Source organism: Euprymna scolopes, chromosome 11, assembly GCF_053919585.1.
Source record: "Euprymna scolopes isolate OS-2025 chromosome 11, ASM5391958v1, whole genome shotgun sequence".
NCBI classification, from domain to species: Eukaryota; Metazoa; Mollusca; class Cephalopoda; order Sepiida; family Sepiolidae; genus Euprymna; species Euprymna scolopes.
Window position 1 is genome coordinate 73,959,462 of NC_136492.1, and position 72,089 is coordinate 74,031,550.

The 72,089-nt window shown below is 32.7% G+C and overlaps 2 protein-coding genes across 6 annotated transcripts in view; one reads left to right on the forward strand and one right to left on the reverse strand.

The window, feature by feature from the left end:
* Window positions 1-3,328: 3,328 nt before the first annotated feature.
* On the forward strand, window positions 3,329-47,656 carry LOC145287907 (malignant fibrous histiocytoma-amplified sequence 1 homolog). Of its 4 annotated transcripts, none has more exons than XM_080135851.1 (5): window positions 3,333-3,543; window positions 13,884-17,917; window positions 31,060-31,227; window positions 35,334-35,382; window positions 47,246-47,653. In XM_080135851.1, the coding sequence occupies exons 2-5, from the start codon at window positions 15,217-15,219 to the stop codon at window positions 47,322-47,324; spliced, it is 2,997 nt and encodes a 998-aa protein (XP_079991977.1). In that variant the 5' UTR covers window positions 3,333-3,543; window positions 13,884-15,216; the 3' UTR covers window positions 47,325-47,653. The 4 variants fall into 4 exon arrangements, with proteins under 4 accessions (XP_079991979.1, XP_079991980.1, XP_079991977.1 ...); XM_080135852.1 differs by lacking the exon at window positions 47,246-47,653 and adding an exon at window positions 43,420-43,483 and having other exon boundaries at window positions 3,335-3,543; XM_080135853.1 differs by lacking the exon at window positions 31,060-31,227 and having other exon boundaries at window positions 3,329-3,543; window positions 47,246-47,656.
* A 23,368-nt stretch (window positions 47,657-71,024) lies between these two features.
* Window positions 71,025-72,089, reverse strand: part of LOC145287909 (allograft inflammatory factor 1-like) — a 185,922-nt gene continuing 184,857 nt past the window's right edge. For both annotated transcript variants that reach the window (XM_080135857.1, XM_080135856.1), the window contains exon 8: window positions 71,025-72,089. This exon is cut by the window's right edge and continues 365 nt beyond it. The gene's annotated coding sequence lies outside the window, so the exon portion shown is untranslated.

The following is a 72,089-nucleotide window of genomic DNA, read 5'->3' on the forward strand; positions in this document are numbered from 1 at the left end:
CATTTTATTTATATAGAGATATTATTAAAGCAACAAATCATCAGATATATAAACCCTGTATATCGCTTTATTGCAGGTCAGTATTTTTTTTTAATTTTGAAATTGCTATGAAACGCAGAGAAGTGAAATTTAGTACACTGGAAGAGCATAGCAAGAAGCCTTATTTCTCTGATTTTTGTGGAATGGTCTCTATCAAACTACTCGATCGATTTTTGGTCTTCAAACTTGAAACTTGGTATATAGGAGATTCGGATCTGTGGAACAAATTTGATTTTGTTTTTTAGCTGATAAAAATAGATGCTAAGGGGTCAAAATTTTAAGAATTGGAATTTGGAAGGCATAAGTCAACTTAAAGTGCCCCTCTACACATGTGCAAATATACATTTATACGTTAAACTGCATTAATTTGTAAAGTTTTGATACCCATGTGGATAACGGATAACGATGGTGAGCTAAATGTTTTTGTTTTGATTTTAGCTGATGGCATACAACTCATCTTAGCTATAAATTCATTTTTTTTTAACTTTTGAAATCACTATGACATGTTGGGTACAATACAATAATCAATAGAGAATTGGCTCTGTAATGATGAATATGAAATCTGCGTGAATTAAAATATCATATTTAAAGCATTGCGAAAGCTGCTGCAAAGAAGGATTTCCTCTATTTAGAAGACTACTCACACCTGAGAGTACCCTGTACCTCTAAAAGGCCACCATTCGCTCATGTATAGAGTATTGTTGCCACATCTGAGTTGGTGCATCTACCACTAGCCTCTTCCTCTTGGATAGGGTCCAAAAAAGAGTTTTCAATCTAATAGGTCCCACTTTGTCAACAAAGCTCCAACTCCTGTCCCATCACCGCATGTTGCATCTCTGTGCCTGTTTTATAAATGCTTTAATAGAATGTGCTCTGATGAATTCATTACACTTGTGCCCCCCCTCGACGTACATATCCCTCGACAAACCTGATTAGCAACAAAATTACACCCCTTCACTGTTGAGGTTCCTAAATGCTGGAAAGCTTTTTATTTTAATAGTTTTTTTTTCCTCGGACAGTTAGACTTTGGAATTCTCTTCCTGCTACCTGCTTCCCTACCTGTACTGATATGCAGAAGTGTAAATGTAATGTAAACTAACATCTTGTTAATCTTTCCTAAACATGGTCCCAAATAGAAGCGATATGCCTTGTTGAGGTGAAGGTGAGTAACAAAAACGAAAAGCGTATTTTACAACTGGGCAATGCCAGACGACATGCTAGTTAGCTACAAAAAAGATATTGTATACCTGAATTGTGTTCAACCGGAAGTGGCTCCAAATACATGCAAGATTTGATGCTGGGGTGCAACAACATCGACAGAAATGTAAATCTATCTTTTGAAGAAATTTTCATCACAACGGCAAGTCATGATCGTTGCAGGTATCTGCAAAATCTGTACCACCATCGGTTTCAGCTGCTTGTAGATTTCTGCTCTATGGAAAAACTATCGGTCGGAGCTCATGACCATGATCAGCATAATAACGATATTAGTAAAGCTAACATAAAATTAAAATAAATCAAAATCAGGGCCGAATTAAGAGAACGTACCTTACACACCTAAATCGAGGACTACCTTTTGTCAACCCAACAACGGACACTTCCCGTCTTCTATACGTAACTCTGGTGCAACCTATTCTTGAGTACACCATCCAAGCAACAAATCCTTATTTACAAAAGATATCGCACATTTCGAGCGTGTTCAATGGTCGACAATCAGAATGGTGACAAGACTCTCCACATTTACCTATAACGAGCAATCCCAAAGACTAAACAGGCACCTGCAAGAAATATACCACCGTCACATTTGACACAATAGAAGATATGCAGCATTCTCTGTTCTGTGTAAGATACTATTGTAACAGTGACTACCATATCAACGTTTAAAGTTGCCTTGAACAAACATGCAAAGTGTATGTGGATGCATATAGTTTCTACATATCTTTTTACATAACTTGTTGCACTATGCTAAAAAAAAATGTATGCCAAATAAATTTGATTTGACTTTATTCTTTAGTATCTTTCTCTTTAATCAACCCATAAAAGTGTGCTTGTTGTGCGGACTCACCCATAAACTAAAGATGAACTCTTCCTCACTGTAGAAATAGACCAAGAGGTACGACAGCATGGAATTCCTAATAGAACACTTTATATAATCCATGGGGGTAGCATGCTCTTGTTCCATCAGTCCTAACTATTGCATAGATCGGTTATTGGTTAGATAATCAACATTGTTAAAAGTAAATTAGTTATTATCTCTCTATCTATCTATCTATCTATCTATTTATCTATCTAATCAATGATATTCTTAAAATAGTTTATATTGGGAGTTGTTTATTGTTTATAGAATAAAGTGTAGCAATGGATTTTAGCCGAAGATGTTTACATAAACTAGCTAGGTTAAATAAAATAAACAAAATAACCTTCGGCAGGCAGACGTGGAAAGGTTACATGTTAGAGGTACGTGTGCTTTTGGAATGATGACGTAACGGAATTGAGGTCAGGAGGTTGGGAAGTTTAGTCAGTCGAAGAGTTGGAGTTTGATCATGAGAGTGAACAGACGTACTTCAAGTCAGGAAGCGAGGCTGTGAAGAACAAACATGTAGAGACGAGGTGCAGACTCTAGCGAAGACCATTTGATAATTAGAGTGAAAATGCAATGTATTTTGAGTGTCGTCCACAAGGACCTGTGGCGTAGTGGATAAAATACTTGGAAAAAATTCAGTTATAAAAGTTACATTTCTGGAGGTTGAAGGTTACATCCTCAGTGTGAGCGACAATTAAAATACAATTGAAATTACTTAGAACTTTTACTCAGTCATGGATGATGAAATGAGAGCATGCTATCCTGGTGGATTGAATAAAAAGTTCTGTTCAAAATTCCATACAGATTCCAGAGTTCCACAGAAATACATCTGAAGAAGGTCGAAGGTTACATTGATCGAAACGTTGTGAAGATCACACTTAAGATGAGAAAAGTAGTCCGAATAATCCAAATAATATGAATAATCAATCCTCATCCTAAGCATAAAATTGTAAAGCATTTCCTTGAAGTAGAAACAGCTGCATTTCGAAAATATAAAGAAATAAAAAATAAAAAAAATTTTATTTTGTCTAAAATAAAAATGGAAGTATATTTGAATCTTCCGTTTTTATTTTATTTTATATTTATTTATTTTTTTTTTTAATTTTTTTTTTTACTAATTCTAAATAAATTATGGAGTGGAAAAAGGAAATCTTTTATTTCTACTTTTAATTTATTTATTTTTTTATTTCTTTTTTACTGCCTGCCCAAACTTGATTCTTGACACTTGGCTTATAAATTAACTTCTCTCAGTTCAACCACCCAACCAGAATGCATGTATTTATTCATATGATATAGATATACGCACGCTTATCACAAATAAAAATGACCAAAGGAAAGCTGGGTCTGGCGCTAATGGCCACCAGGGGGACGCATAGAATACCATGTATTCAGACGTTTGAACTACAGATGTAAAAAAAAAGGTAAAGCTTTTTTTCTTTGTTTTTATTTTAAATTATAATCTCTATATTTAGAACAGAATAATGAGACAACTTCATGTATGTCTATGTATTTTCCCACTATATGTGACTTATTACTATTTTTAATGCTTGCATAGATTGGTGATCTTTTAGACTAAAGCATTTCAGGTGAAAACATTAAATACTTACATGTCATATCGAAATTCGTACAAATTCCAAAAATTACGCAAAATGATCCAATAGAAAAATAATTAAAATGAAAATAGAATTTATTAAATTATCAAGTTTTGTTGTATGTTTTAATGTGGAGAATCCAGTATGACAAATTGACTAATCTCCCTTGACTCAAATAAATTTAAATTAAGAGTCCACCATTTTTAAACACAAAATCTCAGAGTGTAATTGTGAATGACTTTTTGTTAAAAATACAACTAGCATATCTTCTACTGGATCAATTTTGGAATTTCTACTAATTTCGATATGCCACGTAAGTACGTAATAATGTTTTTCACCTTAAATGTTTAAAAGATCACCAATGTACACAAGCTCCCTATTTTTATTATTTATTATTAATTACTGAAATCAAATACAATGATATGAAATAAAACGAATTTATTAAAATTCTTAAAGAAAATACAGGAAAAAATTTTTTATGATGTACGTACCTGTCCTAGAACGAAAATGTTATATTCCAGAAATCATATAAATTGATCAAGTAAGTTTTTATCCATATAGAAATTCATTTTTTTAAAATAATTTTTAACAATTTCAATTGGAAATCGTAGCCATTACAAGGCTGATTTTCATCTCGGTAGTACAAATCGAGTTGTCTCTTTTTAATTATCAAATATGGTGGGCCCAGATACAACTCTCTCGCTTCCTCATCAAATTTGATTTTCTTAGTAAAACCCTCCCCCAAAAAAACAACTATTTGATCAATTTACATAATTTTTAAAATATGACATTTTCGTTCCATGGCAGATATATACATAATAAAGCTTTTTCTTTTCTTTTTGATTTTTAATTAGGTTGAACTAGTACCAAAATAATTTATTTACAGCATTAAATCCATCACAATGCCTTTCTGTTTCCCGATAAACAAGTGAGCGATTTCAATTATTTATAAAAAATTGAAAAAGAACAGATCATTTTGCAATTCTTTAAAATTTGGAAGTATTTAAATCGTTGTATGGAAAATCATTTCTGGCATTTTGATAATATTTGAAAAACGAGTAAATTCCTCCATGATCCTTCGAAATTTGGAAAGAATTTGAAAACACTTAAAAAATCGAATATAAAGATTTGAGATGCAAGATGCACCTCTAATTATTGATAGTAAATGAAAATGTAGCATTGAAGGAAAGACAAACCTCTACAAGAACAACAACAAAAAACGGTTTATTTCAGTGGCAGAAAGTTGAACAGTGTCAGGGTAAAAAAAAGTGAAGAGGAAAGTTCTTTTGGCCTGTCACAAGTCAGCCATTAGTTATCTTCCATGAAGATCGTCAATACTGGAATGTTCAATGGATGGAGACAAGAGAGAGAGAGAGAGAGAGAGAGAGAGAGAGAGAGAGAGAAAAAAAAGGATGTCTTTCTTTGATGCTTCTTGGGATCTCTTTACTGACTGACCGTAATTCACAAATGGGGCTAAAGAAGTTCCTTAGGGGACAAATGGAATCAGTGCATTGAAAAACAGTTCATGCTGAAGTTTGCTGCACATGAGGGGTTTTTGAATTCTGAGTTGTGCTCACTCTACATTTCATCTGAAAATCTTGGAGACTATTCACGTTCGGTTGAAGAGGCCTTCTGTCTGTAAACAGAGGGAATGTCTTAGGTTTGAACGTGATTAACCACTAGGATCTTCAAAAATATCTGTTCTTTCTTCTTTTTTTTTTCACCCACGAACAGAACGCAACATAACTTTATTTTAATAATGTACATATTTTCGATTTTTCCTTTTCAAATCCCTCGATACAGCTTTGATAAAGCGAGGGAGAAACCGGTCAGCTGATTCTCTCTTTATTTTTCTTTCCTTTTTTCCCCCCGCTTTTTTAAACCGTGTTTTACGCATTTTTCTTTCAATCATGAATAATAAAAGTCTTCTTTTCATGATTGCAATATATATATATATATATATATATATATATATATATATATATATATATATATATATATATATATATATACATAAAGTAATTTATAAAATATATATGGCGATTAAGCTACACTGAATATTCCGCGTTTCATCCACTCTAGGACTCCTCAGGCTTATGCGCAAATTCTGTGGTTGTTTATCGTTTTTATATGCTCCTCTTCTATTGAGATTTTAGTTAGCCAATCAGCTTTCTAGTATCCACCGCGCCCTTCCTATCAGGCAATGGGCATGCATTTTATCGGACAAAGGATCTGTTTTAAAATTAGGTTAGTGTTTTTTTTTTATTGTTAGTTTATATATAAATATATATATATATATGTGTACATACATATATGCACATATATATACATATATATATATATATACATACATATATGTGTGATCGTTTATGTATATTCATGTTTATTTAATTTATTTATTTGTTTATTTTCTATTGCTTTTGTTAGTTTTAAAACTATTTTGTATCGCTATCCTAGAGTAAATTTTATCTTGTGAACACAGTTATTTGCTATTTCTATTCTACAGTTTGATAGATGTTGGGGTTCTTTAGAGTACAGGATAGCAAATTTTTCATGAAGGCATAATCTACATGGGTCGTCTAGGTCCCTACACGTGGTAGCTTGTCTTATTATTTTCCATTCGACTACCGGCGAATGTCCGCTTTCTTTGAGTTCCCAGTATTTATTCGCTCGTGTTGTTTTTATACAGTGTTTTTTATTGTTGAATGTACTTTTGTGGTCATATTATTATTTTTTGTGCATGCACAAATTCATTCATAATTTTAAGTGGTTTAATTTTAAACCTTTCTTATCAATAGCTCAAACAGTAGGAGTTGTGGCTGAAGTCCTAAATATTTTGATTTCAGTTCCAGCTGATGGCACCCAAGTCATTTTATTTTGAACTTTTGATATCAGTACTATATCTTGGGTACAATATAGTATTCAATAGAGAATTGGTTCTCTAATAATACATACGAAATGAAATCTGCATGAATTAAAATATATTTAAGCGTATTTTATAACGGGTCAAGGCTGGGCGACTCCCCCCACCCGTTACTCAACAAATAATAAGAGCACTGCTCCTCCTGTAGCTGAGTCACTTCATCCCTAATTGTCTTCATGAGGTGTGTTCGTGCTGGAATTAAAATTTCACAACAAACAACAAAAAGAAAAATATTCTGGATCTTGAGAAGAACCATTAAACTGTCGTCTTCTTTTCTGCAAGCAGTAAAGAGAAAAGACATTCCAGCCTCTCTGTATGCAATCGGTTTTGAAGTCATTCCATTGCTTGTGCTGTCCGCTTCAAAGTTTCCCAGCAAACTCTCTTATTTCTCTCCTCACTCTCTTTTTGAGTCATGTTACGTCACGTCCATCTCTAGCGCACAGCAGATTGGGGTGACCTCTCAGTGCGCTCAAGTTGCCCCTCTGAAACCAATTTCCTGTCTATATGTTAACGTTGCCCTACAAATCAAAATCAAAAGATATCTACTAGCGAACGTACCCTTTACTTTTTAACATTAATAGGGTTCATTTTTAAATATATTCTAAAACTATTCTTTTGTCTACGTAAAAGGGTGGATGCATAATTGGCATAAAGGATATTCTTGTGGCATATGGAGTTAGCTTGGTCACGTACAGATCTATTGAGAGAGCATGAACCCACAATTTATACAAGTATAGATTAAATGACAACTTGTGTGTAATTAATTGTATACAACAATAGGAATTTTAAAAAAATCCAAAAGGGCTGATCTGTTGTATAACTGAGAGAAACCGAGCTGCCTCTAAAAGTGACACTAGACTCCCATGAAGTGTATGAAGGTCGTTCCAAAAGTAAAGCCTCCTATTTTTTTTTATTGTCATTCAAAAAATAAAAAGGGCTACGAAGACGAGAGTGGTACCATTAAAACGACCGACTTTTTGTGCTCTAGAATTTATTTTTCTACTTAGTTAACACCATTCACAATGCACTTTTTTGCTAGCTATGAATAATGGATGTGCATGGACATCTGGAGTGTGCTTTGTCATACGAAGGTCGTTCTAAAAGTAAAGCCTCCTATTTTGTTTTGTAACCCAAAAAGTTTAAGAGCTACAGAGACGGGAATAGTATTATTAAAACGAGTGACCTTTTGTGCTCAAGAATTTACTTTTCTACATAGACATCATTCTCAATGCACTTTTGCCAGGAATTCGATGATGCATCTCTGCATTATGATAAGGGTTGCTTTCTTAGAGTATTACACTGTCAATACCTGCGACAGAGAGATGAAACTTTCAGGCCATGAAGACATAAATTCAGTCATGATATCAATGCAATTTGCAATCTCCTCTGATCCAATCGTGCGGAAGAAAAATAAGAGGCATTACTTTTGGAACGGCTCTTGTATATCCTATTTATCTTCGTTAAAAGGGTATGGACATTTAGTTACCAAGATAAATCTTCTTGTGTTTTGTTCTGTGTATCAAGGCTGATAAAACAATTTAAGTAAGTAAATAAAATATTTTAGATAACATTCCTATTTTGTTGTATTGAGATAAAGCAACTAGTTCGCTTCAATATTTAGTGCACACTAGTTTATACCCGTTACTTGAGCAGTGTTGGTACATTACATGGTTATGTCAATTTCCCTACCTTCTTCCGTTTTATATCTTGTACAGAAAAACTATTTGTGAAATTTTGCAGTAAACAAATATGATACTTAGTATTTGCATGAGAGAGAGTAAGTAACTTCAGGGAAAATGTAGTAAAAAGAAAGAACATTCTTTTATTGTTTAAATTACCTGTAATGTTATAAAAGATGCTGGAAGTGCTCTCCGTTGATATCCATCCATTTCTGGGCACGTTTAACAATGTTTGTAGATACTGCCTATAGTTCTTCTCTGGTGATTCTTCTGATAGTGTTCATAACGTTCTCCTTTAGTTGGTCTAGATTGTGAGGATTATTTGCATAAACTTTTTTTTTAAAGTCCTCCAAAGATAAAAAATCACATGATGACAAGTCCGGGGAACGTGGTGGCCATAACCCTTTGCTTATTGTTCTCTCTTCCGTAAACATGTCATGAACTCGTGTCAGTGATCTGTGAGACGTGTGGCATGTAGCGCCATCTTGTTGGAAAAGAATTGCATTTAGTCTTGTGGTGTCAGTTGGTCCTTAAGAGAAAGATTAGAGAGATCGGGCTACTTTTAAATAGATCACCTGTATAATGAATATATTTACATTTGTAACCCCTCCAGGGTAGCTCAGGGGCATAGGCTCGTGGTTGAGGTGCACCTGTAGCCGATACCTGTGGCGTCACCCGTGTTTTCGTCTAGTGGTCGAATTCGTCTTCGTCGTCGTCATCGGTCACTCTCCGGTTCCGCTTTCAAATCAGCTTCCAAACGTCACCTGGGCTATCAGAGAAATATATTGCATTCACAACGGCGTTTCCAATTAAAGAAAAGAAAGTCAAAACTTAATTGGTTCTTCTTAACATAAAATTGATTATTGTCTTCGACGATAGTTACACACTGGCCTAGTCATGCAACTTAGGGGGCTGGCAGTTTTCTTTCCTTTACCAAGTTCTTCGTTCTTTATCTACCGTCAGTCCACGGGAAGGGATCAGCTGCTAGAGCGAAAAGAAGACCCCGATTAGCCAAGTGTCTTGTTTTTATCAAATCAGTAATTCCTCCCTCTGCCTTTTTGGAGTTATTCTTTCTTTTTCCTTTCCTCTCCCTCTCTTTTTTTATCCTATAAATTTCTACTCCTCCTCTCGAACTTATCTCCACCCAATTTTTAACCCCCATTTGCACTGAGGTGTTTCTACTTATTATCAAATTAGGGGTGATTAGTCACCCCGGTCGAACAACGCTCGGCGGCGACACTCAGCCCCGACCCCCACCCCAAGCTGTCAGCTAAGATATCTGGGTCTCTTCATATCGCTCAACAGAGGTTTTAAAAACCTTTTCGTTGTTAACAGATATATAACGACAATGAGATAAAAACAATTATTTGTTTTTTCTCTTTCTGACAAAATCCCATAGACATTTCTGTTTAAAACAACATCAAACCATCATCATCGTCATCATTAGAATTCAGCTGTGCAAATTCCTCTGAATTCGTGTTGACTAGCAAGGGCACTCAGCATCGCTCGGTCCCCATCGGGTAACACATTATGGGTTTTGCTATATGTTAAAACATGCAATAACAACTCCATACAAAAATAACAAGACTGACAATGAACATTTAACATTTGGATAGCTTTTATACATAATAAAAAATTTGGATAGCTTTTATACATAATAAAAAATTTGGATAGCTTTTATACATAATAAAAAATTTGGATAGCTTTTATACATAATAAAAACATTTGGATAGCTTTTATACATAATAAAAACATTTGGATAGCTTTTATACATAATAAAAAATTTGGATAGCTTTTATACATAATAAAAAATTTGGAAAGCTTTTATACATAATAAAGAATTTGGATAGCTTTTATACATAATAAAAAATTTGGATAGCTTTTATACATAATAAAAAATTTGGATAGCTTTTATACATAATAAAAAATTTGGATAGCTTTTATACATAATAAAAAATTTGGATAGCTTTTATACATAATAAAGAATTTGGATAGCTTTTATACATAATAAAAAATTTGGATAGCTTTTATACATAATAAAAAATTTGGATAGCTTTTATACATAATAAAAAAGTTGGATAGCTTTTATACATAATAAAAACATTTGGATAGCTTTTATACATAATAAAGAATTTGGATAGCTTTTATACATAATAAAAAATTTGGATAGCTTTTATACATAATAAAAAATTTCGATAGCTTTTATACATAATAAAAACATTTGGATAGCTTTTATGCATAATAAAAAATTTGGATAGCTTTTATACATAATAAAAAAGTTGGATAGCTTTTATACATAATAAAAAAGTTGGATAGCTTTTATACATAATAAAAAATTTGGATAGCTTTTATACATAATAAAAAATTTGGATAGCTTTTATACATAATAAAGAATTTGGATAGCTTTTATACATAATAAAGAATTTGGATAGCTTTTATACATAATAAAAAATTTGGATAGCTTTTATACATAATAAAAAATTTGGATAGCTTTTATACATAATAAAGAATCAGAGATGCGCCATTGTGCAATTCATGCTCACTACCGATTTAAGATTTGACAACAGGACCATTGCTGGCACCTTCAAAATGCATTGCTGGACTGCCACGAATAACAGTGGCGTGCCAAGGGTGATGAAAATAAAAGTCTTTGATTATGGTCTTTGGTGTAGTTTCAAATGAGGGCCACATCACACCACCAACAATCATCGCCTGCTCATACAATTGGTCTCCAACAGTTTTGCTCACATAAACAAATGTATTTATGCCAGTAACAACAAAATCTTGCGTTCTGGTGGTGATGAAGTTGCTGAAGGCGTTTTTGATATTGCTTAGGTTTTTTTAGCATTTCTTACGCAGAAAGTTGTCAAGATTCTTGAAAAAGTGGTAGTCAGTAGGTGAGAGGTCTGGAGAGTATGACGGATGAGGCAGAGTTTCGTGGCCCAATTCATTCAACTTCTGCAGGGTCTGTTTAGCAACGTGTGCTTGGGCATTGTCGTGGAGGAAAATTTGGCTTTTACTGTTGACTAATGTTGCTGTCGAAGTTTGTGATGCATTTCACCCATTTGTTGACAGTACTTCTTCGCCATAATAGTTTCGCTTGCATTCAAAAAAACTGTAATGAATGAGACCGGTCACAGACCACCAAACAGTCAGCATGACCTTCTTTTGGTGCAACTGGGGCTTCAGGAAGTGTTGTGGATTTTTGTTGGCATCAAACCAATGAGCTAAGCATCACCAGTTATTGTAAAGAACCCACTTTTCATTGTAAGTCACAACCCGGTCAAGAAACAGGCCATTCTTGTTGCATAAAAGAAGAGAAGATTACACTTCTTGACAGCGTTTCTTTTGGTTGGCATTCAATTCATGAGGGACCCATCAATCAAGTTTTTTATCTTTTCAATCTCTCTTAAGTAGTTGGAAATTGTTGTATACGTTACATCTAATTCAGAAGGAATAGTTATGCATGGATTGGCTTCAACTAAGGCTCTTAATTGATCGTTGTCAACATCCGATGGCCGACCACTATACTCATCTCGTCACCACCACAAAATTTCTTAAACCACCATTGTGCTCCGCGTCTAGTAGTGGTTCCTGGGCCAAACACTTTGTTGATATCATGAGATGTTTCAGCATCTTTTCAGCCTAGCTGGAATTGAAATAAGAAAATTGTGCGAATTTGCTTTTTTTCCATCTTGTATTCAACGTTCTGGAAAGAGTACATAATTTTTTTTTTTTTTTTTTTTGAACCATTGTAATTTAAACGATTAGAACAAAAAAACGCTCTTTAAAATGATATATAAAGTAAAAGTATTATAACGAAAACTTATTTGAAAATATATCATTTGAAATCAAAATTAAAAATTCGGCATGAACTTTCTTGCCAACCTAATAGCTATTCAGGGTGGTGTGAGTAAAAAGAAAAGGGTAATTAGGGGCATGAAAGTAAAATTATATATTTTAAAGAAAATTTGAGTGCTTTACAAAAAAAGAGGGTGTACCTCAGGGGTCGATTCTTGGGCCTTTATTCTTTCTGATATTCATAAATGACCACCCTGATAAAACTGTCTCTGAGATGGGTATATTTGCTGACGACACCATGCTCTATAACAGGCACGAGGGGAAAACGAATAAACACATACCCAAGGCAATGGCAGAAACCCTAGAGGAAGGCCTCCAATCTGTAGTGGAATGAGGACAAAAATGGATGGTAACATTCAATACTGTCAAGACTAAGCTCGTTTCCTTTAAAAATTACAAGAAACCTTCTCAACCACTAATAGCCATGGCTAATAATACATTACCTGAAAGTACTTTGTTCAGACTCCTTGGTTTAAAGTTGACAGGGAACATGAGTTGGAACAGATACATCGAGGACATTGCTAAGGCTGCTGTAAGGAAAGTGGGCTTTCTCTACCATGCTAAAAACTTACTTACACCTGAAAGTATCCTGTGCCTCTATAAAGTCATCATTCGCCCATGTATGGAGTATTGCTGTCACATTTGGGCTGGTGCATCTGCTACTAGTCACTCACTCCTGGAAAAGAGAGTCAACCTAATAGGTCCCGAACTGTCAACTAAGCTCCCATCGATGAAATGTTGAATCCCTCTGCCTGTTTTACAAGTATTTTAATGGTAGATGCTCCAATGAACTGCAAGCCCTTGTACCTCCTCGACATAAATACCCCCAACAAACCTTACAGGCAGCAAAATCCCACCCCACACAGTGGAGATCCCCAGATGCCAAAAAGCCTTCTACTCTGATAGTTTATTTCCCCAGAACTGATAGACTTTGGAATTCCCTTCCCGAGTTCCTGGTTCCCCGACTGTACTGACATGCAGAAGTTCAAGTGTAATGCAAACAAATATCTTGCTGCTGAACTTCCAACATAGTATCTCTGAAATTTATGTCCCAGATAGTAGCCCCCTTCATCAAAGTGGTACTGTGCCTTGTTTGGGGTGAAAATGCAAACAGAAAAAAAGAAGCTTAATAGAGTAAAAAATGCTGATGTAATCAAGACAGGAGGTGTCACTGGCCAACAAGATCAAACAGCATATGTCGATGGATGTCAAAGCACTGATTGGTTGGTTTTCGTAAGTTATCTTCATTCTTATAATATACTTCATATTTGCGATATACTTAATACGAACAAGTTGCTCTCTGTGTGGATGATTCAGGTACTAATCGCAGAATATGAGAAATAAGTAGGGCATGCAGCTATTAGGAAAAATTTGGGAATCATTAATCTAGAAGATGATTTAGTCTATTTTTGATTTTTTTATATATTATTTATTTATTTTTAAACTATGGAAGGCAGTAATTACTGAGAATACTGTTAAGAGACTTAACATTCCTATCCCGTCACGGTTAACCACCTGAAGAAGGCCAAAGGAATAACTGGCCGAAATCTGATGAAACAATAACAACTATGAAGATGAGGATAACAGTCTACAAATAAGTAAAAAAAAAAAAAAATTTTTTTTATTTTTATAACGTTTTGTAATCTTTCCATATTTTATTTTGTTTTATACTAAGCAATTTTATTTTTTTCCCTTTTCATTTTTAGGCTGAGATTGGTGCAACAATAATCTGAAGTTGATGTCCACAATAAAGTAAATATTAAAGAAAAGATCTTGCTTATCATATACAAACTCTTTTTTTGTTTGTTTTGTCACAACACTGGATCTACAGAATTGTTTATCTAATTCTTTTATAAACAATGAATAAAACGTCAGTCGAAACATCAAGGTACCTAAGCCTCAATACTTCAGGTTTCATACAAAACATTGGACGGATGATAGCCACATGTAAGAACGAGATCTAAAATATGCTTGGGTGTTTCAGCAAATCTCTAGCCATCATCTGAGACCACGCCATATCTATTATGATGTCATCTTGCACCGTCTAAGACTTTAGGAGTATTCCTGTGATGGTATCTCTGTGCCTGGCTAATAGGCAGAGTCTATTTAAACTTTGCACTATTTCATTTTCCAGCATGTCCTAATTAAAACATATTCCATGTTTCATACAAGATATTGGATGGATGATAACTACTTGTATGAAGTAGGAACAAATTCTGAGAGATTATTTGGATATTCTAACGAATCTCTTTAGCTATCATTCGAGACAATGCCATATCTGTTTTGATGTTATCCTGCAATGCCTAAAACTTCTCATGCACATTTATTGCGTCTACGTGATGTACAGATTATTAATCATTTTTATTTTTAACTATTGATCGATTGCTTATTGAAATAAATTTCACACACACAAAAAATATACATATATATAAAGATAAACTAAAAAGGAAAAAAAATTGAATTGCAAGAAATATTAAAAAATGAAGATTCTTTTTCTATCGAGACAATGGAATGATTTAAATACACCTTTTCTGAGTATAATTACCTGTTGATGAAAAGAGGAACCTGTTTATAGCAGGTGACAAGAAAAGGTCTTCCCAACATTATAAACTATATTGTACAGAAATGAATGCAAGATATTTAAGTAATCAAAATAAAAACATTTGTATATTCTTCAGTCATAAAGCCATTGGGTGATATTGTAATTAAACAAGTTTTAATTTATATACTAAATACATGTATTACGTCTTTCTTAGAATGGAAATACGTATGCAGTTAAGGTTTAACACTAAGATGAAGCAACACGCTCTGCCTTTATTCAAACAACAATTAAAGAAAAGAAGCCCCCCCCCCTCAGATAATGTAAAATATTGCATTCAAGGACTGTAATTTCAGCTTAGTTTTTTTTTTTTTTCTATTTCAAGGGAGACAATTCAAGTCGTTGATATATTACAACATTTATTAATTGTAAGCACAGAAGTACCAATTAAATTATGAATATCTCCAATTTTGTTATAAACTTCGAAAAACACTTGCACAATGACTGGAATGGATTCAACCAGTCAGATTTCAATGTTGAAATACCAATACAAGAACCAAAGAGACTCATCACCCATGCATAAAAATGATCGTCCTTTTTTCATTGTGGGTTACAAAGGGGCAAGGCACCTTCACCCAGAACGCTTACCTTTAGCCAATCGTGGCCCTCCCCAAACTGTTCAGTTATTAGACACAGCCAAAAATACTTTGAAATGTTTTTTGGCGAGTTCACAAGATGTTCACAGATTTGTCGCAACGGGATTACATTTGAAATCTCTTCCTGGAGATTTGTTTCAAGGAATGGAAAAGATAAGAAACATAGACCTTGGTACCAACTATTTAACGAATGCAGGGATTCCTCATTCTATTGGGGAGCTGAAAAATCTTGTAGAACTAAAATTAGCATCAAATAAAATAAAATCGTTTCCAAATTGTCTGGTTCAGTTAAAAAATCTGAAACGACTAGACTTGAGTGATAACGCTCTAAAATCACTTCAAGGAATTGAAAATCTAAAAAAATTGCAATTCTTGACTGTAGATAATAACAATCTTGAAAGTATTTTTCCACATATCAAACAACTAAAACATCTTCAATTTTTATATTGTTCCCGAAACAATATATTACAAATTGAAGTAGACATTCAATTTCTGGTATCTCTTCGGGCTCTAGAAATGGCTGATAACAGAGTTGCCTCCCTTCCAATTGAACTCTTCAACCTCCCCAATTTAAATTCTTTGAATGTTAATAACAACTGCATATCAAAATTACCGAATTTCAATGTTAGATTTCGTGACAAAAAATGGATGGAATGTATTGATCTCTCCAATAACAAGATTTCTAAATTTCCAGAACATTTACTTTTGTTTGCCAAAAAGTTAGATCTTGATTCTAATAAGATAAAAATGTTAAACAATAAAGTCCTGAGTAATTTGAACTGGAATTCTGACCAGGAACTGATATTAAAACATAATCCATTGGTCTACCCCCCAGCTGAGGTCTGCAGTGGCGGGTTGCACTCAATGCTTCAGTTTTGGGCTGATGACCAGATTAACAAAAAGACATACCAAGGCATCAAGATTATGGTTCTTGGTTCATGCGGTTCAGGAAAAACAAGTCTTGTTCAATCTTTTGTCGCTCAACAGTCCCAATTGCAGGAAACATCTGACTGCATTGGTGGAATCGATATTTATGATATCACTGTTGATAAACAATTTGAATTTACAAAGAAATCTTCCGGCAACATAGAATCTTTACAATTATCGATTTGGGATTTCTGCGGAGATTATACTGATTTTAATTTCCACTACCTGTTCTATCAAAGACCATCGATCACGCTTTTGTGTTTTAATGTATTTGAATACAAGATGAGCCAGGATTTCACCAATTCGATTGGCTGGTGGCTTGACTGGATCATCTCGCGGACCAATCAGCTTATCGTTGTTTTAGTTGCAACACATTCAGATCTTGTCGACAGCGACGAACTTTTGCAAATAATACAACGAGTAAGACGTGAAACAAAATTGTACTTACGTGAACGTAAAAAATCTATTGAAAATGAAATCAATTTGATCTCTCAAAACCCGCATATTAGTGCCGCCTTATCCAAGCAACTTAAATCATATGTGGATCTTCTCCAGGCGCAAATCTCTATTGCTTATAAGATAGTCTGGATCAGTTCCATGTCCATGAGCGGATTCTCTGATTTATATGCACAAATTGAAAGTTTGGCACTTGACAAACGATTTTTTCCAAATGTGTCAAGAGTAATTCCAACATTTTGGGTCGAGGTTGGGAACTTTCTAGAAGAGCAAGGAAACAGTGCAGCAATTCCTGTATTAGAATGGGACAGGTACACAACTCTGGTCGCTTCCAAATTTGGTATGAAGCATTTGATCTGCAGCATTTCTCAATATCTGCACGACATGGGGAAAATCTTCTGGTTCTCAAAACATCAGCAATTAAAGAATTACGTTTTCCTACGACCATCTTGGGTTACTGACATATTTCGGCAGATCATGAGTGCTGCTTCAGGGCAGTTTTTGGAAAAATTCCAAGAAAACAGCCCAAATAAAACGAAAATGTTTCAAAACAGATTGGAAGACATGACAGCTCTATTATCTGATAAAGGAATTTTGACTCATGAACTTTTAAAGATTATCTTGTCTAAAGTGATCTCAACAGCTACAGATGAATGCATAGATAAAATCATGAATCTTCTGAGCAAAGCATTTGAAGTTGGGTATCTCCTACAGAAAAATACACCAAAAACTTCAGGTTCTGCTCAATCTGGGACAATAAGGAAGTATGCTGATTTATTTATACCGTTGTTGCAAGAATCGTCTGTAGTAACTCAAAATTTAGAATCGTTTGGATCGCTTGGGATAGCAGTTGCTTTTCAATTCAAGAAAAGCATTCCTGTTGGCATATTTGAGTTGCTCATTTGTCGGTTGTATCGATCTCAAGAGTTCAGCTTCGAAGAACACTGGAGTGATGGGGTACACCTTAAGTGCAGCTACCTAGATGCTTCCATTGTGGTCGTTCGTCAGGCAGCCATCACTGTTATCGAAAGCGGAAATCTTCACGCGAGCATCAAAATTGCTAGTCTTGGAAATCAATTGGAAACGGAAGAACTGGTTACTCTTTGGAAACCTATTCTCTCTATTGTGATGGAAATTGAACGGATTATGGAATCCTTTCCTGGTAAGTTATTTCTTTTGCTCGACAACTCACCCCCCTCCTCCTGCTCCTCCTCCACTTTTTCTTTTTCAATAAGCTTCCAGAGCATTCCAGTACACTTCGTGCTTCCTAGTGGGGATCTGGATGATGCTCTCTTTCTCATTCTTTCCATTCTCTTTCATCCTTCATGACCATTATTATTATGTATTCACCAGGAGTCCTCATACAGGGGTCTATGTGATAACAAGTTCGCCCAGATCACCAGTACTATTTATCACTTTTGATAACCTGAACAAATGACTTGGCGTTATCACAACAAACACTTGCCATTGTCTTTCCATTGCTGATTACAACATTGTTGCTTGTCATTGTCTTCTTAATCGCAATGACCATTAGTCTTCACTGGAATTTGGGTAGGAACACGCTTCCTCGATTTTCCAGTTCTTTTTGCGCTCATTCAGTGGAGGTCTGATTAGTGTTTTTATTATTATTCACTCACTAGGAGTTTTCACATCAAAGAATTCTCTTTGAGAACTTGTGGTGTTCCCTGGAGTCTGAGTGACAACAAGTCTCCCCAGATTTCCAGTACTTTCCACCTTTTTTTAATACCATTTGCAAATGAATTTGCATTATTGCAACAACTGTTTACCATTGATTTCTCGTTAGTAGCAGCCATTGGTCCTCACTGGAATTTGAATGCCAATAAGGTCCCTGTTCTCTTCGCACTCATCCAGTGGAGGTCTGGTTAGTGCTTTCTCTCCTTGGTCTTTCTATCCTCCTTGACCCTTTGACTATTTGATGTGATGCTAGATGTGCTGGCGCCAGTTTTTCGGGGGGTGGGGAGAAAGGGGAGGGAATAGGGAGGAGAAAAGGATGAGCGAGGAGGAGGGGTAGAAGAGGGAATAGGCACTTTTCACTTTTAGAGTACTAGTTCTCTTGGTTGCATCATTTTGTTTCATTTCTGTCGCAATGCCCGGTTAGAATTTGTCACACATATGGACTAGTTTCTGCACCCAAGGTTTTTCCTCAAGATTTCATCTATTTTCAGCATTACTGTTAGTTGCATAATCCCAGTCTTCCTGTCGATTTTGATTTCTCATCGTCTTTTTTCCAAGTTTTTTGTGACTATCTCTAGTGCTCCTACAATTATTATTGGTATTATATTGATTTTATTCAGGTTTCATATTCTTTTAAGTTCTTTGGCAAGTTTCATATATTGTTTCATTTTTCTGTCTCTTTCTTCTTCACCCTGTTGCCTGTTGGGATGGCAAAATCTATAATTTGGCAGTTTCTTTCCTTCTTGTTAATTATTATGACATCCGGTCTTTTTGCTTGGATGGATTTATCTATTTATATCTCCATGTGTCGAAGGATTTTGTGGTTTTTGTTTTCCTGCAGTCTCTGGTTTATCTGTGAACCATTTATCAGTATGTTTGAGGTATAGTCGTCTGCAGTGTTCTCAGTGCACTATATATGTATATGTAGCCATGCCTGTCCTTATATTCCTTTTGGGTTAGCTTACTGCATTCACTTATTATGTGGTTTACTGTTTTGTCTCTCTGCTTGCAGAGTTTACATTTTCTGTTTCCTTGTGTTTTATCTATTTTAGCTTTAATGTAGTTGGTTCTAATTGCGTTGTTCTGTGCAGTTGTCAGTAAGGATTCTGTTTCTCTGTTCATGCATCCTTTTCTTAGCCACATCCAGGTGCTTTCATGGTTCTCTTCTTCTGTTATTCTGATAAATCGTCTATGTAGCTCTTTCTCTTCTCACTTTTCTTTTCTTGCCTTTTTGTTTCTGGTTTCATTGTTTTCTGTATTGTTGTTCTTGGTGGTGTCTCTCGCTGCGGTGATCAATCTTTCTGTGTTCTGACATGTAATTTTTAATGTCTTTTTGTGTGCCTTCTACACAGTCTTCTACATTTATAAGTCCTCTTCCTCCTTCGCTCCTTTTTACATAGAGTCGGTCAGTATCATCTTTTGTGTGTAATGTATTGTGCATTGTCATTAATTTCCTCGTTCTCTGATCAATGTATCTAAGTTCTTCTTTAGTCCATCCTATGAATGGTCCAGAGTACCTTCGTAGCAATACTGCCCAGGTGTTTATTCCCTTAATTTAATTTCTACGGTATAATTTTGTTTCTAGCAGTTCCCTCGTTATTCTCAGGTACTCTTTTCCTATCTTAGCTTTAATTTCTGTAGATTTAATGGTGTCTGCTTCCAGTACCCCTAAATATTTGTAAGTGTCATTTACACTGATTGCTCTCATCTTCTCTTGGTTGAAGAGTGGCATACCTTCTGATGTCTCTAGTTTTCCTTTTTTCATTTCTAGTAATGCACATTTTTCCATTCCAAATTTCATTCCAATGTCCTGACTGAATATTCTGGTTGAATTTATCAATTTTTCAGTTCCTTTTTGCTTTTAGCAAACAGCTTCAGGTCATCCATATACATGAGGTGATTTATTCTTTGCTCTGTGCCTGTAAATTTGTATAATAATAATACTACTACTACTACTACTACTATTACTACTACTACTACTACTACTACTACTAATAATAATAATAATAATAATAATAATAATAATAATAAGAAGAAGAAGAAGAAGAAGAAGAAGTTTTCACACGAGTCCATATCAGTGATTACTCACTGGAAAAATAACAGGTGATGTTCCCCAGAGTCTAAGTGAAAGTAAGTTTCCCCAGTTTTCCAGCACTGTCTATCTTATTCAATAACCATTGCAAATCAATTTGCATTATCGCATTGGTAGCAACTATTAGGCTTCTCTGGAATTTGAGTGGCAATAAGCCTCCTCAAGATTCCACTACTTTCTTCATCGTTTAAGTGAAAATATAATTGGTGTTCTCCCTTTCTAGTCTTTCCATTCTCTGTGCCCACTTCATGACCATTTTGTATGGTACTAGTCGAAACCAGTAGCATCACATTTTTTTTTTTGGGGGGGGGGGTCAGTTTATGGAATCTTTGGAATATTATTCTTTTTCTTATTCACTAGGAGCTTTCACATAAGTAATTAGTAACAAGTACTTGAATGGAATGTGCTCTGACGAACACATAGCACTTGTGCCCCCCCTCAGTGTAAATACTCCTGACTAACCCAACAAGCAGCAAAATTTCACCATATCACTGTTAAGGTCCCTAGATATCGGAAGGCCTTTTACTCTAACAGTTTTTTTCCTACGAATTACTAGACTTTGGAATTCCCTCCATGTTTTCTGCTTCTCTGCCCATACTAACATGCAGAAATTTAAATGTACTGCAAACAAACATCTCACTGTTCAACTCCCCACATAGTCCTCTGTAGTCACGATCTCAATTAGTAGCCCCTCATATCCAATTGGCAATACGACTTGTTTGGGATGAAAAAAAAAAAAAGATCATTACCAATGATTTTTCACTAGTAAAACCAAGTCATGTTTCCTGAAATTTGAATCCGAACCAATCTAAACCAACTTTGGCCAAATGAGATTACCTAAACAACTGGAAAAGCCAAGTCAAACCAAGCCGTCGTCAAACAATCAATTAGTACAGAATGAAACAAATTTTCTTTAAGGAATATGAATTTTTTAAAAATCATTTAAAAAACAAACAAACACTGACTTGAATATAAAAGAATAAACAGTGAAATAATACCCCCCCCCCATGCCTGAGAAATTTTTTTTGCCATTTAAAAACACATTGCTTTTTTTAATTTTTAATTTTGTTTTTGTTTAAAAGAGTCTGAATCGTTAAAAACAGTTGTCCTCTGAACATTTTTCATTTTAGGTTTGGCATTTTTTCATTATCGCCTGTCACACATGTATTTCTCAACTTCTGATTCGTAAACCTTTTTCGTTTGTTTCCAGATGGTTCCAGAAATCCCCACCGATAAGAATCGATCTAGTTTGGTTTGTATTTCTGTAGAAGTAACGATTATAATATTTTCATTATATATCCAGTGAGGCATTCTCAGTTCCCTTAGAATCATCTTGCTATGTCCCATCTATAATACTAGCTGTGTTTAAAAAGTTTGTTTTTTTTACTCATCTTAATCACTTACAAAGCATATTGCCACTTGAACGTAAGGAGCTACTATTTGTTTGGGACCATGTCTAGGAAAGATTAGCAAGATATTTGTTTGTGTTACATTTAAACTTCTGCATGTCAGTACAGCCAGGGAAGCAGGCAGCAGGAAGGAAATTCCAAAGTCTAGCTGTTCGAGGGAAGAAACTATTAGAATAAAAAGCTTTCTGGCATTTAAGGACATCAACAGTGAGGGGGTGAGATCTTATTGCTAAGTGGGTTTGTCGGGGATATGTACGTCGAGGGGGTACAAGTGAAACAAGTTCATCAGAACACATTCCATTAAAATATTTGTAAAACAGGCACAGTGATGCAACATTGCGGCGATGAGACAGAGGCTGGAGGTTAGTTGATAAAGTGGGACCGATTAGATTGACAACCATTTTTGGACTTTATCTAAGAGGGAGAGACTAGTGGTAGATGCATCAGCCCAGATGTGGCAAAAATACTCCATGCATGAGCGAATGGTGGCCTTGTAAAGGTACAGGATACTTTCAGGCGTGAGTATCTTCAAGCTCGATAGAGGGAACCCACCTTCTTTGCAGCATCCTTTGCAATGTCCTCTATGTATTTGTTCCAGTTCTTATTGCCTGCAAATGTTAGGCCGAGGAGTTTGAAGGTAGAATTCTCAGGTAAGGTGCTATTTGTCATGGATATAGGGGGTTGGAGAGGCGTCTTGTAATTGTTAAAGGAGAGCAGCTTAGTTTTACTAGCATTAAATGTTACCATCCATTTACGGCCCCATTCCACTATAGTCTGGAGGTCATTTTCTAACAATTCTGCCATTGTCTTAGATTTATGTACATCTGTTTTTCCTTCATACATATTATAGAGCATTGTATCATCAGCAAATATATCCATCTCGGACACAATATTATCAGGGAGGTCGTTTATCAGGAATAATAATGGTCCAAAGATTGACCCCTGAGGCACTCCCGCATTAATGTTATGCTGCTTGCATGTACGTCTGTCAATGAGAACCTGTATGCTTCTATTGTTTATTATCACTTATTGGTTGGTTTCTTCACTATGATTATTTTAATGTCGGCGGTTTTCATCAGTGTTGTAATGTATGTTGAAGTGTATTTTAATTTGAGCCTCATGTACTACACATTAACGGCATCAGATAAAAATGCTTTAGCATATTATCATAACTACGAGAAGTGTTTGATAAGTAATGCCTCTGACCCACTTCCAGATATCTGATCTAGCTGACATTTTGCATACGTAATGGTTTATATCTCTATGTGTTATGTGCCAAATTTCATCTCTGATATAATTATGGTTTCTTATTTATGCGTTTGGACTGAGTCAACTGTGAAATGGAGCCTGTTAAGTGTTGTACAATGATCTGGTTTTTGTATTTGAAAAGACACACACCACAGGAAACTTTTGATAAAATAAAAGAAACGTGTTGTAATGATGCTCCATCATATGACCTTGTTAACTGATAGCATCGTGAATTAGCTCTCAGACTTGATCGCCCCCACCTGTATTTATGAGATCTGATTTGAGGCTGCCATTTTGAAAGACCGATGCCTGACTATTCACCAAATAGCCCAAAAATAGTACAGGATCTGTGAAAACTATCATTCATGACCATTTGCATATGCATAAGGTGTCAGCCAGATAGATTCCTAGGTTGCTGATAACTTTCTAGAAATGATAATGTGTGGCATGCTTGAGGATGAATTTAAAGATGTACCACAAAGATAAGTCAACATTTTTTAGAACACTGATTACGCAGGATGAAACCTAAGTCTATCACTATGACCTAAAGACTAACGCATAGTCAATGCAGTGGAAGTAGTTGGATTCACCCCTCTCTCCCCGAAAGAAGGCAAAAGTGACCCCCTCCCCCACTTGCAAGATAATGCTCACAGTCGTCTAAGAACAGGATGGAGTAGTGATGATAGATATCCTGGCAAAAGGTTACTGCAATTACATGCTTCACTATTAAGGGAAACTACCAAATGCAAGAGGAGGGATAAGATCAGCAAAGGTATCACAAATGTTCACAACATGCATGTTGCCAGATCAGAAGCATAGGCATATGAAATTCTTCCCTGTGCCCTCTACTCTCCTGCTTTTGCACTCTCCAAATTTCATCTCTTTCCAATCATGAAGTTGTTTCTGAAACGAAAATGTTTCTGAGATGATGCAGCCTTGATTTTCGAAGTCACATTGTGATTGGAGGACTAATCTGGGTGCCCGGCGTTGCCCGGGTGTGTGAAGGTGTGTGTTGAGCAAAAAAAAAAACAAGTTGTAGTAGGCAGGCAGACTCAAACCCGTACTGTGAAGGAAGAAAAGAATGTGAAAAAAAAAACCCAACTTGATGTCTTTGCTGTTGCGCCCATTGCCAAACTGGAAATGGCGAATGTTTAAATTAAGGCTAGTCAATTGAAAAGAGGGGATGACTTTCGGAAATATCGGCGAAAAAAGCGACCTCTCCCTGTAGAAAAGTGCTCAGTTGAGGGTGATTAAAGTTTTTAGCCAATTTTTTATATTTATCGTCCAAAGGGTCGAGCTTCAAAACGATACTGATCTCGTGAAAATCCGTCGCCTGTGTCGAAAGTTTTAGGTAGACATACAAGCATACAAAAATACATTTAAACAGACAGGTGAGATTTATATTATAGACTAGTCTGGGTGTCCAGCGTTGCCCAGGGTGTTTGGAGGTGTGTGTTGAGCAAAAAAAAAAGTGATAGTAGGCAGGTAGGCTCGAACCCGTAGCGCGAAGGAAGAAAAGAACGCGAAAAAAAAATGTGACGTGTTTGCTGTTGCACTCATCGCCAAACCGGAAGTGATGTAGGTTTAAATTCTACAAAAGCGGTCTCCAGAGCTGGATTAAACAATAGGAGACATGCATAATTCAGGTAGAGAAAGCCTAATAACTGTGGCAGGTTCTGTTGTTCTACTGCTATGAGAAGTGGGGCAGGAGCATTACTTAATGAATAACATTCGTATATTCATGTTTCTGATAAATTTAATATTGCTTATTCTGACCAGAAATTCTTATTATATTTTCCTCAAAATATAAGGTTATTTTTAAAACATTTTTTTAAATGTTTTCTTATTCCATTTTAAAAGAAAACATTGCAGCATCTACAATCACACAGGCACATGTAAACAAGACAGCATTTTAGATCCTTATTTTTTTTTTTTTTTCAAAACAGTGCACAGATATGATTATAATAATAATATAGAATAGATTTATTCCAATAGGTACAATAATAGACGTCCGTGTCGAGTACTAACAACTGAGAACTGAGTTGACAAGTAAACCACTAAAGGTTTGCTATGAGTTCACATTTCTAACTCACAGTTTCAATGCACCACAGTTTTGCTCTCCTTAAATATGTGGACCCTATTCATGTGTTTGGGCCATGTCACAACAATAAGTGGTGGCCCATTAGTAAAAAAATAAAAACATTGATATATTTAAGCTTAGTTGTTGTTATAAGCAAATCGTTTTTTTTTTTTTTGTTTTTTGTTTTTTGGTGCTTATTCAGAATTGCACTTATGGCAATAAACAAAAACAAAAACAAAAACTTTATTGTGTACCTTCTAGTCACAAAATGAAGATGGTATAGTCCAAAAATAACTAAAATTGATCAAATAGTTTTTTTACTTAAGAAAATAAAATTTTACACTTTTTAGCGATAACTTATTGCCACAGCCATTTGTTATAATCAAATTGTTCGGTTTGTTGTTTTGTAAACATGAGGGAGCACTAGCATCTTGACTATAAAACCAGGAACGCACAATATCTTTTCTCTTTTTTTACCCTGTTTGTGCTACTCTACGAACCTCCCTAGACCATAGCAATTACTCATGGTCTACCAATCCATTTGCGTTCTTTTTTGATACACAAAACTCAACAGCTACTCATGGCTTACACAGTCCATATACATCTCTCTTTTTTGCTGCAGATGAAACTATTATGGTTGTTTAAAAATTTAATTATTTTATTTAATTACTTTAGCGGTACCATTGGAACACAGGTGTAATAACATTGTAAGAGTTAGGAATGGATGGAGTAAGTTCATGAAACTTCTGCCATTACCAACTAGCAGAGCGTTATCAGTGTCAACCAAGGGAAGAGTCTATCAGACTTCTGTTTGTAGTATGATCTACACTTCTGTAATTTTTTTTTTTGTGTGTGTATTGATATCATATGAAACACCCTTTTTTTTATTGGTATTTATTTGCTTCCCCACGAAAGCAAAATGTGACACAAGGTCGTTTTTAATGTGGGGGGAAAACCAGCTCCCTCCCAAAAAAGGCAAAAGGGGGACTCTGGTAGGGACCAAAAATCATAATTATCTCAGTATAGAAGGTCTCCTCTCCATTAACAGAGACAAATTACCTTAAGAGTAGCATCAGAATAGATACTACACCCTGATACTGACCTGAAGACCAAGAACAACAGAAAAAAGTAAGCTTTTTTTCTATATATTTAAAAAGAAAATACAACTTTCTTATATATGGGTCGTGGAATTGCATTCACTAGCAAAAGATCTAGCTAATTAGCATATTCTTTTAAACATTCATTTTAATTTGTATTAGTTTTTTCTGTTTTCTTATAGGATGATCATCTTTAGTTAACTATTACGTGTAATTATATTCATGCATATATTTTACATGATTTATACTTGCATAATATTTGCGTAAAAAGGTTATAGTAAACACAAACTTCTTTCTATATATATTTATGTATGCATATATATATATTTGTTTAAAAAATTTTGCCTACAAAACTCCTCTGTCAGTTTTTGGTCTACAGATATGAAACTTAATATATAGGGTGTTAAACCCACGCAAAACTTTATAATTGGGTTTTAGCCAGGGAAAATCGATGAAAAGGTGTGAGAATTAAAAAAATGGAATTTGCCAGGTGAAGGTCGAACATCAGCATTACGAATATGCATGCATGACATAATAGCTACTAGTGTATATTTAATTTTTAGCCTTGCAGCAATCATGTCTTCATAGCTCAGGCATTAACATCAAAGGAAAAAGTAAATCGTAAGCTAAACATTTTAGTTTCGATTCTCGGTCATTTTTTTTTAAAACTTTTTAAATCATTACTATATATGTAGTTCAATATAATATAATTATAAATACGAAATCTGCATTAATCAAAATATCATATTTAAGTGTATTTTACGACCGGACAATACTGGGCGACCTGCTAATGATGCATAAATGTGTAACTTGGCCAGTGAAGACATGCGTTGCATGGAGAGAAATGATATGAGAAGAATACAATGAATTTGTAATGTGAGTTTTAAAGACAAGCTTAGATCTGATGACCTCAGAGGAAGATTAAATCAGGACAGTATAGGGAGACGTGCAGAACAGCAGACTTTGATGATATGACTACATTGAAAGATTGGATTAAAAAATGTAGAACAGTTGAGGTAGCAGGGTCAGTTAGCAAAGGTAGGTGAAGGCAAACATAGGAGAAAATAATAATGAAGAACATGAGAGAAAGACAAATAAAGGCTTGATCAGAGATAGGTTATGGTGATCCATATGAGTCATCTACCTTAGAGATTATCCCAACTGGTCACGCAGCTTCCGGACGGAAGTTGTACAGCTGCCATGACTGTAAATAGCTGCAAATAGATGTAACTAGAAGGAACACAAATAATAGATATTCTCTCCGTATCTACTGCTGAAATTCGTCATTTCATTCTTCCTTATACATATTTAACAGTCCTTGATTTTTAAATAAACAGGTTAGTTTGGAAGTCAATTTCAAAAAGCCGTCCAATGAATGCCAACACGTAAAACAGAGAATGATAAATGAATGTGCAATGTGAGTTTTAAAGACAAGCTTAGTTTTGATAGTCTCAGAGTCATATTAACTCTGAACAGTATAGGGAGATGTGTGCGGAACAGGAAACTTTGATGGTATGGCCATTTTGAAAGAATAGATGTGAGTTCTTGGGTTAAGAAATGTGCAATAGTTGAGGTAGCAGGTTCAGTTCACAGTGGAACGCCAAGGAAAACATGGGAAGAAGTATAAAAAGGGAAATAGAGATAAATAAAGACCTGGTCAGAGTTAGGTGACTCTAGAACTCACTTTCTTAAGGCCAACCAATGTATGTTACATGTTAAACGGATGCTAAACCGATAATGATGATGATGATGATGATGATGATGATGATGCATAAAAATGTTACGTAAAATGAACATTTTCCAACACTTTACACGTACATATGTGTCCAAACTTTCATGCAACATATGCAAATGCGTTGGTTGATAAGAGAGAGATTGTTAATGTCAGATGATACATGAGCTATTTCCCTTTAATACTTATGCAAGAAATGGAGATTATTTAAGGTAGACGTGCTTACTGCTAGCAGTGTGAAGTGAGCAGACAAGTGAATGCCTGTGGTGACTATGGAAAACATTCCCGTTTGGATCACATTAAACAGCGCATTCTTAGCACCTCAGGCACACATGTCGTCTTAGAATGGACTCGTTTGAACTCGTCTTTAATAAGTGGAGTATTTCAAACATATTATCTTTGTTTTAATTATTGCTTGTAAGATACAAAAATATGTGGTGTGGATGCTGACCAAGACAATTCTGTTTAAAAATGAAGTATGGCCAAGTTTCCCTTCCCTGCAACCTCTTCCCCACAGAAGAGATGTTGCGAGCCTGCCTCTGCTTTATCGTTATTTTCATGGCAAGTGCTCATCTGAGCTTCAATCTATGCCCCCCCCCTCTTGCCAGACTTTCACGAAAAACACTCACTAGCCAAAACCACTATCAACAATTTCCCACACTCTTTATCAGTTCCTAAACCTAAATGTAGATTCCATGAACAAAGCTTCTTTCTTAGAACTGCACGCCTGTGGAACTCTCTTCCGATTGCCTGCTTTCCAACTGACTACAATCTGATTGTCTTCAAATCCAATGTAAACAAATTCTTGATGAACCGTCCCCCTAAGTAATACAATTTACAAAATCCCCACTACTTATGTTTACTATGCTATAATCACATTGACTAATGTATACTCATTAACCCTTATCCTCGAGTGGCTTCTGGGCCTTGATAAGTGGTGATTCCTATGTAAAAAAAAAAGTATAAATAAATGTAGTATATTTTGTAATTCTAATGCAGTCAATCTAATGGATAAAATGAAATTTTTGTTTTTAAATGGTATTTGCTTTATTTTCCCATCGGCAAAATTGAAAAGGTTATGTTTAAATGTAATACTTTGATATTACGAAAATAATCTGGTTTAAATTTTTTTAAGAAACTGATATTTAGAACCCAGCCCAAATCTGTGACCAATGAAAAAAAAATGAATATTCAGAAATACAATAAAGTTGAATAAAGATCAAAATGTTGCTTTTTTTAAATTTCATTTTAATAGTATGCTTCCATCTTAATAGTATGTGTTCATTTTAATAGTATGTGTTCATTTTAATAGTATGCATTCATTTTAATAGTATGCATTCATTTTAATAGTATGCTTCCATTTTAATAGTATGCATTCATTTTAATAGTATGTGTTCATTTTAATAGTATGCATTCATTTTAATAGTATGCTTCCATTTTAATAGTATGCATTCATTTTAATAGTATGCATTCATTTTAATAGTATGCTTCCATCTTAATAGTATGTATTCATTTTAATAAGTATGTATTCATTTTAATAATATGTATTCATCTTAATAGTATGTATTCATTTTAATAGTATGCATTCATTTTAATAATATGTATTCATCTTAATAGTATGTATTCATTTTAATAGTATGCATTCATTTTAATAATATGTATAAAAGAAAATCCTACAAAGTTTGTAGAATTCAATTCATCACAAATACAAGGCACCAGTTGTGTTTAACCAGCGTTGCTCAGGATGTGATGGAGTCATTTTTGTTTCTAATTGTTATTTGTTTTCCCATTTTTTTGTTAACTTATACAGAAAAAGAAAAGAAAAAAAGAAAAAAAAAAGAAAATTTCAGCTATAAGGGAGAAAACTCTTTTGTTTTAATTTAAAACTTATCCCCTTTACTTAATTACTGAATCTTGTAAAAATAGAAATTGCAAATACGACTATAATTCATATTATCTTGATTATTCCGACTACTGTTCTCATCTTGAGTGTTATTTTAACAACGTTTCAGCCGATGTAACATCCGACCTTCTTTACATGAACCTTATCAAACTCGGAAGTCTTTCTGTCAAACTCGGAAGTCTTTCTGCCAAACTTGAGGATTTGCATGGAATTCTTAACAGAATAATTTATTTTATCCACAGAGCTAGCATGCTCTTGTTCCATCAACAATAACTGAATCCTGAGTAATTCACAATTGTATTTTTGAGTTTCGCTCACAGTGAGTGTTGAATCATCGAACTTCATGAGAGTGTAACTGATGACTGAATTTTACCAAGTACTTTATCCACTACCCCACAGGCTCTATTCAAAATTCCGTGCATATTCTTGAATTTGACAGAAAGATCTTCGAGTTAAACAAAATACATCTAAAGATGATCGGAGGTTGCATCTTCCAAACCGTCTTTTTTTTTTCAAACACAAGGAAGCACTTGCATCTTGGCTATAAAACACATAAAATCACACAACATTTTTCCTCTTTCTCACCCTGTCTGCGCTATTCCACAAACCTCCCTAAACCACAGCAATTACTCATGGTCTACCAGTCCATGTGTGTTCTTTTTGGATACACTAAACCCAACGGTTACTCATGGCTTGCATAGTCCATATAAATCATTTTTTTTCTTTCTTTTTTTTTTTTGTCGCAGGTGAAACAGTTTTGTTACATCTATCTGTCCCATTAACCTTTATGTTCGAGTGGCTTTTGATCTTAATAAGTGGTGAATCTTTAATAAAAAAAAAACATTCATATATCTCATCTTATTTTTTTTAATATCAACTCGGTTCGGCCGTTATACTTTTTGTTCTTCTTTTATTATAATCAGTCACCTGAAGAAGGCCAAAGATTACAATGACAAATACTTTACCTCATAAATATAGTTAAATGATTTCCATTGATAATTAACTGATGCAAGCATTTCTTTTTTTTTCCCCCCTTATTTTCACCCAGGGGAATTTGTCAAACGTTTGGTTGTTTGTCCTTTCTGTGAGGAACTTGTGTTCACCGGAGAATGGCACTCCCCGAGAGAGCGACAGAACATGGCTCTTCAGACTTGCTTGAATTGTTTAAGAGATGTCCCGACTTATTTTCTCATCCAACCAAAAGAACAGACGAGAGGTAATTTCGAAACTTTATTGAATCGATACAAAGTTAAACTGAAATGTTTGTTTTTTTAAATTGAAACAACGTTTTCTTAGACTTTGACACTTACTATCCCCTCGAGCAACCATTGTCCTCCATTGAGATGTTATTATTATTATTATTATTATTATTATTATTATTAGTAGTAGTAGTAGTAGTAGTAGTAGTACAACAACAACAACAACAACAACAACAACAACAACAACAACAACAACAACAACAGGGAGGTGACTGTGCCTAAGTGGTTAACGACACAGACTAACAAACTGAGGGGTGCCAAGTTTGAATCCAGTTCGTTCCACAGAAACACTTTCACTTAGGGATGTTGGCAACTTTCACGTGGTCCCTCACATAATTACCTGATGTCGTTTTAGAAAGAATTCTAATTAGAAAGATATTGGAGTAACGAATGGCAACAATAATCATCTGATTTATTCGAAATGATGTTCAACAAAAACAACAGAAGAATAAGTAGTAGTAGTAGTAGTAGTAGTAGTAGTAGTAGTAGTAAGGGGATCTAATATCTTTACTGTCATCCAAATTGTTAGGTTTTCAATCGAATTTGTTACTACGTTTGTTTATTTACTTGTGTACAGCTTAGGGTTCACATTGCTCAACAAATCGTTATCAAACTTAGTCAAAATATCGATCATGGTTGAGAACTGATTTAATGTTGGGATATCTAGGCCAAGGTCACAAAAAACGTGAACGTCACACTTTTGATGACAATTTTGATTCTGCTCATCATAGACACTCGCTATTTGATCCTTGAAAAGTTCGAAAATTTGATAGAATTTCAACTTCCAATTTTTCCAAATTTGTTGTATAGATCGGATGCTTCTTAATGACCCATAACCACCAAGCAAGATCTTTACCTGATCAGATAAATATTTTTTGAGTTATCAACGTTTACATAACATCAGGAATACTTCATACGATATGAAAAAGTAAGGTCCAGATAACACTTTGGCCCATCCTTACTCTTGCTTTGAAAGCCATGTTTAGTTTCAGAAGAGTGTCCGATGGGTAGTTATTCTATACAAGTCCTGAAGATGACGAATTCTCAGTGGACAGCTGTTCTGTACAGGTTCCATAATTTTGCAGCCAAAGAGCAAAAGATCCTTCTCGTGTTGACACAAAAAAAACATATGCAATGTTGCTAAAAAGGTTTAATTTTCATGGTTTAATTCTGGTTTCTGATTGGTTGATAGCAGAACATGAATTAATTTGATTTGTCAGTTCCTAGCAGCAGCGTTTATAAAGAGAATCTCCCAATTTTGAGGGACCATATCCTATTATGACTCAAAAATATTGCAACACTTACATTGTCAGACGGAGTTATGATGTCTCACAACTGTGGAATTCTCTTCCGTTTGCCTGCTTTCCAGCTGACTATAATTTGATTGTCTTCAAGTCCAACATAAACAAATTCTTCATGAACCGTTCCCCTAAGTAATCCAATTTAACAAATTTCCACTACTTATGATTACTACGCTATAATCCCATTGACTAATGTATATGCATTAACCCTTATCCTTGAGTGGCTTCTGTGCCTTGATAAGTGGTGTCTCTTTTGTAAGAAAAAACTTATTTCCTTATTAGCTATGTAAGAAGGATGTTTTAAGATATATATATATATATTAGTAATGGGATGATTCCAATATTTTTCCTGATTCTGATACATTACCGATTCTGTACTAAATTACCGATTCGGATTCTGATTCTTTATAAATCTCTAAATATTTAACTATAGATTCGTGTTATTTTTTCCCGATTGCCATAAAAACACGTTAAATGTGCATATATTTTCTCAAACATATAAACACACTTGCAAAGAGTAATCTATAGATTTTAGAGTTAGTGGTTGTTTAAAATCAATTAATATTTATTATTTTATCATTACTACTAGTAATGGAAGATTTAGCTTTAAACAAAATCAAATAAAAAAGACGATTAAAAGAATCGTTTTCGGCATTGGAAAATAGGCACAAATTTTTTTTATTTCAATATCGATTCCAATACACCCAAAAGTTAAGATTTTTCCAATTTCCGATTCCAATTAATCGTCCCAACACACACACACACACACACACACACATATATATATATATATATATATATATATATATATTAAATTTATTTATACAAACATTAATGGCTACATATGTGCATACATGTTTCTGTAATCACCCGCGTTGGGGAATTACGACTTTCGATTCTTGGCCTGAAGACGTAATCCCCCAACGCGGGTGATTACAGAAACATGTATGCACATATGTAGCCATTAATGTTTGTATAAATAAATTTAATATACCTGCTCTGTTCACTCATTGAGCACTATTTTGGTAGACACATGTTGTTTCATTGGATGTACTTCTAGGAAACTAAACTCTACTGGCTATATATATATATATATATATATATATATATATATATATATATATATATATATATATATATATACACACCTTAATAATATTTTTTTAACCAAAATTTTAATATATTAAAATATATTAAAATTCGGTTATATTCATATGCTAATAAAAATTAAAGTAAAAATTAATTGACCCAATTATTAAGTTTCATGATTATCAGTTTTTATAATAGAGCATGCATATAATATTTTCACAAAATCAAAACAATAAAAATAAAAAATGAAAATATCATATTGTAGATCTTCATATTCGTTACAATTGTTTCGTGACCATTCGGACAATTTCAAATTTTATATCATTCAAAAATATTTCAAAACGGCCTCTCTTCATATATATATATATATATATATATATATATATATATATATATATATATATATATATATATATATATAAATATATATATATATATATATATATATATATATATATATATATATATAGTGAATAAATGACAAAGGACTATATTCCAAAGTTCATGATGTTGACCATCTTATAATTTATTCCTTTAATTCAGTTGACATTTACAATTCTTGACAGTATCTGTTTCGTAGCGCAAAAGCAATCAATTATTATATCAATCAGTGAGTTTATTTTGCCCTTAACTCATCAGAAGAAATAGCAATAATTAATCCGTCAAAGGGAAATAAAGTGAGTTTTGACATGATTAAAATCTGAAAATTGGAAGGGAAGCTGTAAATACCTTATAATATGTTTCCATTACGCCATTTTTAATTGGAAAATTCAAAATGGCGTAATGGAAACATATAAGGTATTTACAGTTTCTATTCCAATTTTCTGATGAGTGAACTTTGGAATATAATCTTTTGTTATTTATTCACTATATTGCTCTGTAATTACATTGAGCTTCTTAAATAAGGATTGGAGAATATTATAAGGAAATAAAATATATTTCTACAGAAATATATATATATATATATATATATATATATATATATATATATATATATATAATCTAGGTAAGATTTGTATCCACAGAGTAAAAGTTCGGTGAATCTTTACTGTGTTTATATAATAGTGTCCAATAATAAATATAGCTATTTATCTTTTACATCTTTAAAAACCTGGGTAACGTTTTTTTTTTTTTTACTTCGCTTATTCTTTAGTTTATCCCCCCCCCCTATACACACAGCGTTTTTTTTTTTTGTTTTTTTTTTCGCTGTTTTTTTTTTTTTTCTTTTTTGGTTTTTCCGATTTTTTTTTTTACATCGTTTCAGGGTTATTACTTATCCCCCCCCACATACACACACCTACAAACACCCTGGCAACGCCGGGTACCCCCGCTAGTATATAATAAAAGTTGTATTTATACAAACATATTATGGCCAAACACCCGGTGCATGTTTCAATCATAGTTTTGATAAGCTCGATTCTTTCAAGCCAAAAATACGTGTTTGTTCTCTATAACCGATTATATTATTATTTTTAATGGTTTAAACGTGTTTAGATATATCTGTTTTTATAGATTTTAATACTGCTGTTATCTTGTCATGTTCTTGTCTGGTGATGCTGTCTTTGGAATATTTGATGATATTGTTATTTTCAATTATCGTTGTTTAGTACTTTGGCAATAAATATTTCTTTTGTTTAAATTTCTATTTTCTGTTTTTCTTTTCCAATTTTCAGCTGATTTAATCAGACAAAACCTAAAAGAATTGCGCGAACAAAAAAAGACGTGAGTAAAAAAAAATCATCATCATCATCATCATCATCATCATCATCATCATCATCATTCATTCATTCATTCATTCATTCATTCATTCATTCATTCATTCAATGTGACAAAACCAACGAAGTCTCCTGTTCTGTAGGTATTTCTTTACACTGCTTCGAGGTAAGATTACGGACCACATTACATATGCATCGTATCATTTGCTTTTGTCATCTATTTCTCAGAGAAAATATCTTGCGATTGTTGTTTCTTTTCAATATTTTTTATTTAATTTGGCCATTTTAGAAAAACAATGTTATATAAATTTTTTTATTAAATGAATAAAAATGTTGTTCTGAGACTTTTAGTGCAAGAAAACATTTTTCTCTTTTATTTCTTCTCTTCATTTAGAAAAGAAAATTTTGTAAGAATCAAAAATAGTCTCTTTCGAAAAAAAGCTGTCTTGAACCAAAAGTTTCAGAAAAAAAAAGAAAAAGAAATTCTTCAGATTACTATTCTCATTTTGAGTGTTATTTTCATAACGTTTTGGTCGATGTTAACTCTAACTTTCGTATTTTTTTTTCTTTTTTGGTGTATCTTGTCAAACTCAAATATCTTTCTGCCAAACTCAAGAATCTTTCTGCCAAACTCGGGAATCTACAGGGATTTTTGAACGGAACCCTTTATGTAATCTTTTACTTTTATAACATGTTCTCGTTCCCTCAGTCATAACTGGGTAGACGTCTTCATAATTTTGTTTATTTAATTAATAATAATAATAATAATAATAATAATATATATATATATATATATATATATATATATATATATATATATATATATATATAACATTAATTATTTATTTTTTATATTTTTAATTTTTACATTAACCTCGCATCTTTCCATTTTTATTTAAATTTAAATGTTTTGGTTTTTATCATCTGAACAATTCATTGGCGCTTTTTAACAGTCTCCCTCGGCAATACCATCAAAATCTGAACCCTTGAACGTGTCACCCATATAAAGTGATGATACAAACAATGGTCACTATGCCAGCAATCTATTGTCCTCTATTGGCCCCCTGCAAAGAGAAAAACACAATTTAATTGTCGGCGAACCCAGTAAAACAAAACCTGATATTTCTGTCTGCTTAAGCAACAATATCAAAATATGACAATAGTTTTTTTTAAATGTGTGAAGAAACATTTTATGCCTCATGGAGTAAATGATTGAAAGTTTTCTTACGATTGGCTGAGTAAGAATGTTGGCTAGGATCACTATCCTACTGCATAGTTTTCGTGTGTGTGTGTGTGTGTGTGTGTGTGTGTGTGTGTGTGTGTGTGTGTGTGTGTATACATCTATATATCTATAAAAGTGAAAATGTCTGTGTGTCTGTGTGTGTGTGTGTACATTCCCCTACCAAATAACTTTGTCAATTTTCGGTCTAGAAACTCAAGATTTGATATAAGGGGTATTGAGATTTGGGAATTTTTAAAAATCTGTTTTCAGCCAGAAATTTGGCTGTTAAGGGGTCAAAGTTCAACGATTTGACCTTTGAGAACTCTACCAAACTCCTCTGCCAATTTTGGGTCTAAATACTTGAAATTTTAGATATAGGTTACGTAGACATGGATCTAACTTTATAATTTGATTTGAGTCCAAAACAATAAATGTTAAAGGATCAAAATTGGGGTCAAAGTTTAAAACGAAAATTGGCCTCTGCTGTCTCTACCAAATTACTCAGCTAATTTTTGATCTAAACATTTGAAATTTAACATAAAGTGTATTCAGACATAGGACAAGCTTTTTAATCTTTTTTTGCTGAAAATTTGGCTTTCAAAGGGCCAAAGTTTCAAAGATTTTACTTTTGCAGTATCTAGCAAACTATTAAGCCAATTTTGGGTCTAAGCAGTTGAAACGGGTATTCAAACATACAGCAAGCTTTTTAATCAGTTTTGGGACGAAAATTTGGCTGCCAAGAGGTCAAAGTTTACAGAGTTGACCTTTGCAGACTCTACCAAACTTCGCCAATTTTGGGTCTATATATTTGAAATTTTAGATGTAGGTTACTTGGGTCAAACATTTTAACTTGATTTGAGCCCAAAACAATGAATGTTAAGGGGTCAAAATTGGGGTCAAAGTTAAAAAAAAATGTTGACGTCTGCAGTCTCTAGCAACTTTTCTCTATGGTAGTTAAGAAAGCCTATTATATAAAAAAACATTACCGTACATATTCATACTTTTTGATATATACATATGCACAAAAAGTTATGAACACTACATAGGGCCCGATCCAAGCTGAGCTGGACAGCTAATATATATATATATATATATATATATATATATATATATATATATATATATATATATATACAGTGAGTAAACGATAAATGGTAGTAATTTCAATCCACAATTCAGGTTTTTTAAAGTGGTATTATTAATCTGAAATGTAAGTTTCTGTACTCTTTAGAGTCTGATATTCCAGATTAACCACCTTAAAATGCCAGTGTAGAATGGTTATTGCTGAATTGTTCTTCTTCGAGTATAAGACGTCTGACATTTTCAGAGACCCTGGATATGTTCCTAGGACTGTTTATCGTGTTATAGCTTAAGGGAAGTTAAAGGTATCCAAAGGAAGGCTTGCAGTCCGAGAAGTGATAAAATCCACACCAACAGTGCAGACCTTCTTGAAGAGAGAGTTGTCGCTTTTTGTGCCCTCAAATATTTGGCCCTCTAGCTCACTAAGTTTAAACCCCTGTGACTATTGGTTATGGGGCGATGTTGAAAAGGTCTTTAATGCTCGTCCCCGCCCCATAACAGTGTTGCCTCCCTGAAGACTTCCATAAGACGAGCATTCTGTGCTATCAAGAAAGAGTTGGTTTTAGGGCTCGAATTCAACAAGTTGTGGACGCAGAAGATGGACCCATAGAATAAAATGTTTGTATTTCTTTGTATTTAATAAAACAATTTGTTGTGTCTGCACAAATGATTAACACGGAAAGTAAAGGTATACAAGAACATGGAAAGTAAAGGTATACAAGAATATATTAGAAAGAAAAGTTATATACATATTTACATGTCTTCAGATATACTTCAGTTGGAGATATTCCGGCAGGTGGCGTGTTGCATGTCTTACTAGAGGCAGCATAGGCGTCTTGCCTATTTGGCGGTCGTTGCCGAACTCTCCCGGTATTGGTGATTGATACCTTTATATATCTCACTCACCCACTTATGTAAATTAGTGGGCGTCTCCACAACAACCCCCTCCCAAGAGTTGAAGTCGTGTAGATTTCAATATCTTTTTCTCTTGAGGTTCATTATAATTGGTTCTGTAAACTTTCTTTTCCTTCCCGATCTTCCCTGTTCGGACATGGTTTGTGGTGGTTCGATATCAAACGCTTCGTATAGCATATCAATTGGATCTTCCTTTCCATCAGGTTTGTCATGTTCGTTGTCTTTTATATGACGTTTTCTCAATTGATTTTGATGTCTTTTGTGTATCGCTTTTGAACCTTTTATCATGTAGACCAAGTCGCCGATACGTTTATCTACCGTACCAAACTCCCAATATGAAATATTATTTTTCATACATTTAAAATATACACGATCACCAGGTTTAAAGCTTTTACGTGATGTGTGCGTAGTTTGATGGACGATTGCTTGCTTTGGTATTAATTTATCAAATGGTGATTTTATTTTTCTAGCAAACATTAATTCTGCTGGCGATAATTTCGACGGTGTACTAGCGAAAACACCTTTTTTTTCTTTGACTTTCGTAGTCACTTTGAAATGGTTATTGGTATTTTGCTTTCAAGTATCCAGTGTTCGAATATCTCGTTCGACAATTTTATAGTTACCTTCGTTTGTTTTTCTTTTGTTTTGAGTAAATCTTCGCTCGACAAATGTTGTAGTTACTTTCGTTTGTTTTTCTTTTTCTTTTCCATGCTAACTTTCCGCGTAAATTATTTTTCGAAAACTGTTGCTGTGTCTAACAGTGAATTCCTGAGTAAATCTTTTTCAAAATCGTCGATGTTACTGTTGTGTTCAACAGTAGATTTTTTTTTCTTCGAGTACGTTTTATTTTTTTTCAATCTTTCTCGAATAAGTATTTTTCGTAAACCGCTGTTGAGTTTAGTGGTGGATTTTCCCGCGTAAGTCTTTTTCCGAATTCTCGAGGCCACTGTTGTGTTTAATAATGGATTTTATCCTGCGTAAGTCTTTTTTTTTTTTTTTTTAATTCTCGACGCCGCTGTTGTGTTTTAATAGTAGATTTTATCCTGTGCAAGTCGTTTTTTCGAATTCTCGACGCCGCTGTTGTGTTTTAATAGTGGATTTTTATCCCGCGTAAGTCTTTTTTCGAATTCCCGTCGCCACTGTTGTGTCTGCACAAATAATTAACAAGAACACGGAAAGTAAAGGTATACAATAATATATTAGGAAGAAAAGTTATATACATATTTACATGTCTTCAGATATACTTCAGTTGGAGATATTCCGGCAGGTGGCGTGTTGCATGTCTTACTGGAGGCAGCATAGGCGTCTTGCCTATTTGGCGGCCATTGCCGAACTCTCCCGGTATTGGTGATTGATACCTTTATATATCTCACTCACCCACTTATGTTAATTAGTGGGCGTCTCCACAACATAATTAAATAAACATACACACATCTTTTACTGTTCCTCCTTTACTAAGGTTTAAAGTTTGAGATCTCACACTGCCAATTTATCGTTTACACCCTATATATATATATATATATATATATATATATATATATATATATATATATATATATATATATATATATATATATATCAGGGTTCTACGGACAAATTTATTTTTAGTTGACCTTTGACAACTAAATATTTTCGTTTACTAGCCAAACAAAAACGCTACTAGCCAAATCCATATGATTTTTGGAATATGACGTCTTCGTTCCATGATGAGTACGTACATCATAAGGATTTTTCTTTTTTTTTTTTTAAGTAAGTGTAATTCTAAATATGCAGCAATTTTATTTTGAGACTTGAAAGTATAAACATTCAAATTTCTTCAGTTTTGTTTTTTTTAGCAGCTTTCATTAAAAAGAAAGGAGTATATTGTTCTATTAAACTTTTATTGTTTAAATAAGTTGACTTTGCTTGTTTTATTAAAAAAAAAAAAAAAAGAGCGAGAGTGAAAAGACATTTTTCACTCAGTAATGAGCTTTGGAAGATTGTTGGTAGGAAAAAAACATAATCGTCAAAAGATAAGCGTTTTATTAGTTCTGGTCGCCACTTGGAAAAATCACTCGCAAATGCGAGTGTTTCACTTATATGTATATATATATATATATATATATATATATATATATATATATATATATATATATATATAGTTGATAAAACTAGTAATTAGTAAAAACCTGAAGATAGTGGTCAATACTATTGCAGAGCAAATATGTGTTTTATTTGTTTATTACCGTATATATTTTAATTTTTATTGCCTTTTCAACCCAAACAAGGCTCAGTGCCACTTTGATGCATGGGGTTACAATCTGAGACATAATTGCAGGGATAGTATGTTGGGAGTTGAACCGCAAGATGTCCGTTTACATTACACTTGAGCTTCTTCATGTCAGTACAGTCGAGGAAGCAGGAACCCGGGAGGAATTTCAAAGTCTATCAGTTCTGGGGAAAAACTATTAGAGTAGAAGGCTTTCTGGTATCTGGGGATCTCTACTGTGTAGACGTGGGTTGTCAGGTTTGGCGGGAGTATTTATGTCGAGGGGGTACAAAGGCTTGTAGTTCTTTAGAGCATCTGCCATTAAAATAATTGTAAAACAGGCAGAGGGATACAAAATTTCGTCTGTGGAAGAAAGGCTGAAGCCTAGCTGACAGTTCAGAACCTATTAGCTTGGCGACTCTCCTTTAAACCCAGTCCAGGAGTGAGAGACTAGTAGCGGATGCATCAACCGAAATGTGACAACAATACTCCATACATGGGCGAATGATGGCCTTGTAGAAATACAGGATACATTCAGGCATAAGTGATTTTCTAGTATGGTAGAGAGAGCTCCTCCTCCCTCTCTTCGGGGAGGGTTTGGTCTTCGGGCCGGGATCAAAGTGTAGTATCTGTTCCGGCAGATACTGCAAGCAAAGACCATATGTGGGGGAAGCCCCACATATAAGATCTTGGTCAATGTAGAAGCAACCCTTCATACCAATTGTCACTCCCAGGGGAGTTAGTCCCCATTTCCCCTTCACTCCTCACATTAAAAATCGGCCTTGTGCCTAATTTGCTCAGTGGGGGAGCAAATAAATACCCTGTTCCGGCAGATGCTGCAATCAAAGACCATATGTGGGGGCAACCCCACATATAAGACCATTGCTCTTGTAGTAATCAGTTATTGATCAATGTAGGGGAAACCCTTCATACCAATTGTCACTATCCAGCTCCCCTACTCCCCAATGAGCTAGTCCCCCATTTCCCCAATCTCTCGGCCTTGTGCTTAATTTGCTCAGTGGGGAAGCAAATAAATCCAGCCCCCCTCCCACTCAGAAGGTTTGGCCTTTGGGCCAAGATCAAAGTGTAGTATCTGTTCCAGCAGATACTACAATCAAAGACCATTGTCCTTGTGGCAATGGGCTTCTGGTCCATGTAGGGGCAACCCTATATACCAAGAGGCTCTCACTTTCCAGCTCCCATTCCCCACCTCTCGGGAACTGGTCCCCTTTTCCCTCCTCCCTCTCCACATTAAAAAACGGCCTCATGCCTAATTTTCTCTCGTGGGGAAGCAAATAAACACAGCCCACCTTCCTCGCAGCAGCTGCGGCAATGCCTTCAATGTATCTGCTCCAGCTCATGTTCCCTGTGAACATTAAGCCAAGAAGTTTGAACAAAGTACTTTCAGATAATATCTCATTAACCATAGCTATTAGTGGTTGAGAAAGTTTCTTATAATTATTAAAGGAAAGAATCTTAGTCTTGGCTGCATTAAATGTTACCATTCATTTGTGTCCACATTCCAGTAAAAACTGGAGGTCTTACTCTAAGGTTTCTGCTATTGCCTTAGATATGTATTCATTTGTTTTCTCCTCATGCCTGCCATAAAGCATGGTGTCATCTGCAAATATAACCATCTCAAAGACAATTTTATCAGGGAGGTCATTTATGAATATCAGGAATAATAAAAGTCCAAGGATCGACCCCTGGATTCTTCTCTTGCTTAAAAAGGATTTAATTATGTTAAGTATTGGTCCAGTAATTCCATATGATCTGATTTTCCTGAAAGGATCCTCATGCTATACCCTGTCAAAAGCCTTAGATATATCTAGAGCTACTGTCCTACCTTCCTCTGCTTTATTCAGTGCATGGTATATATGTTAAGAGATTACAGTTAAGATATCGGCAGTAGAGTGGGCTTGCCCAAATCTATATTTTTGGCCAGACAGAAGTTTAACAATTGTAAGGTGGTGGACTAGGGCTTGATTAATTATGGACTCAAATATTTTGGTGAAAAAAGGGAGGAGGCTAACTGGGCGATAATTTAATGGGTCAGTTCTTTCACCAGAATTCTTGTAAACTGGTATCACAGAAGCAGTTTTCCAGCAGTCAGGAAAGAAAGATTCGTTAAGGCATTTTTTGAAGAGTTTGGAGAGAACTGGAGCAACCTCAGCAGAGCATTTCTTTAATAGTACAGCCGGAATGAGATCAGGTCCACATGCTTTTGAGGTGTCTAGGATTTTTATGATATCATCCACTTGAGAAGGGGTGATTTTCAGATAATCTAATGTGGTTTCTGTCCGCAAAGGAAAACCATTGGGGAATGTGGGTTTTGCTATAGAACTTCTGTGTGGGAACATGTGCTTCAGTTGCCACTTTGAACCATTCGGTGATCTCATTTGCACACTTCTGCAGGAAAAGAAAAGATTTTTGCCCATGGGACATCTCTGATGAGATCCCTGATGGCTTCCCATATATATAATAGTTAAAATGTAATTTTATATTCTTTTAATTGGGAATAGAATTATATTTATCAAATAACTAAAATGTAATTTTATATTCTTCCAATTTCTTTTCAGGGATCTACTTCAGAAAACAGAAGAAAATGCTGAATAAGTAATAAAGGGGATATGTTTTCTTTTTGTTTGTTTTTTTCTGATTTTCTTATTTAAATTGTTTCATTTTTTATTTTTATTTTTCCTATGATATTTTAATGTTTTTATTTTTTTTAATATTTCTTATGATTTTTTAAGTCATCGTTCTGTTTCTAGAAACAACGGACTTTCTGAAAGGGTGCATATTCAAAAAACAAAAATAAAATATATATATATATATCCTGTCCAAAAGTATTTGTCCAGTTCTAAAAACGCACAACTACCATGTGATAAAAAGATTAAATATTTTGACAAAATAAAAAATAAATAAAAAATGAAACTGATATATGCTTCGAAATTTTTTCAGATGAGGATTGATAATTTATATTATTTGATTTATTCGGACTACTATTTCGATCTTGGATGTTATTCTCAAAATGTGTCAGCCGATGTAACCTCCAACCTTCTTCCGGTACATCTTAAGAGTTCTGATTGATTTTCCAGAATAGCTAACAAAGCAAAAAAGAATAGAAAGTAAAAACAAATAAATACATAAATAACTAAATACACAATGAATAAATTTACCAAAGACAAGGTAAATTACACTTCTACCTATCTAAATATGTTGTTTTTTTTTAGTTAAAAATACAGGTATTGTAAAACCTTTCAATTTAGAACGAAAAACAAAATGGTGATCTCATTTTTGAGACATAGTCGAACCTTGATAATCGCTCAAAAATCGAAAATTAAACAAAATACTAATAGAACAGTATATTTTCGCCCGATTGGTGACATTTATTGGATATGTTTCGATCAGTACTTTGTTTAATTTGATATTTTTGAGCGATTTTTAAGGCTCGAATAAGACCACTATTTTTATTTTTCATTCTAACTCGACACTACCTTTTATTTTTAACTCAAATAAATAACACTTTAAGTTAATACAGCTTGCCTTTAACATTTATTTGTTGTGTACTTTTTTTCATCTCTTTTTTTTTTTTTTTTTACTTTGTTAGCTATTCTGGAAAATCACCAGCTTCTATATCAACTTTCCGAGTTCGATATAAAGCAAAGATTTTTGAATTTGATAAGATACACTTAAGTAGGCCACAATCTTAGTAATTTGAGATAGAAAATTTTTGAGAATGAGATGAGGCAGGAATAGCACCTCCTAAAAATCAGGTTGCAAATAGGGCTAATTCGTCGGCGGTAGCCATATACAAGTTTTTGTTCTCGATCACCCTTTGTCTTATTTAATTAGATTGTGTACTCCACTGATGAAAGCATCTCTTATTGAGATATATGACTTGGCTTACTGCCAGGACACTAAAATATTTTCAGGTTTTTCAGATACAGTTCTAAATTTTCTTCAGGTTGTTGACACCGGGTAGCAAGTAAGTATCTTGCAAAAATGGAGTTTTTCTTCTTCATAAATAGGGCTATGACTATAGCATATTCTTATTCTTTTGACTCTCGAGTATATATTCGACACACTCTCGTCTTCGAGAAGCCCCATGTTTTGACAAGCTTCTGGGATTGACCTTTACTCCTGATCTGAAATGGAACACGTACATCAAATCTGTTGCCAAGGTCACTGGAAAAATGGTGGGATCCTTCTACTGTTCCAGTAGATATCTCACTGCTGATACAATTCTCTATCTATATAAAAGTCAAGTACGTCCAAGGATGGAGTACTGCTGCCATATCTGGGCAGGAGCTGCTAAAAACAGCCTGTCCTACCTTGACAGAGTACAAAATAGACTTTGTGGCTTAGTGGGGGATGCCCTTTTCTTTTCCCTGCAACCTCTCTCCGACTGAAGTGACGTTGAGAGCCTGTCATTGTTTTATCGTTACTACCATGGCAAGTGCTCGTCTGAGCCCCAATCTCTGGTCCCTCTCTTGCCAATCTTTTACGAAAAACACCCGTCTAGCTGAAACCACTGTCAGTAATTTTCCCCACTCTTTATCTGTGCCTAAATCAAAACGTAGATTCCATGAACAAAGCTTCTTTCTTAGAAGTGCACGCCTGTGGAACTCTCTTCCGTTTGCCTGTTTCCCACCTGACTACAACTTGAATGTCTTCAAGTCCAACATAAACAAGTTCCGGATAAACCGCCCCCTTAAATAAGGCATTTTATCAGATCTCCATTACCAACGATTACTACAATATTGTCCCATTGATTACTGTACACGCAATAACCCTTATTCCCAGGTGGCCTCCAGGCCTTGATAAGTGGTGACTTCCATGTAAAAAAAAGAAAAAGGTTAGACATGGTTAAACAACCGAGAACCACATCACTCTATATAAAAGCATATAAAATATCAACGGATACACACTCGAGAGTCAAAGCAATGAAAAGAATATGCTGTTGTCCCAGCCCTATTAATAAACATACCATCTAGAGTGCTTATAGCAATATCGTGATTTTGACATCCGGACAAACACTTATAAATGAGACTGGAAACAGTGTAATAAGAGGGTTAATTTCTCGATGCCAAAGTATGACTGCAGCTGAGAGAAATCCCTTGAATATGTACCTCCAAAGTTGCCATTTGTCGGTGGAGTCATAGTCTGACGTATCAAGTTCCAGACGATCAGGCTCCTGGTATCGTTCCATAATTAATGTTGAATAAATTGTAATGAAAGACTGAGACTCGATTAAACTTTAGAAAAATTTTATTCAACATTAATTCGAAGTACAAAAGTGAAAGATTAATTCTTGCCTAGTTTTTATAATTCTTTACAGGAACAGTTCATTATCGTAAAGGTTGAGGTGCAGGTTGTAGAAATCTATATAAATAAAACACTAGATGTGTGTGTGTGTGTGTGTGTGTGTGTGTGTGTGCGCGTAAATATTTAACAAGTAAACTCTTAAACTATTGGTCACATAACACTGAAACTAACAGGAAATAGTAATCATACACAAAGGATGATTTATAAGGAGTAATATATATATATATACATATATAAGACATATATCGGCATCTTGAAATGCGAAATGTTCATTTCAATTGGCCGACATGTTTATACTTCTTTCTGCGCATGATCACATGAAATTCATTATTTCAAGTTTGTTAATATTTAGACATATTACTATCTTTGTCTCGATATCAACATCGGTAGAGCACGCGGCTGGAATGCGAGATGTTTTGGTTTCGATTCTATCTGATGGCACTAAATCATATGTTTTAAACTTTTGCCATCATATTTTTGTATTAATAAATGCGAATATCTGCATGATTTAAATATATTTAAACGTATTTTACGGCAAGTGGAATCAAAAGCGCTATCATATTAATATATAAATTTTTGCATCATATTTTGAAATAAGGACTAAAAGATAAAAGATTAAACTAGAAAAGAGAATTAGTGTACTAGCGAGATCTCTATCAAATGAAACGCACCTACTGCTCCTACCTCATGGAGAATATGGAAAAAGAAGCCATTATGAATTAATGTTTTGTTTAATCAATAAGATAATTGTGTATGATGGACGGAATATTCATATATATATATATATATATATATATATATATATATATATGAATATATATATATATAAGTAGATTGTAGTTTGCCTGAAGCATTGTTGAAGAAAATTATAAGGTAAAATTAAAAGCCAAGAACAATGCGAGATTTTTTTATTTATTTTTTTATTTTATATAGAGTAAAATTAAATGAAAACAAAAGAAATAAATTTCTTTTTTTGTTGTTTGTTTTTTCTTTTTCACACAAATTTTAACTCTAAACAACAGTAATTTTTTTTTTCCTGTTGTATTCAATGGTGTTATAAATCTCAATATATTTCAGACCTATTAGTCCTTTTTCAAGAGAAGACAGCGGAAGAGTGTTCAAAAATGGAAAAGCAGCTACAGAGTTTGCCACGTGATACCGCAAATATAGAACAAAAAATGACGTTAGGAGAACGTTAAAATAAATCAGTTGGTGTTTAAATACTTGTTGCGTTTGTGAATCAAGGGAGATGACTATTCAAGCAAGGGTTGAAGGGAGGCAACTCTGTGAGATTTTATTAATCTTTTAATTATTTTAAAACAATAATTTTTTTTTTTATTATTATTTTAATTATTGTTTTTCTTATGTTTTAAACTTATATTATAAAGAAACGACGTCTAAAGCGTTAACGGTCCCCTTTATAAAATCTCTTGGTTAATATCCCGCCTACTTAAACCCCTACTCTCTACCTTCCCAGCCCATGTTAGTAGTTCCAACCATAGAATACAACAGGAAAAAAAAAAAAATTTACTGTTGTTTAGAGTTAAAATTTGTGTGAAAAAGAAAAAACAAACAACAAAAAAAAAGAAATTTATTTCTTTTGTTTTCATTTAATTTTACTCTATATAAAATAAAAAAAATAAAAAAATCTCGCATTGTTCTTGGCTTTTAATTTTACCTTATATATATATATATATATATATATATATATATATATATCAAATACAACCTAGCCGGGTACTTCAGCTAGTCATTTAATGCAACAGTTTGCTTGTTACAATTTTTTTCTGAAACATTACTAGCAAAAAAAAACAAAAAACAAAACAAAACCAGTTTAGACTCACTTTATTTTAGACTAGCCTGGGTGCCCGGCGTTGCCCGGGTGTTTGGAGGTGCGTGTTGAGCAACAAAAAAAAAAGTGGAAGTAAGCAGGCAGGCTCGAATCTGTACCGCGAAGGAGGAAAAGAACGTAAAAAAAAAAAAGAGTGTGACGTCTTTGTCGTCCATCGCCAAACCGGAAGTGGCGAAGGTTTAAATTAAGGCTAGACAATCAAAAAGAGGGGATGACTTTTGAAAATATTGGCGAAAAAATCGCCCCTTCCTTGTAGAAAAGTGCCCAGTTGAAGGTGAAGGAATTAATGTTTTTAGCCAATTTTTCGATATTTGTCATCATCAAAAATCTCGTGAAAATCTGTCGCCTCTGTCGAAAGTTTTAGGCAGACATACATACATATATACATACATTTAAACAGACAGGTGAGATTTATATAATGGACAAGCCTAGGTGCCCGGTGTTGTCCGGGTGTTTCGAATTGAGCAAAAAAAAAAAAAATGTGGCTCGAACCCGTACTGCAAAGCAGGAAAAGAATGTGAAAAAAAACGTGATGTGTTTGCTGTTGCGCTCATCGCCAAACCAGAAGTGACGTAGGTTTAACTTAAGGTCAGACAATCGAAAAGAGGCTATGACTTTCGAAAATATCGGCGAAAAAAGTGCCCTCCCGCTGTAGAAAAGTGCCCAGTTGAAGGTGAAGGAATTAATGTTTTGGGGCAATTTATCGATATTTGTCGTCCGAAGGGTCGAGCTTTAAAACGATACTGATCTTGTGAAAATCCATTGCCTTTGTCGAAAGTTTTTGCAAGACATACATACATACATACATTCATACATACATTTAAACAGACAGGTAAGATTTATATTATAGATAAAGGCTTCCTGGCCAAAGTCTGTCCATTCTGATTGGCTGAGCTCTGAAAATTCTCATATTCAGGAATCCAGTTCTTCGCTTTATAAACGAATGCTTACTCACATTAAAATATGGCATCATTAAGTGACATATTATTTCGCCCTGCTTCAAGTTCATTTAATGCATAGGTCATTTCAGTTATGTAAGATTGAAAAACACAAGAGAGAGAAAATCATTTGACAAACGTTAAATAACCCGTTTACTTGCTTTCTTTTACAAAGTTTAAAACACATAAGAATCTCCTTCATCATCATCGACGTCGCTGTCTTTGTCAAAATTACAAAAAAATTACCCAGCCCTTGCGATCAGGTTTTTTTTTACCATTAAACACACTATCTGTGGATTGGTGATGTTTCAAACAGACGCATTTCAGAAGACACAAATTGAAGAGTCTAGCTCCCAAATATTTGCATCTTTTATATGGAGATTTCTCCTAAAATAATAAACAAAAAGTAAACAAATGAAAAAATACGCAAGTTTATTTGTTAATTATTTTATCTTTTCCACGTGATTACGACATTTATAGTTTTCCGGTATTATGATATAATGAAGATCACATGTAAAATTGTTGGTGACAAATAGTTTTTATGTAATAACGCTAGCCAAACAACGCATGTGCTCGCATCGTTTGGCTTATGACAAGACTATTTATCAATTTTACGTGTGTTATTCATTTACAGATTACCCGGAAACCTATAAATGTGGTCAAATTAAGGTGAACGAGAAAGGCTATGAGAAACGACCAATTTAACTTTTTTTTAAACCTTGAACATTACCTTTATTAATGCTATATAGAGAATATGGCTATATTGAAGATGTTAACTGTTAGAATATTTTGATTATTATAAGGGTATGTCTCCAATGATTTCGACGATCGTTCTTATAACCACAGTTATAATAATCAACCAATCAGAAGCTTCAAAAGTTGTTATAAAAAATGTCGAATTTTGGATTCAATCAGTTCGCCATCGGCCTCTGTCTCGAAATGACTCAAGATCGGGACTGCATTGATCCTTCGCTGCCATCTTTGTTACTAGGAATTACTTAACGCTGAAGATCGATACTGCATTGATTCTTCACCACCATCTTTGTTGTTAGGAATTCTTTAAACTCGAAATCATGACTGCATTGATTCTTTGCCGATTTGATTTACTGCTGCCATCTTTGTTCAACATAAAGTCTAAACTCTTAACAAACTGGACTAAATCGAAGAGATTAGCTCTCATATATTTGTGGGTTTTTTTTATTATGCCAAAAAAAAAAAATGGAAGTTTATTGAACAAAATAAAACGAACTTATTTTTTGCCAACAATTTTATTTCCCCAACATATTTCTTTTAATTTTTAATAAAATTCCATTTTTTTTTTTTAGCAAATCGCAATAAAAAGACGCGATTATTTAGAAACTAAACTCTTCAATATATAAATATGAAATGCGTCGGTTCAAAACATCACCAATTTACACAAGTACACAAAAATAACAATAATGATGTGAAAATAATAAATATTTATATATTTATGCACACACTCTTTGTTTTATCAATTTGGCTTTTTGGTTTGTTAAACTCTGGCTATACTTATCAATTCAGCCCTTTTTCTGAAAGATTTGGCTTCAAATATTTAGTAGAGTCTGGCAAACTAATTAGGGTCAGCTGTTATACACGTTTACCCTTTAGAATCTTTAAAACACTTATAACTTTCAGATTGCAAAATAATTAAAAAAAAAAAAAATTGGTGGACCTGAACAACGTGGCCCTTACCATTTATTTTTATTTTTCACTTATTCTTAAATTTTTCGGGCGATCATCAGCACCTACAGGCTTAAATTTGGAATTATGACGTTCTACTACAGTGAACACCCACTTTTTGGCCACTATTATTGTTAATGATGCCATTAGTATTTAGATTTTTCTTTTTAATTTTTTGCAAATTTCTACAGCGCTTATCATAGATTTCACGCTTAGCTTTCACATTACCAAAATATCTTGGAAAATTTTGTATACACCTTACCAACAGAAAAGGGAAACATTTAACGGCCAGGGGCAGCATTAACAACTGATGTGGAAAAAAAAAAAGTGTGTTCCATTTATTGGAACGTTATCATTACATCCTCGATAAATATATAAGTATTTATTATTTTACACATCGAATTGATCCTCGACTATTACAGTCATTACAAATACTACATTAAGCCTGTACACGATGATAACCGCCGGAAAAATTTACAACAAAGTTAAAAGGAAAAATTTAAAGGTGTTCGAACATGTTTTTTTCCTCACATACACACACCCACATGTACATACGCACAGACACGTACATATATTCACGTTCACGTATATACACTCAGATTCATGTGCATACACACACACACACACGCTAATGTACACACATGTATGCACACATACATGCAACGTCACTTACCCTGAAAGGAATTCTAGACATGCGCAGTCAGAACACTGACCTCGGTATAAAAGTCAACAACAAACATTCAACTTCCTCTTTCTTCCCTTTTGCCTTGGTTTGTCAACCAGACAAGTTCGCGTCCACAGCTCTTGGCTTGAAGACTTTTCCACGTGGACGGCTGCTATAATGCACGCGCGGCTTTGCTGAGGCCAACACTCTCTCTCTCTCTCTTTCCCTTTCTATATGCGGGACTGCCATTTCTCGTTCCTCTACTTCATTCCTTTCTTTTCCACGCGTGTAGTTGTCAACGACTGAATGAACACTTGTTCCACCTAAACCCTTTATTTTCGATAGAAAATAAACGACATGTTTATTTTATTCAGCAACTGAGTTTTGTTTCCTTCTTTCCATTCATTTCATTATTTTCTTTTGTAGCGAGTTAGAATTATTATATCCTGGTCCGTAACAAAGGCTACAGAAATCATTGTTCAGATGCTTTTTGGCTATTTCTTTTCCTTGTAACATAATGTTCCTTCTGGAATAAATGCACTGGGTTATAATTATTTTTTAGTTTATTCTTTTATTTTTATTATACATTACAGGCGGGTGTTAACAACTGCTACCTATTAGTTCACACTACCGTACTTTTATTTGACATGTTAGTTAAAAACACAGAATAATCACAGCACATAATCAAATGCCTATGTTAAGAATGGGTTCATAGATACTAACGTTATTACTTCGGCACGGTACATCCATTTTGGCCGTGGGTGCCTGTACCAGTTATTTTACTGGGCCAGCAGTGGCTCTCACTAACAACCGTAATTATTTATTTACTTTTTTTTTACAGGTGGGGTGGAGGGTATATGCCACTGGGCAACGTCAGTACACGTGTCCTACTAGTAGATAATAAAAACGGAAATGGCATATGCAGAAACCCGACAGTTTATTTAGCAACAGTTAAAGTTACATACTACATTATTTTTCAATGTATCTGCCGCAAGCAAAGACGAGCATCTCAAAGCTTTGAAAAACATCTCCAAGATGGCAGCCTTCAAAGTCAACTGTATTGTAGATGTACTTGTTAGTCTTGGCCTCGATCATGCTGCAGAAGAGATAGTCAAGGAGATTACAGTTGAGTGATAAGGGTAGCCACAGTGGTGAGAAACATTATTGGGCAACCTAGTTTTTATTTTTTTATTTTTTCTTACAAGATGGTCACGACTTATCAAGGCCCGGAAGCCACTCAGGGATAAGGGTTATTACAAGTACAGTACGTTAGTGTGGAGATTTAATAAAGTGTCTACTTAAGGGGATGGTTCATCAGCAATTTGTTTACGTTGGACTTGAAGAAATCCAGGTGGTAGTCGGGTGGGAAGCAGGCAAATGGAACAGAGTTCAACAGGCGTGCAGTTCTAAGAAAGAAGCTTTGTTCATGGAATCTACGTTTTGATTTAGGCATAGATAAAGAGTGGGGAAAGTTTTTGATAGTGGATTCAGCTAGACGGGTGTTTTTCGTAAAAGATTGGCAAGGGGGGGGGTACCAGAGATTGGAGTTCAGACAAGCACCTGCCATAGAAATAACGATAAAACAAAGATAGGCTTGCAACGTCTCTTCTGTGGGAGAGAGGTTGCAGGGAAGAGAAAAGGGCATCCCCCCACTAAGCCACAAAGTCTATTTTGTACTCTTTCAAGGCAGGATAGGCTGTTTTTAGCAGCTCCTGCCCAGATATGGCAGCAGTATTCCATCCTTGGACATACTTGGCTTTTATATAGATAGAGAATTGCATTAGTAGTGAGATATCTTCTGGAACAGTAGAAGGATCCCACGATCTTTCCAGCGACCTTGGCAACAGACTTGATGTACGTGTTCCATTTCAGATCAGGAGTGAGGGTCAAGCCCAGAAGCTTGTCAAAACATGGGGCTTCTCCTAGATGAGAGCCATCCATTTCAATTGATGCGAGATGGGGATCAGAGCGTTGATGATGTAAAGATAGGAGTTTGATTTTAGATGCATTAAAGGTAACCAGCCACGTCTTCCCCCACTGAACCACTCATTCGAGATCAGAGGAGAGAGAATCAGAGAGAGTTTTGTCATTTACAGCCTTTGATGTGTTGCCGTAGATGGTCGTGTCATCAGCATAGATGTCAACGAATGATTTAAGTATGTGTTTAGTGAGATCATTGATGTAGATCAGGAAGAGAGTTGGGCCCAGGATGGACCCTTGAGGGACCCTAGGATTACTACTGCAGGCCTCTGATTTTTGTCCATCAACCACTACTCTTATGAGCCTATCAGAGAGAAATGATTTAATGACAGAGAGAATATTTCCAGTTATACCATAGCTGGAAATCTTGTGAAGTAGGCTTTTATGCCATACCTTATCGAAGGCCTTTGATATGTCAAGAGCAATTGCCCTAGAAAGGAAGCCTTTGTCAAGAGATTCACTAATCCTATGAGATATAACCATTAGCACATCTGCGGTAGATCTTGCAGAACGGAAACCGTATTGTGTGTCACTAAGAAGGTTATTTCTGCTGAGGTGGTTGACTATTTCTTTATTTAATATGGATTCCAGCAACTTACTCATGACACACAGGAGACTTATTGGTCTGTACTGAGTAGGAGATGACTTATCACCTGAATTCTTAAATACAGGGCATACTGTGGAGGTTTTCCAGGGTGTTGGAAAGCACTTCTCCTTAAGGCAATGCTTAAACAGTTTTGTAAGTATGGGAGCAAGTTCTGGTTGAAGCTTTTTTAACACTATAATTGGGATGCCGTCAGGGCCAGTTGCTTTACTGGAATCAAGGTTCTTGATTAGCTTGGCGACCTCATGCACAGATATTTGTATGTTACCTAGCTTGTTCTGTGTTATAGGAGGAAATATGGGGAGTTGATGGCCTTTATCCCATAGGGTAGAATTTGTTGCAAAGTTCTTGGCAAATAGTTTGGCCTTGTCTGAAGCTGACGAGATGACCTCTGGTCCGTTGATAATGGTTGGGATAGAACGCACTCCTATTTGTTATTTGCCAAAACTGGTGGGAACCAAGCCGCTGATCAACTACTTTGGATTTAACAGACTGGGCATATAGCTCTCTTGCATTTTTTATTACTCTTTTACAGTGGTTGCTTGCATTCCTGAAAGCAGCTTTAGTCTCGGTGCATCTATTACATTGGTAGCTATGGAAAAAGTGATTTCTGTGTGCGATGGCAGCACATTTTGGGGCGAACCATGGCTGGCTAGTAGTCCTGCTGGAAGATATAGGGGCGTCCGATGGTCATCTCATCTATCCAAGGCTTCACCATTTCCCTCAGCACCTCCTTCGTTTACTTTTCATTAAATATCAGATTTAACTGCCACACCCTGTAATACAGAGTAGAGCAACACTGGAAAATAAGACGCTTGAAATAATTGAAAAATAAATAGCATGTTGACCATGGCTTCCATCATCTTGTTCCTCTTCCTAGCAATGGGAACTGAAAAAAAAAAAACCTTCTGACGATTTAGTGGAAATTGTCTTGGGTTCAACTTCTCTGAGTTTCCACAAAGCCCTCTACTGCCACAGCAATCCTCACAGAATCAGCATCGGACATTTTTAAAAAAAAATAGCCAACATAGCAAAAAAGTAGTGAAAAAAAATTACAACAAATAAATGTTACTAAAAGCAAGATAAAGTAGTTTTCTACCTAGCTGGATAAGTTTTGTTATGTTTTAATGTATTAATTTTTTTTTTTTTTTTTTTTCCAAAAGTAACCGCATATCGACTCAACCAATCATTGCTGTCACAAGTTTTGCACAAGGACCCTTGATAATTACTCAAAAATCCAAAATTAAACAAAATTCTGGTAGAACATTACACTTTCACACGATTAATGACATTTATTGGATGTGTTATAAAAAAGTGTTTACTTCTCTTTCTCCTATAAATCATTCTCTTCTCGTTTACTCTTCTATCCTAAAAAAAAAAAACTTGTTCGATTGGCCAAGTTGATTCTCCTTGACCAATCAGCAGACACCCTATTTTGTTAGGTTGAATGCGAAAACCCCTACTCTTCCTCTTTTTATAATGGAATCAACAAGTAAGAAAACCTCTCCTCTTTAATTTGAATGTGATTACCTAAATCTGAACATTCTGGGGAGGGGGGGGCGTCCATTTTTTTTTGAAGGTGAAAGAACTTTATTATAGTTGGACTTCTAAAGCCGCAAACATAATCAGTTTTGCAAGAACTTTTCTTTATTATTGTTTAATTTAATAATCCAATACATATATTATTCCTATCTCAGTGTTGTGTGTCTTCTGTACCCCCCTTTTTTTTTTCAACATTTTCCAACCTCGGCAAGTGAGAATTAAACTGTTATCTTGCCAAATCATTTTGCACAAGGACTCTTGACAATCGCTCAAAAATCGAAATTTAGACAAACACTGGATTTTGACATGATAGGTGAAATTCATTGGGTGAATTTCTTCCAGTAATTTGTTTCATCATAGCTGGGGAGTAAAAGTGCAAAAAATAACAAACAACTTCAGTAATAGATATGGAGCCGCAGTGGAAAATAAACACAGCTTGAGTAGATACATCCTCACCAATCATTTCGACAGTGACTTTCTTGCTGTCCGGCTGAGGTATGTTCCTATTCAGTCCACCCTCTAAGGTTTTATTTTCTCTCTGAGAAAGAGTTAGCTCATTACTAATCGCCTGAGGCGTCTCAACCATGTAATGTCGACGGGACTGCTCAGGTACATTTTTTGTAAACCAGAGAGCTCTTCACTTAGTGTACTGGCTTTTAAAACTCTCTCCAGACATTGTTTCTCATCATTCTACAGAGGAGGTAAATAAATACACTGGAAAAAAAGATTAAAATAGTTTAAAAAAAAATTGTTATATATATATATATATATATATATATATATATAAGGCGCTTGTGGATATAATTGGATATAATAAAAGGCATTTTAAATGAAAACACTATTACGTAATTAAGTGTCATGTCGAAATTAATAATAATTCGCCTCTCCCCTCAACCCCCCCCCCAAAAAAAAAAACGGTCAAGTAGAAAAATAATTATGAGAAAAAATAAAATTTATCGAATAATGTAGTTTTAACGGTTTAGTCTATTGCTTCCAATTCTATATGATAACTGATTTATCTCCCTTCTTTTTACTTAACTTTGCTTATTTCAAATCAGGAAATGGCAGATAGATAATAATTTTTTTTTATTATTATTGTAAAATATATTCATAGCAGATTTTCTATTAGATCAATTTTCATACTTTTTGGATTTTGGCACAAGTGCACTTTAACTCGCCACAAGTTTTTTGTGTGTTCGTTTTCATATTCAGGAGAGTGATACTAGCAAAAAAAGGAAGACAATCTAAAATTCAATACCTTTTTTCTAAATATTCTGTTAGAATTCTTAAGACTTTATTTAATAAATTTATCTTTTCTAAAGAAAGTTATATAAAAATACATTCAATCGATTTTATGTGATATTTTATTTGTGCATTTAAAAAAAAATATTAATTTAAAAAATAATTATTTTGAAATATAAAATGTTACATCTTATTTTGAATACAGTTGCAAAATTAAAGTAAATCACTGTAAACGGATGTTAAATTTTATTTGATTAAACTATAATATATATATATATATATATATATATATATGATATAAAAAATTTAAATAAAGCATTAAAATATATTAAAAATACACTAAAATATTCCTATTTGACTGTTGTATTCCCCCCCTTTTTTTTTACAGTTTAAATTAATTCAATAAATGCTACGATAAGTAACGTTTATTTTTTTGTGTTATTTCATTTGCTTTATTGAACTTGTTTTGAATTACAACAAAAGTTTTGTATGGGGGCCGGGAAGCATTCATTTTGGATTGTCTTCCTTTTTTGATAGTATCATGCTTTAAAATGAAAAAAAAAACAAAACACTTCCAGCATGTGCACTTATGGCGGAATTTTTACTGATTTCGACAGGACACTTGATTACATTTAGGTATAAATATAATATAGGCAGTATTTTCGACCTCCATAACAAATAATAACAGTAAAAACATGTAAAATAAAATTGATTCATTGTAATTTTTTCAGTGTTCTCAATAAGAAAGATTCTAAAAATATCTCATATTTTTTTTTTACTCTCCATAAAACTGGTGAATTTTCAAAAAATTCCCCCAAAAGCTAAAAACGGGAAAATTGGAACTGCATGTTATTTCTACGTTTTGACGTAAGCAATGAAAACAGCGCGATTTTAAAAATTCTCGCAAAAATCAAATAATTGATCAATTTAATTAAATTTTTTTACAGACTTATTTAAAAAAAAAAAAAAAAAAAAGCTTACTATATATAAGCTGAAATAAAATGATATATAAAATTTTTTTTTTTCATATTTTGTCCCCTTCATCCCCAACACGATCTTATCATAATTGGGGGGGGGGAGAAGATTCACCTCTTAGTTTTTTCACATATTAAAATATACTGGAATGATGAAATAAAATATAATTTAATTTTGGGTCACAAATGTTGCTGATTTATATGATTTTTCTCGATTTTTTTTAAAAAGAAGTTGGAAAATATATTAAAATTATTTAAGTTTTAAGAAATTTAAAAAAATTATTTATTATTTATATTTGACAATCTTTACCTGTGTAATCTCGAAGGATTTCCGAAATTACTTATTATTTTTTTTATTGATTGAATTTTTCAAGGATTGTGGAAAAATGTTATGAATAAACAGACAATCTTACTGTTAACAATAAAAAAAAAAGATTTGTTTTTAAATTGATGCCGTTTTTGAATAGTGAATAATTAAAAATATATTTAAAAATCGAATGTGAATAATTTTTTCTACAGAAGGCCAGTGATGCAGTAATCTGTTTGCACTTTACTGCTAAAAATTATAGCGTTACTGGTTTCTTTTGTCAGAACAAAAATATAATTTCTAAACCAAGTAACTGAAACAATTATGATTTCAGAATTAATTAAATTTCTTTGTGCACAGCATGTTTTACAATCTGTTAATATTAAATAAAGATGTAACTTTTAGTTTATAAGTCCACACAAAAATTTTGAATTGAAAATTACTTTCTGAAAGTTAGTTTAAGGATTCAGTTAAGATTTATAAAAAGGTCAGTTTTAGAAATTTAAAACTGATATTTCCTAGAATAAAAAGGAATTTAATAAAAAATAATTTAAATATTACTTTTTTCGAGCTACAAATTACGATACTGAAAATTAATAATAAAGAAAATTCTGACAGTTAACGAGTTCCATATCAAACCGGAAGTTAATTGTTTTAGGTGTTGTCTGCTTAAAATATGAAATTATTCTGGATATACATATCTGTATATGTTTTTTTATATAATATTTCAAGCCAAAGGTAGGACTTTTACTGTTATATTTCACTTAAAAAATGATTGAACAAAACTTTAAAAAGATATAATGTATATTCATTTTCTATATTTTTAATGTTTTATAAAACCTGTTTTTCGGATATCTGCGACGCCATGTTATATTCCCATTTTTTATGCTTTGGTTATTTTGTGAAGTTCAAATCAAATTTCGTCCGTTTTATTCGGTGTAAAAATTTTGAATGTTTATATGCGATTTACACCCTGATCCTTTCTCTTCAATATAGAGTAAACATTATGATGAATTAATTTCATTTTACTATTTTTTACTTCTATTTTTGTTATAGGTGTCGAAAATGAGTGTCATACCTAAATTATGTAATAGTGTTTTACTTAAAATGCATTTTTATTTTATATTCGATTATAATGCACAAGCACAGCAACAATAACAACAATTAATAAAGACAATTCAAATGAAAATAAGACACTTTTTTATGGCCGTTCCATAACGATTTTTAATAGCATCAACATTAATTAACAGTGTCATGTACATCACAATAAAATCAGGTGAATAGGTAGACAGTCACAATTACATCCCCCTCTCGTGTCATTCCTTCTCCTCCTCGAATAGAGAAGATGGATTTGAATCAGCAATATAAAAGGCCCCACTGTATCGACATGGCACACATACATACAAAAATGTGGACAAATTATTTACTTTTATTTTATATTTAAAGAGGGACCATTTTCTTCAAATATTTCTCCAGAAATGTAGAAGTTTTGAGTTTTTATTTTTTCAGAAAAAAAAAAAAAAAAGGAAAAAAGAAAAAAAAAAAATAGAAACGCTTGGCGCATCTGTTTGATTTATTTTTGAAGAGTTTGATTTGGGATAAGCGGAGACAATCACAAAATTTTCTCTGGAAATTGACGTAATTCTTTGTAAATAAACTGTTCGTTGTTTAAATTTATTCTGAAATTTTAATTATCAAAAGAAAAAAAAAAAAAAATCACACCTTTTTTTCCATTAATGACTATTCTAACTTATTTAAAATCTTACTTTATCTGGAAGCCATTTGTTGTTTTAATTTATTTTGAAATTGTTATTTATTACGTTAATTGTTTTTTTTTTAATGTTTTTTTTAAGTGCTCATTAAAAAAAAAAGTCCATTTAATTCAATAAATGTCCGGTAATTAATACCTTTTCTTATGCTACTATTAATGTATTTGTTTGGGTTTTCTGAAAACTTTTGCAAAAATTCTGTGAATATCTCCTCTTACCTAGAATCGGACACTTCCAAAAATGAAAACCAAAGAAATGTATAATCATGCAGAAGTGCCGAAAGTTTCTTATATAGTCGTATCTGTAGGGTTTGTTGAATTATTTATTCCTGGTTTTTGGTAATATGGAAGCGCATAAGGGACAGTTCTTCAAGCTGATATTAAAAGGATGGAAATTTGTAAAAGAAAAAAAAAAATCAGAAATAAAATAACATTTCTCTGTTGTTGTTTATTGCCTCGCACAACTTTTCTTGGGTAGATGATGAATTGTGGGTAAAATGAGGCTGGCTTTCTCATTGGTTGAAATTTTATGCTTGGGAGAAAGAGGGGTAATTTATTTTTATTTTTCAACTGTCAATGAAATTTCATTCTTATTTTGCTGCCATCTGGATAAAGCACATTTTAAGACACAAATTGCCAAAATAATAATAATAATAATAATAATAATAATAATAATAATAATAATAATAATGGAAATCTGAGAAGCCTTGCTATCACTTAGAATCCAGGGAACACAACGTATTGCCAGTGAGTAAATCTTCACTGATAATGACCTGTGTGAAAATTCCTAGTGATTAAAAAAATAAAATGAATTAATAAAAATGATAGGTTAATGTAGTTTGCTTGAAGCATTGTTTAGCGTGTAAATACAAGGAATTTAAATTCATAGAAGGCAATACAATGCAGAGGTGTAACGGATAGACACAAACTAAAAAATTAAGATATAATGGAGGAATAAGCTATGCAAATTCACCTTCTATCAACACTATATATATATATATATATATATATATATATATATATATATATATATATATATATATATATATAATGCAGACATATATATAATGCATAATATAATATATATATATATATATATATAATGCATACATATATATAATGTTAATATACATAGTACTAATAAAAGGTGGATCTGCATAGCTTATTTTAGCATTATAAGTTTTAATTTGCTTCAGTTTGTGTCTATCCATTGTATTGCCTTTTATAAATGTAAATTTTCTTTCAAATAATAAAAATGTTTTTAATAAAAATGAAGAGAAAACAATCTAAACTGATTCCTAACATATATAGCCATTTTGTTTTAATAAAAAAAAAAGGATACAACCTGGATTTAACGAAATATCATCAGCTAAAATATTTCTATACTTAAAAATTGTATTCTTAACATAACTTTAAGAATTAATAAATAATAATAATAATAATAATAATAATAATAATAATAATAATAATAATAATAATAATAATAAGGATAACAATTATAATGATTTATGTATTCTACCTTTAATCACTGGCCAGTGTATGGTCGATCCAGATCACAACGATCAGTTCAGGGCTATCTGTTATGTTCGTTGTATTTTACAAATTGTTATCGATCAGTGGTTTGCAAGACCACTCGGATCACATTATGTTCATCAGATGATTACAATATTGGACATTTTTTTTATAATCGTCAACAAAATAAAAATGGGTGAAAAATAAATATGCAGCAAATTAATGTTACCAAAGGTAAGATAAGTTATTTTTCTATTTATCTGGATAAGTGTGTGTATTTTAATACATTTTAAAAGCAGTCTTCAATTAAAAAGCAACCACGTGTCCACTTTGTGCAGTTTGAACAAAGAAAAAATGGTGACCATAAGCATTGCACAAAGACTTTTGATAATTATTTAAAATCCAAAATTAGATAAAATACTGGTAGATCATTACATTTTTGCATGCATTGGTGACATTTATTGGACGCGTTTAGCAATTAAAAAGTTTAATTTTCAATTTTTAAGCGATTATCAAGAGTCCTCATGCAATGCGTATTTTCACTATTCAGTTCAAACGAAAATAAAAATACAAGAAGTTACTCTTCTACCTAACTGAATAGGTTTTTTTGGCGTTTTAATTTATTTTAAAGCATTTCTCGGTACAAAAAAGCCGCATATCCACTTTACACAGCGTGAAAGAAAAAAAAAATGAAGTGGATATGCGTTTTTTTTTTTATTAAAGCCAAAAATGCTTTAAAATATGTTTAAACACCAAAAAACCTATCCAGATAGATAGAAGAGTAACTTATCTTGCCTTTGGTAACATTTATTTGTTGTATATTTGTTTTCTCCATCCTCTTCTTTTTTGTTGTTTGTTCTCGTTAAAATGCCTAAAATATTTTTTTTATTTTTTATTATTATTATTATTATTAATAATAATAATAATAATAAAAAGTTAATTGATATATTTAGAATATTTCTTAAAACTGCACATATTTTCTTGTGTGGGGTGGGGGGATAAATTACAAGGATTGTGCCATGAAACCAACAGATGAAAAAAAAGGGTTAAAAAAAAAAATCAAATATACAATAAATGAGTGTTACCATAGTCAATAAAAGTTATTTTTATACCTACCTGGCTCATTTATTCCATTTCAAATATTCCTTCTTTTTTTTACGAGTTTTCAGCCAACAAGATGGCTTTCATCATTCTTCTCCATGGGAAAAAAGGAAGAAGAATATTGGTGGCCATCTTGCTAGTTAACAACTCATAAAAAAAGTGAATATTTGAGATGAAATAAAGAGCATTTAAAATTACTTTAAAGCAAAAAAAAAAAAAAAAAAAAAAAATGAGCCCATTAAGTAGAAAAGTAATTTTTCTTTACTATGGTGGTAACATTTATTTCTTGTATGTTTGACTTTTTTTTTTCCATTGTCTTGTTTGTTGGCGTAATTGCTCAATTCCCTAAATTTCTTTCAATGCGAAACTTTTTTTTTTGTTCCATATGACTAGCAAAGAAAATTTTTCTTGATGCTCAAATCGACCACTGACAACTACTCTGTTTCCAAGAATAATTGCTAAAAAAAAAATGTTATTCTTTCTTTCATTTGTGATGATTATTACATAACTAAAGCCAATGTAAGCTTTTCTAGAACACAATGAAACAATCAGGTGTTGGGTATTTTCTACTTACATGCTGATATGCGACAGAAGCAAATATATATATATATATATATATATATATATATATATATATATATATATATACACATATATATATATATATATATATATATATATATATATATACACACATATATATATATATATATATTTGCGCAAGTGTATGGTGTATCTGTCTGTGTACGTGTATGTGCATTGAGGAAACGAAATTAATTTTTTTTGTGATATATTTAGTGCATAATTAAAGCTAGATTTCAGATGACGTTTTTTTTTTTTTTTTTTTGCACAGAGTGATTTGATTGGATAAGATATTTTGTGATGCAACAGTGATTAGTTTATGGATAAATAAATCTACCAGTTTGTGAATGAATTGCTTTTGAATTTTGAGACCAAAAGCAGTGAAATTAATTCAGTTTAGAAAGTTTTTTAACAAAAGGTGGTGCTTATTTAGAATTATATTTAATGAAAAAACAAAAATACAGAAAAATCTTTATGGTGTAGGTACTGGTCACGGCAATACATGTTATATTCCAAAAATCATAAAATTAATCAAATAATTTTTTTTGAGTTAAGAAAATCAAATTTTACGATTTTTAGCAATTAAAAAGTTTTAATTATTTTAAGTACAAACAAATTCTCTGTAGTCGAATTGAATTGTCGCTCTTGAATTTTGGCAAAATTTAAAACAATATTGTCACTCACGGCCTCCTTTCTTCCTCATAAAATTTGATTTTTTGTTAAAAAAAAAAAATCAAAAGTACTTGATCAATTTACGTTCCTTTGAGAATATGAAATCTTCGTTCTGTGACGAGTGAGTACGTACATGATAAAGATTTTTCTGTATTTTTTTTTTTTTTAACTAAATGTAATTTTAAATAAGCACTAAAAAAGGATGCAAAAAGACCGGACATTCTGCAAGATAATTTCCAAACTATTTTAGTCTTTTACTAACATACATTGATGGCTAAAATATCATTTTTAGCTCAAGCCACACATTAAGAATTGTTTCTTTATGAAATGTTTATTTCCTTAAACCAGATATTTTAAATATAATCGTTTTAATCGATAATAGAAGTATAAAAATTAATAGAAAGAAAAACATTTTGCAATGTTTTTTTTCATATAATTTTATCTGATATTCTGAGAAGTACATTACTGAAGATCACATCATTTAAGGGGAGATAACTTTTGTTTATTAGCAACAAATTATTTAACAGACCGGGATCATTCTACAACTAAATCAGCAAAACCGGGACGTTTCATTAAAATTACTTTAAATGATTATATTTCAAAAAATAATTTCAACCAAGTCTAATCGTGATTTGAATTTAAAAAAATCTAAAGAAATGTCCTTCAAAATGTGAGAAGGGAGATTATAAAAAAATGACCCAGACCATTAAACGGAGCTGGGTACTCTCAAATTAAATCGACCTTGTGTTGCAACCTACCTGGATGGAGGGGTGGATGTCAAATACCAAAAAGCATATATATATATATATATATACACACACACATATATTCTTACAATTATGAAAATAATATATACAATTGAGGTATATATTCTATAAATAATAATATTTCAAATTGTAACAAATATTAAGCTCAATGAAAGTAATTTTCACATTCAGAGCGTATATATCATAAGTTATCAAAACTAAAAAGATGTAGTTAATTCACAGTTATAACATCCAAATCCTTTTTCATTCCCTCTAAAAAAACAAACAAACTTTATAACAGTTTTTTGAGGAACATACATTTGTATAAGGAGTTGTTTAGTGATCTTCTGTTATTCAATGAAACATGTGTAAAACATGCTATATAATTTTTTGTAAGAAAAATATTAAATAAAAACTTATGAGAGCAAATTAACTACTTCTTTTGCTTTTGGAATGATAACTAATTATATATACATATATATATATATATATATATATATATATATATATATATATATATATATATATTATCTGAATACTATAAATTACTGCATTATCTGTAGATCAGATTCAGTAATAGTATTGAAATAAAATTGGTAAGATAAATTTAATTTGAAACAGTAAAAAAATTGCACATTCATACAAATGCATATAAGAAAATGAGTGTTTTCATTTGAATTAGAAGCACTAGCAAACAAAAATATTTGAAATTTTGGTCCGTTTAAAAGCTTTTAAATTAAACATTTGATGGATCAGGATATGAACACATGCAAGTCATTTTTAAATCTATCAATAATATTAATAAGACAAATAATATTAATAAAACAAATAATATTAATAAAATCTTTTAATATATAATATTGAGTATTAACACGAGCCCCATATTATTAATGTCAAATAATATAATAAATTTAAAACAATTTAATTTCTACAGAATCTGTTCACATTATAATAGCAATAATATGCATGTTTGAAAGTCGGACACATGTCTGACGAAGGGAGATTTCCCGAAATATTACGATATGGCTCCTCCACCTTATCATGCTAATACAAGTAAGAACAGAGTACATGTGAAATAGCATATATATATATATATATATATATATATATATATATATATATAATAAGCATAAACAAAGACTGTAAAAGAGATTTATATGTAAAATTTACATGCAGAATTTTATTTTTTGACAGAATACCATCAATAAAGAAGACTGGTGAAATATTCTTATTCTGCAGAGTTTCAAAGAATGTAAGGTTCTTTTTATCAAAGGAATGAAACTAGTTAGCAGATCATAAAAATAACAGAGCTAAAGATTTGCTGATTTTAGCATTTCATGAAACTTCACTCCATACATAAGTATACAGATGTGTGTGTGCATATATATATATATATATATATATATATATATATATATATATATATATATATATAAACATACATACATACATACATACATATTTTTATATATGTATACATATGTGTATACATATGTGTATATGTATATATATATATATCTATATATATATATATATATTATTATTTATGTAAAGACAGTCATTTACATAAAGAATGAAAAAAATATAATTTGCTTTCCTTGATTGAGCACTATCAACGACCTTTGTTGAAATTCAATTATTCTTCATTTTTGGATATCTCTCTATCTGGAGTATATATATATATATATATATATATATATATATATATATATATATATATATATATTGCATTTATAAAGACGAACCTGCATAGCTTATTCTACCACTATATCTTAATTTGCTTCAATGTGTACCCCCCATTACACCTAAACATTGTATTACCTTCTATAAATTTAAAGATCCTTTATATTAATAATAGATTAAAATGGCTTGTTTTCACTATGGTGACATTTTTTTTAGTCAAATGTAATGCCGACACCTTTAAATTAATTAATAAAAAAGTAATCTTTTGCTTTAAATCCAAAGACAAAAGTCAAGTATTATGGTTTACTTGCGCTTCTTTAAGAAATAAAACTGTCATCTTTTTTCTCTTTCGCTGTTGTGTCAAAAAAATCAACAAATTTATTAAAATTATATTCTCAATCAAAGATAAAGTAAAATTCCCCTATTAAATTTATTGACTAGAATAAAAAAATCTTTGGGCTTTTTGGCTAGGAGCAAAGTGCAGTGTCTGTTCTGATACTACACTTTTCTGTTCTTGGTCGGCGATGAAATGATTCCATTAGATTGCAACAATTAAAATTTTTGTCCCAATCCATAGTGCACCTATTTTGAGGGGAGCATTAAAAACCGACTTGATTTCTAACTCTGCCCTCGTAGGGTGGCATGTAAATAGGATTAGAATTAAAACAGGCATTTGTCCAGCCCCCCCCCCCCGTACAAAAACAACATTAAAGAAAAATATGTATGATGTACGTAGCTGTGACAGAAAGAAAATACCACACGGCTCATTATCACATAAATTGATCAAGTAGTTTTATTTTTATAAAGAAAATCATTTTGAAGCGAATTTGATATTTTTCCAATGTCCGCCTCCTCCCCATGCTAAGAATGACTTTCTAAATTCTAGATTTACAGTTATTTACCTTGTTCCTTCAGATGTGTTACAAGAAGACGTTGTGAGATCGTTGCTCGTTGTTTAGCCATACAATACTTGATCAATTTATGTCATTTTTGGTGTACGATACTTGTTTTCTGTTTCCATCATGGACACGTACATCATGCAGATTTTTCTTTATTTTTATTTTTTTATGGGTGGAATTCTGGATAAGCACCTTAAAATATAACCAAAAAATGATTGGATCATTTTTTTTTCTTCTTTATTCAAATACATTGATCAAGTGAGGAAAAATAATTAAATTAATATTAAAAATCACATGTTTTTTTTAATTTTGGTTTGGAAGGAATAAAATCTTAATAACTGTAAATTAGTCACCTCGTTGACACCGGAAAACTAACGCCGTGAATAATATTACATATTTGTGCATAATAATTAAGAATTAACAATAAAAAAAAGTTACGAAAGTGTCCGTTTGATTCATTTCCCTTTAACATTTGTTTTTTCATTCTAATTATAACAGTATAAAAATTAACAGTAAAAAAAATGTTTAAAATGTTTCTTTAAATGACTAAAGAATTTGTCTGGGAAGAAGAAGAAGAAGAAGAAGAAGAAGAAGAAGAAGAAGAAGAAGAAGAAGAAAGAAACAAACAAAATACACACCCAATGGATAAGATTATAATTATTCGATATTTGCATGATTGTGTAAGTGTTTAAAAATAATTAAAGCTATTTTCAATTTTACAATGTATGTGCACATTTAGTTTGTGACAAAAATAAACAAAATATTAGTTGGTGCATGTCAAATTTTTAATAAGAAGGGGAAATAAATACATGCAAATATAACAATTTGGCACAGAAAAATGGTCATTTGAAAAATTATAATAATTATTCCACAATAGGATAACATCTAAAATAAGATGGTATATATATATATATATATATATATATATATATATATATATATATATATATATATATATATTGGTTGTGCATTCAAATTCAAGTATTTAAGCTCAATGGATACTAGACAATGCAATGGTTCTAATATGTAAATCCAGAGCGATTATGAATTGAAGCAGTTTCTGATAAAATACCAAACCTCGTATCAAGCAAATGGATTTTAATAAAAAAACAGATAATAATATCCGTTTTCTTTGTCACTACACAATCAGAGCATTACTAATGGCAATGCATGAATCTTATAAACAATGAATTTTCAGAAATTTAGAAAAAAAAAAAAAACGATTTTATATAGTTCATTTACACCGAAGAATCTGTACCCTTCATGTTCTTAAAAAAAAGTCCACAATCCGCCATATTTGATATTAGAGAGTTAATCTCGTTTCGGATTGAAACACTACCCAAAACAACTCGCACAGAGTTATCTTTCCTTTCAAAAATCACATACAAAAAAAAAAATCACAAAATATTGACGTTTTTATTTTTCATTTTTAAAAATGTAATATGTTTATTATATTACCAACATTCTGATTGTTCAGCCTTGAAGAAACAGACGTTATTTTTTAAATAAGACCAACTTGCTTGATACAAGATTTCTTTGTCGGAACTGCTTTAATATATATATATATATATATATATATATATATATATTGAAAAATTCATATTTTATGTACAATTGGACTATAGCAATACTCAGTCAAAAGCAGGGTGTTATTAAAATTTTACAATGACAAGCTTGCATGGAACAAATAATAATATAAATTTGTTAATGCCTACCATCTTTATGCAGAGATATACACAATGCTCTTTCCAAATTTTCTTTCAATGATTATAATAGCAATAAATAATATATAGACAAAACGGTAGTGTTGATGATGATGGTGATGGTGTTGGTGGTTGTGGTGGTATACTACTTTCTATAAAATCCAACACTGAGTCTTAAAGCTTATTTGTCTCTAAAAGCAGAGAGGAAAGGGAGCAAGTTATTGTTAAGATGCCAATTATCTCCCTGTATTTAATTTTTTTTTTTTTTTTTTTTAAATATTGGAAACTCGCTCTTGCAATGGCCTGTCAGTCTTTGATGATGTTACTTGCTTGACCTCAGTTGAATACGAGAACTAGAGATCACCTGGTCAGTTATTCACTGTTTATAAAAATGGTTACTTTACGTAAGCATTGCTATAATGTTCTTAAACTTCAAAATATACAAAAAGAAGAGAAAAGATAGAAATAATCTAAAAAAAAAAAAAATTGTGTTTTAGATTTTCATTATAAAATTGTAAAGTTGTAGATTAGCATTCTCAGTTCTCTCTCTCTCTCTCTCTCTCTCTCTCTCTCTCTCCAACCAATATAAGATTTTACACACTGAAAAACTTGGTGGAAAGGAAGAAAAAAAAGAAACAATTATTTTAAAATTTTGAGTGTGGGATGTTTTGCATATGAATTTTACATAAAATGATCTCCATTTCTAAGCCGTTTTTATTTTTAGAAAAGTTAATTAAATTTATTTATTACTAATCCTAAGTCCAACTGCCAGGGTCATAAAATGGCTCATAAATCTTCTAGAAAACTAATGCCCCACCAAAAAAAAAAACATGCAAAATTTACCTCATATAGCACAAAAAAGAAAAACAAAACATACCTAGAAATAGGTGATCAGTTTTGTATATTAATTTTCTGTAAAAAGATACATCATTTCCATGCAAATCTAGCATTTTAGGGCAACAAGTTTATTTTGCTATAGAAGATCATTTTATGTTAATTTTTAATGTAATACTGACCCATATTCTAAATTATAAAAGAATTGTTTTTTTTTGGCAAGTTTTTCAAGTGGATCATGCGTAATTGCCTAAAAAAATAGGATTTCATTATTTTTAGGGGGTGATTTAGCTGAGGGTGTTAATCTACAATAATGCTGAAACATTAAGATAAAAAAAGAAAAGTAAGAATAGGATAATATAAGAAAAGCTGCAAATAGGTCTTAGCAAAAGTTGATTGGGTTCTGGTCCAGAATCTCCCCTATATTAAAAAAAAACAAAACAAATATAAAGAAAAATCTGTATGATATAGTACCTGTGATAAAATGAAAATATCATATTCCTAAAATCACATAAATTAATCAAGTAGTTTTATTTTTAAATAAGAAAATCAAATTTCATGAGTATCGGAAGATTGGACTGTCTTGCCCGCCATTTTGAAAAAAAATATAAAAAACGAGGGAGATAACTTAATAATAATGCAAACTTGTAAGATTTATGTTGTAATGCTTACGAATTTCCATTAATGGCTTAAAAATGATTTTATTTAATAAAATAAAATTACTTAATCAATTTATGTGATTTTTGGAATATGATATTTTTGTTTCTTCACAGGAACATATATCATACAGATTTAAAAAAAAAATTTTAATGTGAGAGAATTCTGGATAAGAACCGATGATTGTAATGTTATTATCAAAATAATGCAATAAACACAGTTTCTCTTGGAACTTTCAAAGTTGGCAATGTTCACAAGTGGAAATATTTGTGCCCTGCTTGAACGCTCGCAGGAATATTTATACCAACATTCCAAGAGTGTGAAATACAAATCCGAATGATGATCCATTTAACTTTTTGGTATTTCATTTTTTATTTAAAAAAAATTTTTTTTTGTACCTTGTGCGTTTTGAATAGAATGCACAGAAAATATGACGGTAAATGAATTTGGCTTTTGTTAAACATGTCTACAGCAATTGTTAAAAAGTGAACGCTGATTGAAATGAAAAACACGCTATTGGTTGACAATTGCAAAGAGACGATTTAGAAACAAAGATTTTTTTTTGTTTGTTTGTTAGCCAAAAAGAAGCAGAGAAAGAAGTACTTTGAAATAAATTAATTCTATATCATGCTTCTGCATTTTGAGATGAGGATTGATAATTGGTATTGTTTGGATTATTCGAACTACTGTTCATATCAATGTTACTTGCATAAAGGTCGGAGGTTACATTGGCTGAAACCTTGTGCGAATAACACTCAAGATGAGAACAGTAGTTCGAATAAACCAAATAATTTATATTACTTATAATTTCCAAATTAGATAAAGTTCAAAAACAAAGTTTGATAAATCAATATTTGCATGTCTATTGCATTAGTGTTAGAGCTATTGTCAATATGGACACCACTTTAGTTTTTTCGGAAACAAATATTGTTATTGGAATTGCTAGAAAACGTATTTGGCCATAATTTCTAAACAAGATTTCTTATCAATAATGCCAGAAAACAAGTGTGGTTGGAATTGCTTTAAAGCATTTGTTTCCAGAATTGCTAGAAAACATTTTTATCCACAATTTCTGAACAAGATTTCTTATCAGTAATGCTAGTTTTCTCTCTGGTGCAAATAAGAAAACCGATACGAGTCTGCCATCTTAAAACTAAAATCCAATATGGCTGCTCAATTCAATATTCCTGCCCACTACATTGGTTTCAGTTTTAATGGAAACATTTTGAAAATCACACTTTTAAAATATTGTTTCTAATTAATTCTGCAAAATCATTTCTTGGTGTATAAAAAAACACCATGTAGGCTTACTTGCCTTTTTTTCATAAAAATATAATTAGTCTTTTTTTTTTTTATTTTAAACTTCCATCAATAATGCAAAATTGATGGAGAATGTTGAACAGATTTAAAGCTTTGAATTTGATCCAGTAACATCAACAATGCTTACATGGATTCACAGTTTTTTTTGCAAATTTTTTCTTTTGAATGTTCTGGGACCTATTTTGTAGAAAATCTAATAATAGTATTTATAATTTCAGGAAAAGTTAACAAAAATCATGATAGTAATTAAAAAAATATTTGATAATATTGTCGCCAGTGGTGTCTATTGATAATAAAGTCGCTTCAGTCATTGCTATTTTGGACGTTACATAGTATAAAGCAGCAGAAACGACATGGCTTAAGTTGTATTCAGCAATAAAACAAAGGATGGAATTTTAAACTACTGACAATAATCCTGGTCACAGCACCATATTGGGGCCCATAATGGTTTAGAAGTAAGGATCCCACATGTTGCCGTGACTAGGATTATTGTTAGTAGTTTTAAAATTCTGTTCTTAATGTTTCACTAATGAGTTTACTTTATGCCATGCTGCTGCTGTTTAATATTTTTGCAACATACAAAAAACAATGACAGGGCCGACTCTATTATAAATAGACGTACACTTCTTGTTAGAATATT

What these genes read in the sequence shown, in the direction of transcription:
- LOC145287907 (XM_080135851.1), top strand. Translation starts at nt 15,217, where the DNA reads ATGACTGGAATGGATTCAACCAGTCAGATTTCAATGTTGAAATACCAA. An exon ending in GATTATGGAATCCTTTCCTG is followed by an intron (nt 17,918 to 31,059) that starts GTAAGTTATTTC and finishes ATTTTCACCCAG; the next exon opens with GGGAATTTGTCAAACGTTTG. An exon ending in TTGCGCGAACAAAAAAAGAC is followed by an intron (nt 35,383 to 47,245) that starts GTGAGTAAAAAA and finishes AATATATTTCAG; the next exon opens with ACCTATTAGTCCTTTTTCAA.